The sequence below is a fragment of the Zingiber officinale genome, chromosome 11A (genome assembly GCF_018446385.1).
Source record: "Zingiber officinale cultivar Zhangliang chromosome 11A, Zo_v1.1, whole genome shotgun sequence".
NCBI classification, from domain to species: domain Eukaryota; kingdom Viridiplantae; phylum Streptophyta; class Magnoliopsida; order Zingiberales; family Zingiberaceae; genus Zingiber; species Zingiber officinale.
In genome coordinates, this window is record NC_056006.1 from 89,082,270 (window position 1) to 89,153,383 (window position 71,114).

The following is a 71,114-nucleotide window of genomic DNA, read 5'->3' on the forward strand; positions in this document are numbered from 1 at the left end:
GAGGCTTTCCATCCGGTCGACGTGCGCTACCAGCAATACTTTTTCAATTGGTTGCTGAATGGTGACCGGCACTATAGAACTTGCTAGTTTGGCCAAGTCATTGGCTACCTGGTTCTCCATTCGGGGAATCTTTCGAATAAGGACCTCTCGGAAGGTAGCTTTGAGTTTTTCAAAGGCTTCAGCGTAGAGCTTAAGCCGAACGCTGTTGATTTCAAAGGTGCCAGAAAGTTGCTGAGCGGCCAACTGTGAATCCGAATAAAGTGTCACCCGACCGGCTCCTACATGCCGTGCTGCCTACAGTCCGGCTATAAGGGCCTCATACTCTGCTTCATTGTTGGTGGCTTTGTAGTCCAGCCGGACAGATAAGTGCATCTTTTCTTCTTGGGGTGAGAGTAGCAGTATTCCAATCCCACTTCCGAGCCGAGTGGACGACCCATCCACATATATCCTCCACATAGCTTCCGGCTCTGGCCTCTGCACTTCGGTCACAAAATCAGCCAAGGATTGCGCTTTGATCGCCGAGCGGGGCTGGTATTGGATGTCAAATTCACTTAGTTCTGTCGTCCACTTGATGAGCCGTCCGGACGCTTCTGGATTCAACAACACTCTTCCTAGTGGACTGTTTGTCCGGACGATGATGGTGTGAGCCAAGAAATATGGTCGAAGGCGCCGAGCGGCTAGAACCAAAGCAAAGGTCAACTTCTCGAGCCCGGTGTAACGAGATTCAGCATCTTTTAAAATGTGGCTTAGAAAATACACCGGTTGCTCTTCGCCGCTCACCCTCACAAGTGCTGAGCCTACAGCATGTTCAGTTGACGACAGATAAATATAAAGTGACTCACCCCCGATCGGCTTGGCTAGTATAGGCAAAGAATTAAGATATGTCTTCAATTCTTCAAATGCTCGGTCGCATTCCTCGTCCCAGTGAAATTTAGTGGCCTTGCGCAAAATTTTGAAGAATGGTAGGCTCCGGTCGGCGGTTTTGGAGATGAATCTGGATAAAGCAGTTATCCGACCGGTCAATCGCTGCACTTCCCTTGTATTCCTAGGAGGCGGCATGTCTTGCAGAGCTTTCACCTTGCTGGGATTGACTTCAATTCCCCGCTCGGTCACTATATACCCCAAGAAACGCCCTCCTTTTGCTCCGAACAGGCACTTTTGAGGATTTAGCTTGACTCCATATTTGCGCAGCGTTCGGAAGGTTTCTTCCATGTCCTTGAAGAGGTCGGCCGCTCGGGCGGACTTGATAAGGATGTCGTCCACATAAACTTCCAGATTCCGCCCGATCTGCTCTCTGAATACTTTGTTCATTAAGCGTTGATAAGTGGCCCCGGCATTCTTCAATCCGAACGGCATCACATTATAGCAATATGTGCCGTCACGAAGCTTACTTTTTCTTGATCTTCCCGGGCGAGCGGCACTTGATGATACCCTTGGTAGGCGTCGAGCATACAAATTAATTCGCAGCCAGCCGTAGAGTCCACCAGCTGATCTATCCGGGGCAGGGGATAAAAATCTTTGGGGCATGCTTTGTTTAAGTCCCGAAAATCAATACAGACTCTCCACTTGCCGCCCGGCTTGGAGACTAATACTACGTTAGCCAACCAACTCGGAAACTGTACTTCTCGTATATGGCCGGCCTCCAGAAGCTGCTCGACCTCCGCTCGGATGATGGAGTTCTGCTCGGCACTGAAATCTCTTTTTCTCTGCTTTATCGGCCGAGCGTCCGGTCGGACATGCAACTCATGCTGTGCTATGCTCGGCGAGATTCCAGGCAATTCATGTGTCGACCAGACGAATACATCATGATTTCGTCGGAGGCATTGGATCAGCTCCTCCTTCTGCTTCTCCTCCAGATCAGAGGCAACAAAAGTCGTGGCCTCCGATCGGGTCGGATGAATCTGCACCTCCTCTTTTTCCTCATAAATTAAGGCGGGTGGCTTTTCAGTGATAGCATTTACCTCGATTCGAGGCGCCTTCCGAGCAGAGTTGGATTCTGCTCAGACCATCTCTATGTAACACCGCCGAGCTGCTAACTGATCTTCCCGTACCTCTCCCACCTTATCTTCGACGGGGAACTTCATCTTCTAGTGGAAGGTTGAGATGACTGCTCGGAATTCGCCGAGCGCCGGTCGGCCCAAAATGACGTTGTAGGACGAGGGAGAATCGACCACCACAAAATTTATTGTCCTGGTCCTCCTGAGCGGCTCCTCTCCCAGCGAGGTATGTCTGACCGGCTGAACTTCGTTACCCGTAAACCCGTAGAGCGGGGTTGTCATGGGAAGCAGCTCGGCTCGATCAATTTGCAGCTGGTCAAACGCCTTCTTGAATATGATGTTGACCGAACTCCCTGTGTCAACAAATATGCGGTGAATAGTGTAATTTGCTATTACCGCTTTAATGAGCAGGGCGTCGTCGTGGGGCACTTCGACTCCTTCTAAGTCCCCGGGCCCGAAAGTGATTTCCGGCCCACTTGCCCGCTCTTGGCTGCAACCGACTGCGTGGATCTGGAGCTGCCGGACGCCTGCCTTTCTGGCTCGGTTGGAATCTCCTCCGGTCGGCCCACCAGCAATAACGTTGATCTCGCCTCTGGCAATATTGCTTCTATTCTCCTCTTCCCGAGCGGACGGTCGGGACCGTTCTCTGGACGCCCGTCGATTCTCCTGTCTTGGAGACCGGTGCCGATCGGGCGTATGCCGATGTTGCCTCTCGGTGCGGGTCCGGTCGGCTTCATGGGTCCTTTGTCTCCTGCCGATGGGAGGAGACCGTCGTTCGGCTTTCTTGGGAACGGGATTAGCCACGAAGGGAAGACTTCGACAATCCCTCGTGTTGTGCGTATCTGTCTGGTGGAAGGAGCAGAACATAGGGGTCCATCTCTTCTTTGGCTTAGGCCGAGTGGCAGCTACCTCTTGTACATGGGACCTCACACGAGGGGAGCGGGTTGCTTCGGCCCTTGGTCCCCTCGGCGGTTGATGAGCGGCTAAGGGTCTCCGCTCGGCAGGAGGAGCCCGTTCGGTTGGTGTTTCTTTTTTCCTGGCTGCCTGCGCTTCCTCCACGTTGATATATTCATTGGCCCGGTGCAGCATATGATCATAATCTTGGGGAGGCTTTCGGATGAGCGACCGGAAGAAGTCCCCATCCACAAGGCCTTGCGTGAAGGCATTCATCATTGTCTCCGATGTGGCTGTGGGAATATCCATCGCCACTTGGTTGAATCGCTGGATGTAAGCTCGAAGCGATTCTCTCGGCTCTTGCTTGATTGCGAACAAGCTGACACTTGTCTTCTGATAACGCCGACTGCTGGTGAAGTGGTGGAGGAAGGCCGTTCGGAAGTCCTTGAAACTAGTGATAGATCCGTCCGGCATCCTCCGAAACCACCGTTGAGCCGATCCCGATAAAGTGGTAAGAAAGACTCGGCACTTTACTCCATCTGTATACTGATGGAGCGTAGCTGTGTTATCGAACTTACCCAGATGATTATCCGGGTCTGTTGTTCCATTGTACTCGCCGATCGTCGGAGGCACGTAATGCTTGGGCAAAGGGTCTCGTAGAATAGCCTCCGAGAATTGACGATTGATCCGCTCGGGAGATGAATCTGCTCGGGGAGCTTTCCCCTTTCTGGCGTCTCGCCTGGGCATTTCATCGGAAGAAGATCCTCTATCTTTCTGAGCTGGTACGGTTTCAGGGGTGCGGAATAAGGCCCGATGGAACGCAACGGTGGCTTGAGGTGCTTCCGCTCGGCCACCCGACGGAGATGTTGCTTGTTGCTCCGGCCGCTCGGCTGCCTCTTTCTGTTTTTGCTCCACAAGTTTGGCGGCCCTCATCTCGACCAGAGCGTCCAACTCTTCTTGTGAGAGTGCCACATTGTGTATTCTTCCAGCCTCGTCCATTGTCTCTGTTCGGATGCAGGTGCGTTCCCACAGACGGCGCCAAATTGATCCTGTCCGAACCAGGGGTCAACGAACGCTGGGGATGTGGCGCTCCCTACTAGATCCTCAGGTGCTCCGGCGAACCTGCAACAAAACCGAGCCGGGAGGGGTGTCCCGGCGACGGCCCTCCGACGCTCAAGTCAGGCGAGGAAATAGATGAAGTGGCTTAGAAGCAGAAGACTCGTGTACCTCCGGTTGAAGAAGTGGAGGCCTTATATAGACTTCTGAGGAGACTAATGTACATATACCGAGGCACACACACGTGTCCTCAACCCATACCCAGTATGGGCTTGTCAGAGGGACTATGCCCAGATATGGATCTGTCAGAAAGACGTCCATAAGGTCATACCGCTACTGTATCAACCTCTCCGTGATGTGACGGCGAGATCCTCCATCGTGCACTCTTGTGTACGGCATAATCATCAGACATGCCTTTGCTGACATACCATATTCTGAGCCGAACGGATAGGCCGCTCGGCTAACCTTCGTACCCTCGCCCTTGTCCTGGCCGAACGGACCACCCGCTCGGCCCTTCGGTCCCATCCGAGCATACGCCCCGCTCGGCCATTCGGTTCTCCTGCCTTGGCGTCGGAAACCCCAGTCCATGACTGGGTTATCTTTGGTTCCGCTCGGACCTACTCAGCTGCTCGACGCGGCCATTAACCGCTTAGCCCTCCATCTGTCCTCAAGCTGAGACCCTTCAGGAAGTGGATCCCCCATTCTTACCGCCGGATCAACATCGTAATTGAGCGTGGAATCAAAGCAAATCCGACCAAAGTAAAGACACTCCAAGACATGACCCCTCCACATAATCTGAAGGAAGCTCAGCGTTTGACCAGACGAATTACAGCTTTATCAAGATTTATCTCCCAGTCGTCCAATCGAAGCTTGCCATTTTTTAAGATTCTGCGCTGAGCCACTAAATTTCAATGGGACGTTGAATGTGATAAAGCACTGGAAGATCTCAAAGTTTATTTATTTTCTTTATCTATATTGGCAAAGCTCATCGTCGACAAGCCACTCTGGATCTATTTGTCTTCCATAGAACGGGTCAGCGGGTCGGCAATGGTGCGATAGGATGACCATGAACAATAGCCGGTGTATTTCTTAAGTCATTTATTAAAAGATGCTAAGTGTCATTTTACATGTCTCGAGAAATTGTCTTACGAGCTAGTCTTGGCTGCTCGAATGTTACGTCTATATTTTCTCTCTCATCCCATAATTGTATTAATTAACAATACGATAGGCCGAGTTCTCCTCAACCCCGAGGCATTCAGACAACTAATCAAGTTTACAATGGAATTAAGCTAGTTTGATATACAGTACCAGCCCAGATCGGTCATCAAAGTACAAACCTTAGTCGATTTCATTATGGAAATATAGAACACCGAACCAGAGGAAACATGGAGAGTCTATGTGAATGAATCTTCCTCTCGGTACGACAACGGAGTGGACATACTCTTAATATCACTGTGCGAAGATAGAATGTAATTGTCCATTTGTCTGGACTACTAGACCACAAATAATGAGACAGAATACGAAATTCTGATCGTCGGTTTGTAAGTAGCCAAGCATGTGGGAGCCACACTGGTTCTTATTCACTCATATTCCCAACTGGCAGCTTAACAACTTTCAAGTACCTTTAAAATAAATAATGTCAGACTGAAATTATATGTCGAGCCTTTCAAAAAGTTAAAGGCAGGATTCCAAGAGATAATCATGCAAAAGATCCCTTAGATCGGCTAGCAAGTTCTTTAAGCTCAGTAGTACTAGATAGGCTAATTGAGCAGGTGATGTTCGTAGTTCATATCAAGTGAGCGGCTGAAATAAGAGCACGGAGTGATTGAAGGGCACCTTTGATTGAGTTCCTCTGATCAAGCAACTCTTCGACCAACCGGGAGCAGGCTCGGTTGATAAAAAAAGAGAACCGGGAGGTTCACATTAATAAGTGATCACTTATACAAGAAAGCTTTCTTGAGGCCATTGCTCAAATGCATCAGATCAAAAGGCATTTAATACATCTTGCAAGAAGTACATCATGACTCTTATGGTAATCATCCGGGCGACTGTTCACTAGCTTAAAAAATCTTATTGACTAGATATTTTTGGTCTACCTTACAAGAAGATGCTGCTTAGATAGTATTAACTCGCCTATCATATAGAGACACCAAAACATACTGCACCAATATACAGAAGAGCTGAAGGCATCGATTGTCTCTTGCCCGTTTGACCAGTAGAGCATGGATATTATGGGACATTTTCCCATGACGACCGATCAGAGGAAATTTCTCCTCGTAATCTAGAAGCTGAGTTACTCGCTAAAATAATCGAGCAGATGACCATCAAATTATTATGGCAAAATATTATGTGTTGGTTCAACGTCCCTCACAAGCTCATCTCTGACAACGGAAGAGAGTTTCAAGGACGGAGGCTCAAAGAATGGTGTGACAGCTATGGTATTCTGTAGACTTTCACTTTAGTAGCCTATCCCCATAATAATGGCCAGACGGAGGTTACCAATAGAGAAATCATCAGAATACTCCGAACCCGGCTCGACCACCTTGGAGGAAGCTGGGTCGATAAGTTATCAAGTGTACTGTGGGTGTACAACACCACTCCATGAGAGGCCACCGATATAATTTTGTTCCACTTGGTAGATGAAGGGAAGCAGTATTGTCGGTTGAAATAGGCGTAGAGTCCGATTGGAGGCAACTATACGACGAAGAAAATTTCGAGCGGTGTTTAATGGAGCTGGACTTAATAGAAGAAGGATTAGAGATAAAGTAGTCGCTTGGCTAATGACATATCGGCAGAGAATGAAGTAAAATTACAATAGGAGGGTTATCCTATGGTCTTTTTAGGTTGGCGACTTAGTATGGAAGAAAATGAAATCAGTCGATGACGTCAGCAACTAGAGGCCCTATGGTGTGGATCATATAAAGTGATACAGAAGTTCAGATCAGGATCTTACTATCTGTAAGATGAAAATGGGAGAAATCTAGACCGGCTTTGGAGCACAAACTATTTACTGCCCTATCGGGCTAGATAGTAAGTTTGTTATTGAATTTATGTAAATTGTAAAAATACTTATTTTATGAATACAGAAAGATTTAAATGAAAAATTACTAAATGTTTCAAACTCTCGTGTCGTTCGACCGAGTGATAAGCAAGCAAATCCCTCGTGCCAAGTGTCTCAAACTGTCATGCTGTTCGATCGAGTTATAAGTGAGCAAAACCTTCGCGCCAAGTGTCCCAGACTCTTATGTTGTTCGGCCAAGTTATAAGCAAGCAAAGCCTTATGCCAAGTGTCTCAACTCTCGTGTCGTTCGGCCGAGTTATAAGAAAGCAAAGCCCTAGCCCCAAGTGCCCCAAACTCCTGTGTCATTTAACCGAGTTATAAGTGAGAAAAACCCTCATGTCAAGTGTCCCACACTCTTGTACTGTTCTGCTGAGTTATAAGCGAGCAAAGCCCTCACACCAAGTGTTCAAGACTCTTATGCCATTCGACCGAGTTATAAGTGAGCAAAGCCCGAGCGCTAAGTATCCCAGACTCTCGTGCCGTTCGACCGAGTTATAAGTAAGTAAAGCCCTTGAGCCAAGTGTCTCAGACTCTTGAGTCAATCGACTGAGTTATAAGTGAGCATGCTTTCACGCTTCCAGATTCTCACGTCGTTCAGCCGAGTTATAAGCGAGGAAAACCCTCGCTCCAAGTGTCCTGGACTTTTAAGATGATTGGTCGAGTTATAAGTGAGCATGCTCTCGTGCTTTCAGACTCTAGCGTCATTCGGCCAAGTATAAGTGAGCAAAGTCCTCAGGCCAAGTGTCCCAGACTCTCAAGCCGATCAGTTGAGTTATAAGTGAGCGTGCTCTCACGCTTTAAACTCTCATGTCGTTCGGTCGAGTTATAAGCAAGCAAAGCCCTTGCGCCAAGTGCTCTAGACTCTTGAGCTGATCAGTTAAGTTATAAGTGAGCTTACTCTCATGCTAAGTAGATCAAAAAAGCTAAGTCTTGAAGATGAAAGGAAAAAGTTATCACATCCACAGAACAAGAACTTTAAAACACAGAATGGGCGTGCATTAAATTAAACTTAGAAAATTTTCACAAGGAGTACTTAGTTGGTACAAGAAGTTGTCAACAAACTTAAAATAAAATTATGCCAGATCGGCAACTATATTGTTTGGGTGTGTTTCCATAATCTTCTCCTTCTTGATGAACGCTGCCAAGACCTCTGCTGAAAGATAGCTGTCCTTTAGCTGCTGAAAGGTCCCATCAATGCCATAGATGAACAACTAGAGGGTTCAATCGGTTAACATCTGGTTGAAATCCCTGGAGCGAAGGTGCTCCACCCTAGAGGTTTCCAACCGACCAAGCTGCTCCTCCTTGTACTTAGCAAGTTTGGCCTTAGCAAGTTCAGTGAGTGCAACTCGACATCTTTTTCGTTGATTATTCTTTTGTGCTTGTCAAGCTGGAGTTTGTGGCCCACCTGTTCAACCGTATGACCCACTTGCTCTGCGGCCAAGGTGGTTTCTGCTTCCTCAAATTTTTTGGCCAGGAACCGAACCTCTTTATTCTTGATGTCTAAATCTTCAATGGCTCTAAGCTTCCTAGCATTCACTGAGTTAATCTTAAACTTGAAATTTTGAGCTTGTTGGTCATTCGGTCAAGTTGTAAGGTTTGATTATGATTCTTGTTCTTCTCCACCGTCAACGCCCGCTCAAAGTTGAACAGCTGCTCAGAAGTTCTCTCAAAGTCATCCTTTAATTAAGTAACTTCGATAGTTAATTTCTCGACCAAAGATTGTGAGATGCTTGTTTCCCTGACCGGGGCTTACAACTATTTATTTTCATGTTCCAAGTGGGCTAGTCTCTGGCACAAATCCATGTTGGATTATGAAAGTCGATAAAGGGGGGGGGATGAATATCGATCGAAAGATGAGTACACAACGGAAAAACGAAATCACAATACTAACAAGAACCGTTTTACTTGGTTTGAAACCTTCGTCGACTCCTATTTCAAGGCCCGCACTCGTCGAGTGCTTTTGTTGGACAATCCACTAGCAATTCAAAAATGTTATTACAAAATGAAAGTACAAGAATGCTAAAAAATGAAATACCGATAACAATTAAGGAAAAGAGGAAACAACACATTGTTGGAGAAGCTTCGCAGTGTCACAGGAGCACAACACAGCAGAGCAAGCATTGGATGACATTGTAGTGAGTTGTTTTGAAGCTCTGGAGAAGACCTCCTTATATAGGAGGCTTCGAGCACCCGGATCCCTTCCAGGCGCCTGGACTGCGATGTAGCCCAGTGAACCAGAGTGCTCTACGTTGCGACATCGCTTTGGGATAAAACTTGCATTCCGAGCGCCCGGACCTCTATTTTTCAACTACCTACAAGAAAACGTTAGTCCGATGTGAAATGCAAATTATACTACCCTGCAAAATAAAGTGTTAGCATAGTTATATAAGACATGAGTAGTAATTAGATTCCGTCTCGCCGAGATCGGAATCTAGTCAAGATCTCAACTTAGAGTTCTGATATGGTTCTAAGTTGGATAGGCACCTAAGTTTCCTTCCCGGGAATGCATTCTCACAGTCACTCTCCTCCAGTGACTTACCTTCCATCCAAAATTATATAGATAGAAAAAGAAGTCAATTAAGTCTAACTGGGAAAAACAAACGTGAAATTTGAGAAGAGGTTACTCTAGTAGATTTCTGGCTGAAGCTGTCAGTGAGCTCACCGAGTAAGAGGAGCGCAGTTTGGGGTCATCTAGATGGTGCGAATCGTTAGTGTTGGAGCAATTAGGTTACCCTAAGTTTTGATGTTTGGGCAAATGTTTAAGTTAGGTTTATTGTTATATTTGATATGCATTGTGAGTGTGCAGGATACAGGTACAACAAGGAAAGTCCAAGTGTGATCTTGGCCAAGGAGGAAAGTCCAAAGGTGAGTCTTGGCGGTGTAAGTCCAAGCATGTAGTCTTGGCAACGTAAGTCCAAGTATGACTTGACAATGGATGAAATCCCGGAGGCGCGACCTATTGTCAAAGGAAGATCCAATAATAATGACAAGACCAATGGAAGCTCCAGAAAGCAAGGCGTGAAAGATAGAGAGGTATCCGAGGGGCGTGAGGCTGATAAAGGAGGCTAGAAGGCTAAGTATAGGTTATGCAGACAAGGAATAGTGCACGAGAGACTGAACTCAGGGTAAAATTTCAGGTTACTACAACATTACTGTAGCAGTAGACTGGTATTTTCATTAATTGACTAGTAACTGACCGTTGGCTTGTAACGGTCGAAGTTCACTTAGAACTAGTGATTGGTAGTTGTACCAGCCGATTGGTGATGGGAAAACAGCTTGATATTTTCTTCCCAAGCTCTATTTAATAGAGCCTGGGGTGCTTGAGTATTATTAACGAAATTAGTGGTGGTTAACTCTAATTAGAATCTCCAAGTGCTCAAGTAATCTAGTGTGGTCTTGTGTAAGTTGTGGTGAGATTTCTCTGCCCACAAGGAGTTACGCGAACTAGAAGTTCTCCGGAGAATCATCCACTAACGGATTATGATCATCCATCTAACGAACAACCGTGGAGTAGGAGTAAGTGATCTCTGAACCACATTACATAAACTTGTTAAAAGTTTGATTGTCTTGGTTATTGCCTATAGGTTTAGCTTTCTATTTGTTAGTTTTATTTTGTATTTCCGCTGTGCACTAATAAGCATAGGAAGCGATGATTTGGGTGACGAGCTATTTACCCCCTCTAGCGGAGTCAAGGTTCTAACAAGTGGTATTAGAGCTTGACCACTCTTTGTTGGAGTAATCACCAAAGGAACAATTACTAGAGAAGAAGATGGAGTCGGAGGGACCTCTCGGATGGGACATTCGGATCTCGCCTCCATATGAGTATGAAGACTTTGGCTATTAGAAGTCATGCTTGGAGACGTGGTACCAAATGAATTGGAACCATTGGATGGTATTGGAGGAGTCATTCAAGACTCAAACCGATAAGAAGAGAAAACGCCTCCAACTTTAGTATTAGACCGAGGAGCAAAGGGAGCAATCGGAGGTGGACAAAGAGGTAACTAAAATTTTAATTAATTTATTACCTTCTAATATGATATTGAATGTAGTTGAGTACAAAAGTGCTCATGAGCTTTGGAGCAAAGTGATTGCGCTCCATGAAGATACTACACAACTCCAAGGAGTGGAGGAACCCAAGTCCAAGGAAAGGGCAATCAGATGTTGACACGTGAACATCCGAGGAGGAGAAGGAAGATGAGGAGGTATCATCCACATCTTCAAGGGAGGAAGAAGTGGAACCGACCACATCTTCAAGTGAAGAGGAAGAAGAGCAATCCAAGGAAGAGAAGATCTTAGAAGCTCAACCCTCTACATCAACTACCAAGAAGAGAACAAAGGACCACACCAAATGCTTTGAGTGTGGTAAGATGGGGCACTATAAGATTAGGTGTCCTTTCTTCAAAAAGGTAAAGGAAATAATCTCTAAACCTTGTAAAGTTGCTTTAAGAACTAACATGGGTCATATGGATGAAGTCAAGGAGAAGAAGCATATTAGGTATTTCACATGTGGTGAGTGGGGACATTACCACACGAAGTGCCCAAGGAGAGGAGAGCTCAAGAAATTGGTACACTTGAAGAAATGAGAAAAGAAGATGAGCTCAAGTCAAGTAGGAGCTTCAAAGGTAAAAGGGAAAGTAATATCTATTTGAAGTTTAATCCAAGTTCAAATTTCTTCATGCTTGTTAAGAATATTGAAAATTATGTACTCTTGTATAATTATGGATTTAGATATAATTATAGGAATATGGTTAAAACAGTAGATAACCCAAGGAAATCATACACTAAGGTTAGACCTAAAAAGAAATAACCTAGCTTGCCGAAGGAGAGGAAGGTGGTTGAAAATCCAGACATTAATCTCAAGAAGGGGAGACATATGTCTAGGAAGGTTAGATCTAGGAATGTCCAAGGTGGACATGTTGATTCTAGAGTTAAAACCCTAGAATTAGAAAATTAAGCCTTGAAAGCAAGGTTTGAGGAAATGGAGAAAGTTTTAGATATGTTCATTATTAGACCTAGAGGACTTGATATGTGTTTGGATAGTTAAAGATCCAAAAATATCAAATTAGGTTTCTCCAAGACCAAAAGAAGGTCAAGTGTTAGGGTGACACATGACAATGACAAAGGAGGAGTGACCATGGATAAGTGAGCATCGTTCAAAGCTAATGAGAAGAAATATGCTAGGATTGCATATAATTATGGCAAGGATGAGGTGTCCAAGGTTAAGGATAAGAATAAATTAACCAAAGACAAGATGTCTAAGGTTAAAAAACTCAAGTTTGAAAGTCAAGTGTTGCCCAAGGTACACCGAAGTGGCCTAGCGATAGTGAATGAGTCACTTAGGGAGGTGACTAAGGATAAGAGCTCTAGGGGGAGCTCAAAGAGTCTTTGGGACATATGATAAATGGATCTCAAGTGGGTATTATTTGGGAGTCCAAAAGAGCCATAGAATGTGCCAAAAGGTTTTGGAGACGACCTTGAGTCTCAAACTTAGGGAATTGACACAATTGTGTTGAGTTTCATGAATGAAAATATGATTTGGGTACATATTGCATGAAAATTGATTTTTGATATATAAATATCATATAAACTAATGCTAGGGATGTATTATGGTTTAGTATGGGTAGATACATCAAGAGGAAGCCAAAACTAGGACTTTAGATCAAGGTTCAATTGAACCATTTAACTAGTTTTGGATTTTATGTCAATCTTGGGATATGTGATAACTATATTTTTGTATGCATTTTTTTCAAATATACATTGGTAAAATAAACCTCTTTATAAAATTTAGAAATTTTTAGAGATCAATGGAATTTTTGGTGCATTTCTGAAGTTGGGTAAGAAATATTATTTTTGGTTGAAATAGTGTACCAGTCGACTGATAGAGCTACCAGTCGATTGGTAACATTGTTCATGAGCATAAAATGTCTCTGTGAGCTTGTTTTGAAGAGGGCACTCGACTAGGGTTAATGGCAGTCAATTGATACAGTCTGAAAACATATTTTAGCAATAGGAAATAACCAAAATGATGGTGAACATGTATATATTCTTATGGAGAATTAATACATGATGTTTATGGTCATCAGAGGTTAAAGAGTCTAATAATTGAGATATTATTGGAGCTCTTTTTGATGTATGGTAAAGGGAGAGAAATGTTGGATTTAAGTGGGAAATCTACACACCCTTGCAAGAAAACCTAGCTCAAGGGGGAGCTTAAGTGAAGGGGGAGCAATTGCTCACTTGTTGGCAAAGGGGGAGAAGTTTAACTTTGTGGGAAATCCTAGTTCAAGGGGGTGCTTAGGTGAAAGGAGCGCCTAGGGTTAGATTCCATTACTTATGCATGAGTATGTATGTATGTTTATTTGCATTGTTATTACATTTATGTTTTTCTAACTTAAACGAGTTGCAAACATAAAAAACGCAGAGATTATTGGAGCAATCTGGGTAACCTAGATTTTGATGTTTGGGCAAAGGTTTAAGTTAGATTTATTGTTATATTTGATATGCATTGTAAGTATGCAGGATACATGTACAACAAGAAGAGTCCAAGTGTGATCTTGGCAAAGGAGGAAAGTACAAAGGTGAGTATTGGTAGTGTAAGTCCAAGTATGTAGTCTTGGCAATGTAAGTCTAAATAAGACTTAGCAATGGATGAAATCCCGGAGGCGCGACCTCTTGTCAAAGGAAGACCCGATAACAATAACAAGGCCGATGAAAGCTCCAGAAGGAAAGACGTGAAGAATGAGGAGGCATTTGGGGGACCCGAGACTGATGGAGGAGGCTAGAAGGCTAGGTCTAGAATATGTGGGCAAGGACGAGTGCACAAGGGACTGTATTTAGGGTAAAATTATAGGTTACTGTAGCATTATTATAGCGATACTACAGTGTTACTATAGCAGCTGACTGGTATTTTCATCAATCGACTGGTAGCCGACTGTTGACTTGTAACGGTCAAATTTTACTTAGGACCAGTGACTGGTAGTTGTATTAGTTGATTGGTGGTGGTAAAATAGCTTGGTGTTTTCCTCTTGAGCTCTATTTAATAGAGCTCGGGGTGCTTGGGTATTGTTGATGAAATTAGTAGTGGTTAACCCTAATTAGAGTCTCCAAGCGTTCAAGTGATATAGTGTGGTTTTGTGTGAGTTGTGGTGAGGGTTCTTCACCCATAAGGAGTTACATGAGCTAGCTGGAAGTTCTCCGGAGAATCATCCACCAACGGATTGGTATCGTCCACCTTACAGATAGTCGTGGAGTAGGAGTAAGTGATCTCCAAAGCACGTTACATAAACGTGTTAGAGGTTTGATTGTCTTGATTATTGCCTCTAGGTTTAGTTTTCTATTTGTTAGTTTTATTTTGTATTTCCGTTGTGCACTAACAAGCGTAGGAAGTGACGATTTGGGTGATGAGCTATTCACCCTCCTCTAGGGCATCAATGTCCCAATAGTTAGTTGGCAGTTTGATAACTGTCATTATATGCCTGCGCTCGCTTACATTTGTGGTCTCTGAAGTGGACTTGCTCTTGGACTTGGATAGTGAGGTTGAACGGATTATAGACATAGGAGCTCTGGGTCGATCTGCGAAAGCGGTAGGAAAGATACTTGTTGGGTCGGGATGGTGTCGACCAACAGCGCTAACAGGGACGATGTATAATTGGAAGATGGAGGAGTCGGTAGACTGGACGCCCTCTCTGGGATTGCAGAGGTAGAACTTTCACTCTCTCTGATGGGTCACAGAGACGACACGACCATAGAGGTTTGAGGAACAGAGGCCTTCAAGCAGGAAGAAGCCTCCGACTGGAGCCTTTTGCAGTGTTGGCGTTGGATTAGCGGCTCGATAGAGGTGGTAAATTTTGAAGGAACTGCTATAAGCGACATGGAAGGGCGCTCGGAAGGCAGCTTGCTAGTGTTAGTTATGGCGTCTTTGGCTGCCGCCCAACTCACTTATGCTTTGTTGGTCTACTTTTCAGAGGGCTCGATTGGTAAGAGCTTGTGGGTCTCCAGCTCGGCCGCCCCCTTTCCCTCGATGTTCTCATCAGTTAGTTTGCTAGAGCCGCTAAGTAATGCCCTGAACATGGCTTGGGCTGCAAAAAAGGAAAAAAAATCAGTTAGATTCAAAAATTACAAACAGGAAAATGACTTACCAAAAGAGCCGAGCAGCCGAGCTCGGATCAGACTCAACCTAAACATATACAAGATGCCCTCCAACGGTAACTTGTGTATGTGGTATTTCATATTAGGGTTCAATCAAAGTCTCATCTTGGAAAGATTTGGTAAAGATCATCGGTTTAAAAGGATGCAAGTTATATCCATTAACATGAGACCTTTTGGGGAGAACCCAAGAGCAAAGCCATGACAAAGTGGACAATATCATACCATTATGAAAATATGTGGACTTCCTTTAAGCACAACAAATGGAATCAGAGTCATGGTCCCCACCAGATACCATGTAGGGTAGCCTTGAACGAAGTTGAGGGTGGGTCCAAGGTAGGTTAGGTTACTCGCAGAGAGGCCCAGATCAGGTCAAGGTGACCAAATGCTCGCGAGAAAGTCCAGAGCAGGTCAAGGTGATCGGATGCAGATGTTTGTGGGGTGGTCCAGAGCAAGTCAGGATGACCAGATGCTCGTGGGCCAGAACCATGAGAGTAATTGTGATCTTTCATTTGAGGGTAGAATTGTTGGGGTTCAATCAAAGTTCCACATTGGAAAGATTTGGTAAAGATCATGGATTTAAAAGGATGCAAGTTATTTCTATTGGCATGAGGCCTTTTGGGTAGAGTCCAAAAATAAAACCATGATGTCTTAGGGCCAAAGTGGACAATATCATGTCATTGTGGAGATATCTAAATTTCTTTTGGTCCCAATATTTCAGACCGGCCAACTGCGCGGTTGCTTGGAGGTAGGTCGACTACCATTTATATTTTCCCAGCCCAGGGGAGTTCAATATCTGCCAACTGGTCGGAAACTTGAATATAGAAGTAATGAGACTTCCAACCCTTATTGGATATGGACATCTTTTCAAAATAAATAGTGCCCACTTAGGTTTGAAAGAGGAAGATGCTCGACTCGGATAATTTAGGATAATAAAAATAGTGAAAAATATAAGGCAGGAGAGGAATCCCATACAAAAAAAATACAACCCCACATAGTAACCTAGAGGAATTAGGTACCAATTGCGATAACGGTATATGAAAATACCTACAAACTTCAGAAAAAAAGGATAGATAGGAAAGTGGAGACTGACATATAATTGGTCCTTAAAGAAAGAGAGGAAGCTATTGGGAGGCGTATGAGGGCGTTCATATCTAGAAGGGATGGTGATTTGGTGATCATAAGGAAAGTCATTTTCATTTGATCCAACTCGTTGAAAGCTTGACTCGGATGAGGTATACCAAAGAGAAGGAACTTACTAGGTTAGACTCATTGGCAATGAACAAAGAGCAAGGAGCATAAGCGAATGAAGGCGATGATGGAGGAGATACAGGGAAAAGAGAAGTAGAGGGTTTAAAAGCTTGGTTGAAGGTTATCTAAGGTCGTCCGATCAAGGGCTTGGGAAAATGAGATTTGATTAGGACAGTCAAATTTTGAAAAGGTGGCTGTCACATCGAATCCTAACAGTCGGCTGTCACATCGAATAGTTGGCGGTAGAGGATCATGATGTTGGGATTGAAAGGTTGCAAACATAGTTTCATATTGAAAACACATGGAAAAAATTATGGGTTTATAAGAAAAAAATATCTCCATTGGCATGAGACCTTTTTGGTAGAGCTCAAGAGCAAAATCATGAGGGTTTAGGCCCAAAATGGATAATATCATATCATTATAGAGATATCTAATTTTTTTTATCCTTCAATTGGTATCAGAACGAGGTCGCTCTTCACTAGACTAATCGCCAGAAGAAGCACAAGCCATGATCTAAGATCGAACCATGTGGGTGAAACCTTGAACGAAGTAGGGGAGGCCTTGAGCAGGTCAGTGACTTAATGCTTGAGGGGAGGCCCTGAGTAGGTCAAGAGTGACCCGATGCTTGAGAGGGACCCTGTGGTCCTTTTTTTTGAGGGGGAATTGTTGGGGTTGCAAGGTTGCAAACATAGTCCCACATTGAAAACATATGAGAAAGATCATGCGTTTATAAGAAAAAGATATCTTTATTGTCATGAGGCCTTGCTTGGCGTGCTTTTCATTAATGACAATTGATTTAAACGATTTTCAAGAAATCATGGTGATATCAGTAGCAATTAAAAGACACTATGAGTATGGGTGATAAGAAAAGAGCTAACCAACGGCTGAGTGTCGCCTATGCTGGATCTAAGCAGCATCACTCCCGGAGTCTTTTGATCAGGAAGAAATCAACTTTTTGAAGAGTCATAAGAGCAGTGATTGTGCAAGCCGAGCGGCGGCCCGGAAAGCAAAACGCCTGGTTGGGAAGAAGAGTTACAAAAAATACTAATTATCCAGTCAGTTGAACTTGCAGTCTTCTTCAACTAAACTTGAGGGGAAGACTTGTAATATGGTGACGAAGATGGGCCCCCCCAAAAAGAAGGTCAAAGTAGTGAAGACCGGTTGATGTGGAGGTCAAAGTCAAATGGTCAAAATCACAGAGTCGGGTGGACTACGAGACTGTGGAGTGCGGATCAGGCAAGGTTGGCCAAGTGAGCCTTGGGAGCTAGTCGGACGGGAAGGGCCGGCCAAACTGTCAGAGCGATCATTCTTCACACTTGCAGCGGTTAATAGCCAAGTACTAAGTTATCCGACCCACTGCCCTGACCGATTAGACCTTAAGTCTGATCAGACGCAATACGCTTCTCCAGCAATAGTAAGGCTGAGTGAAGAATAAGCCGAGAGCTCCATTCAGTACGGCCGAGTTGGTGACATCCCGGCTGAGTGACCCCCGGTTGGCCTACAGCGGGATCCATATACACATCTTGTCGTACTCTTTTGGAAGTTTATGCCACTGACAATAGAGAATGTCCTGCAGATAAATCGTACTTTAAAAATTTTTAGTCTATCATATAATATATTTGTGTGCTCGCTTAAAGAAAGGTGTTAGAGACACTTTTCGACTTATTTTTTCTTAGAAAGTCTTTGGAAAACGTGTATATACTTTGGGATGCGTGTTAACGCTACAGTGATACTATAAAAGGGGTCTTTATCTACAAGTGGAGGTATGCGAGACTTTATTATTTTACACGTTTTTTGCTACTGTTCACTGTTGCTATTCTTTCCTCCCAAACTGAAGACTGACTTGAACATCGGATGACAAACACCGAAGTCTCCTTCCTTGACCTGACACTAATACTCCTAATTTTACAAAATAGCATAGAATCTCCTTCTAACCAACAACACCATATCAACATTTCCAGCTAGTCATCTAACTTTCAGATAAGATCAATCCTGTTACTACGCAGCAACAGTTGGGGCCTTAGGGTGCCCTATAGGGACCTTAAAGCTTTGGCTCAAGCATGCCTTGCATCGATGAAAGTCAACAGAAGATTGAAGCAAAACCAGCTGAAGCCATCTGAGTAAGGTCTTTGTTTCATGCCTGGCAGCTCTATTTTGATTAATTACCCAACTGATGGGGAAATGGGTGCTGTGTAATCTCTGCCAAAGGACAGGAAATTCCATCGCCGAGCTCATGATGCTCGTTTGTTCACTTAGTGAAGCTAGCAGCCAAGTTCACTGCAAGCTGAGATTACGTGCATCGAAGAACTATTTCATTAATTATTTATTCATCGCTGTAATTGTGATGATGGCAGAGTCCATCAGGGAACCGGTTCTTTGCTTGGGCATGTGAACAACACGAAATCTGCAAGGGAAGCAATTGAAACTCTTGTTTCCTTAATTTCTTTGACATCATTCAATAAACATCGAGAGATTCAGTCGGTGTTGAACCTTTGAAAGTTGCAGTGGGGTTTTGTTCCTGTCTGGTTGTTTGATTTCTGGTACAGCAACAGCGATCGGTGTTTGGCCTTATGCCCTATATCTTTCTCAAGAATTGATCGAGATGCCTATTACTCAAAGATATTAAAAGTTGTCGCTGAGAGAACAAACATGGAGCACTGATATGATATGCCTTGTTTCTAGCAAACTTTCGTACATATGCAAGCATACAGAGAATTGACGTGACCAAATTAAAAATATATGTGTTTGGATCTCTGTATTATTGTAGCAATAAAGAATTATGCTCAACCAAATGTTTCCTTACCGTTCGTTAAATTATGTAAAAAAAAATAAATTATCGGATAAATTTATATAGTTTAAGTAACTAAAAAATAGGAGTTTTCATCTGAAAGTATTTATTCATCGGGAATTGATGTCTGTCATATTATAATAAATTTATCACTCTCTAATCAATTGCGTATCCGGTAAAGATATCTCTATCTTATCCTTCCACTATTCGATGTTAAAGATGAAGCAAGAAGTATGTTGATAGATAGAGTTGTAAATAAATCGAACGTTAGTGAATAAACTTATTGTTTGACTTGATAATAACTTATTTACGTTGAACGAGCTTAAACAACTCGTTTAACTAAACGAATAAGTTTGAGCATATATATATATATATATATATATATATATATATATATATATATTGTTAAAATACGGACATGCACATGCGTACTTGTCTGCGACCCACACATGCAACCCACGTAATTTGTTTTTTTTTTATATCTTTTTACCATCCTCGACGCGTTCTCCTCTCTCGTCTGTGCGTGCCAGCCTCGCCTCCTCGCCTCTGGCCGGCCGGCCGCCACCCACCGGTCGGCCCGACTCCTCGCCTCCGGCAGCCCACCTGCCGGCCACCAGCCGACCACCCATCGACAGCCGGAATCCCGGCCGAAATCTAGCCGCGATTGAGGTCGCTTTCGTGGTGGCCAGATCGCGGCTGGATTTGGCCGGATTCCGGTTGAAATCTGGCTACGAATCGACACAGGTTTGGCAGCGACCGGATTCCGGCTGCGATCGCGTCGGATTCCAGCCGCGATCGGCCTGTTTCCGGCCGTGATCAAGCTTCGACATGATTTCTATCGCGCCAGATTCCGGTGAGATCGCGGCCGAATTTCAGTGCGATCGTGGCCGGAATCCGGCGCGACTATATCCCCTCGCCGCCGAGAATTCCTCTCAGCTCGGCGGTGGGCAGGCGGCTCTCAACTCAGCGGTGGGCAGGCGGCAACAGCCGTAATCTATGCCGCGATCCTCGACGGGTTCACCCCCTGGCCTATAGCGTGGGTGGGTCCAGGTGGCCGGAGGCCGCCGGCGATGGGGAGGCCGGTTGGCGGCGGGGCGCAAGGAGGCGCGAGGGTGGTTGGCGCGAGGAGACGCGGTGGCGAGAACGAAGGAAAATCGAAAGAGAAAAATCTTTCATTAAAATAAAAAAATGACGTGGACTTTAGTCCGCAGCAATCCGTAAAATAAGGTCCGTAGCATAACAATTATATATATATATATATATATATATATATATATATATATATATATATATATATATATATATATATATATATATATATATATATTCAACTTATTAATTTTCATGAATAATATTTATGAACAACGTTCTTGAAAAATATTCTTAAATAATGTTAATGAATAACATTTGTTAACAGTATTTGTGAATCATATTCATTAATAAAATCCTTATCAACTTACTAAATAAATACATAAAATTTTAAAATAAATAAATAAATTTTTATTATTAAATTCAATAATTAATCAAATTTAAAATATAAAAATTTTAAATAATTAAATAAATTTAACTTAAGAACTCAATAACATCTTAATAAATCAAGCTGAACTAAATTCAAACTATAAAAGAAATCTAATTAAATTTGAATAATCATTTTAATAATTTAATTTATTTTAAATTCAGTTCAATTTAACCCAACTATTTTATTAAATAAATTTAAATACTATACAATTTGAATTTACGGCCCTATTGATAAACTTTTGATTCCCCATCCTATGTCTTTTACCAATCGTCCACAGACAAATAATCGCAATCACGTTTTAAATCTACTCGACCGCAAGCATTTAAAAAGGCAATACTTGGAAATCTATGCAATTCTCAAAGCATCTAGCATAAATTTTTTAAAAATAATAATAAAAATAATGTCCTCAACCTTCTTCGTCGGATAACCCCAAACAAAAAAAGTTTAAATAAAACGACATTTTATAAAAATTCACGACCAAAGATCGTGATCGACAACTGTGATTTTGCAGTCTTATTGCGATTAGTGCTATATAATCGCTGATTTTTTATTATTATATTATTTTATTTTTCTTTAAGGAGAAGAATATTTTTAAAAAATAAACGTGTAATGCAAAATTAGTGCTTTTAGGGATTTAAAAATTTAAATGTAAATTGCCGAAATAAAAATGAAATAAATTTAATTTCCTCATGATAAAAATAAAGGCAAAGGCAAAGGAAAGACATCCCTCAATGCTCGTCGGAGCTCAATGACGTCTCCCGGCCTCCGGCCAATCCTCCTCCTTCTCCTTTTCATGTTCTTCCTCTATGTTTCGCCACTGGACGCGGATGCAGAGGAGGAAGCACAGGCTGATGCTTTGCTGGAACTCAAAGCCGCCGTCTCCGACCCTTCCTCAGTCCTTTCCGCCTGGAACTCCTCTGCCGGTGACAGTCACTGCTCCTGGCCGGGTGTCTCCTGCGACTCCCTCCAGGACTACGTCGTCTCACTTGACCTCTTCGGGCTCAACCTCTCCGGTGTGCTTTCCCCTGCGGTCGGCCGCCTCCGCCACCTCGTTAACCTCTCCGTCGCCTCCAACTCACTTTCTGGTCCCGTCCCGGCTGAGCTTTCTCGCCTTTCCAACCTTCGCTACCTTAACCTGTCCAACAATATCTTTAATGGGAGCTTCCCTTCCACCCTTGGTCGCCTTAGAAATCTTCTCGTCCTCGACCTCTACAATAACAATCTTACTGGCCCCCTTCCGGCTGAGGTAGCCGAGCTACCGAACCTCCGCCATCTCCACCTAGGTGGCAACTTCTTCACCGGCGTCATCCCCCCAGAGTTCGGCCGCTGGGAGTTCCTGGAGTACCTTGCCGTCTCCGGCAACGAGCTCGTCGGTCCTCTGCCTCCGCAGCTAGGTAATCTCACCCGTCTTCGCTATCTCTACGTCGGCTACTTTAACAGCTTCGAGGGTGGCATCCCACCTGAAATCGGCAACCTTTCGTCGCTTGTTCGTCTCGACATGGCGAACTGCGGCCTCACCGGAGAGATTCCGGCCGATCTAGGGAACCTCCAGAACCTCGATACGCTTTTCCTCCAGGTGAATGGTTTATCCGGCAATCTTCCTCCAATGCTTGGTGGCCTTCGTAGTCTCAAGTCCATGGATATCTCCAACAATGCCCTCACCGGCGAGATCCCCTCCTCCTTGGCGAACCTCCAGAATCTGACCCTGCTCAATCTGTTCCGCAACCAACTCCAGGGGGAGATGCCGGAGTTCCTCGGCCACCTTCCTGCGCTGGAGGTGCTCCAGCTCTGGGAGAACAACTTAACCGGCGATATTCCACTGCAACTAGGACGGAGCGGTCCTCTGCGTATACTCGACGTCTCATCCAATAAACTGACCGGGATGCTTCCGCCGGACCTCTGCTCCGCGAATCGACTGCAAACACTAATCGGTCTCGGTAACTACCTCGTCGGTCCAATTCCAAATACACTCAGCACGTGCGAGTCTCTTGTCAGGATCAGAATGGGCGACAACTACCTCAACGGATCGATCCCCGATGGCCTCTTCAGCCTGCCCAAGCTTTCACAGATCGAGCTCCAAGACAACATGCTCAACGGTGGATTTCCAGACACCGGCGCCACCGCAATCTCGCCGGATCTCAGTCAAATTAATCTCTCCAACAACCGGCTCTCGGGACCACTCCCCCCGTCCATCAGCAATTACTCCGGTCTCCAGAAGCTCCTCTTGAGCCAGAACCAGTTATCTGGCCGCATTCCGCCGGAGATGGAGCGGCTGCAGGAACTATCCAAGGTGGACTTCAGCTGGAACCGGTTCTCCGGCCCAATTGCGCAGAAAATAAGCCGCTGTAAACTCTTGACTTTCGTCGACCTCAGTCGTAACGAGCTCTCCGGCGAGATTCCACCAGAGATTTCCGGGTTGAGGATCTTGAACTACCTCAACTTATCGAGGAACCAGCTCAGAGGAGAGATTCCGCAGTCGATTGGCACGATGCAGAGCCTCACGGTCGTCGATTTCTCTTACAATAACCTCTCCGGCTTCGTCCCTGATGCGGGGCAGTTTATTTATTTCAATGCGAGTTCATTTGAGGGCAATCCGAATCTCTGCGGTCGTTACCTCCGGCGCCCTTGCAATTATGCGACCGACGGCGCCGGTTCTACCCACTCAAGGGTGGCGCTCTCAGCCTTCTTCAAGCTTCTACTGCTCATTGGTCTACTCGTCTGTTCCATTATCTTTGCCATGGTTGCGCTCATCAAAGCTTGGTCTTTAAAGAAAGCGAGAGAAGCCCGGGCGTGGCACCTCACCGCTTTCCAACGCCTAGACTTCACCTGCGACGACGTCCTCGACTGCCTCAAGGTTGAGAACATCATCGGCAAAGGCGGCTCCGGCACCGTCTTCAAGGGCGTCATGTCCAATGGCCAGGAGGTGGCAGTGAAGCGACTCTCCGCTATGAGCCGCGGCCTTCCGCACGACCATGGATTCTCAGCGGAGATTCAAACTCTCGGCCGGATTCGGCATCGCCACATCGTGAGGCTGCTGGGCTTCTGCACCAACCGCGAGACCAATCTCTTGGTGTACGAGTACATGCCAAACGGGAGCCTCGGAGAAATTCTTCACGGGACGAAGGGCGGCCACTTGCTGTGGGACACGCGGTGCAAGATCGCCGTCGATGCGGCGAAGGGACTCTGCTACCTCCACCACGACTGCTCGCCGCTCATCCTGCACCGCGACGTCAAGTCCAATAACATCCTGCTCGATTCCAACTTCCAAGCTCACGTCGCGGATTTTGGTCTCGCTAAGTTCTTGAAGGACTCAGGCACCTCCGAGTGCATGTCGGCCATCGCCGGCTCCTATGGTTACATTGCTCCAGGTAATTTTTCTCACTTAATTAATCTGCAATGCCTACGGATGATGACGCTGTTAGTTCTGTTTGTGGCACTGAGGCATTCTTGCCTCACTTTTTGGTCTCAAATCTATTTGTAAGGTCCAAACACTCTTAATTGGATTGACGCAGAGCTCCTCTTTTACTCTTTTTGTTTTTACTTTCGACAGAGTATGCATACACGTTGAAGGTGGACGAGAAGAGCGATGTGTACAGTTTTGGGGTGGTGCTCCTGGAGCTGGTGACCGGCCGGAAGCCCGTGGGAGGGTTCGGCGATGGCGTCGACATCGTCCAATGGGCGCGGAAGATGACGGGCTCCAACAAGGAGGGAGTCCTGAAGATATTGGATCCGCGGCTCCCCGCAGTTCCCCTGGACGAACTCGTGCATGTGTTCAACGCCGCCATGCTCTGCGTGGAGGAGCAGTGCGCGGGACGACCAACAATGAGGGAGGTGGTTCAAATTCTAACGGACCTACCAAATCCTGCAGCTGCAGCGCCTGTCGATGAGGTAAAAGAACTGCAACGGCAAGAATCCCAAGGCTTACTCGTGCCACCAGATCTCCTCAGCATTTGAATGACTCGGTTTTGGCAAATCTTTGTTCGGGAGACGAGCTGGTCAGGCTAAAAAATGCCAGTTAGTTTGTTTGATCGATCTCATTTTAGATTTTTTCTTTTCGTCTGGTCAAATGCTGGATGTAGCGTTGGATTAAATTCGGGTCCAAAATCTGAATTCCTGTCGTCCCGTCCATCAGTGATGTGATTTGAGGAGTATCGGTTGATTCTGATTCGCAAATTCTGATTCTTATTCTAAACACTGACCGGCTGCATTGAGCCAACACGTCAAATGTCATTTCAGTTGCTTTCTTGTTTATCCAAACAACAAAGAAGTGTATGGAAACGGGATTTATCTACAGACTTTTATTGAGTGTTTGAAAGTAAGCCCATTAAAACAAAGTAGGCCCAGACGTGCAGGCTGAGGCCAGTGTAAAAACATCGAGCAAAGCAGAGTCGGGAGAAAGTTACAATCATTGGAGTAAATGGCCCACCGGGTGCTCGACATGGAGAGAGATCACGAGCGCTGCTTGCGGCGGATAAGAGAGCGACGGCGGGCCAGGTGGCTCGCGTCCTTCCCTGGTACTCCCGATTCCACAGCCTTTGTCGCCTTTCAAGATTTGAGAGAGAAGCAGAGAACGTGGTGAGTTTAAGGTATTTGATTGGGGGGAGGAGAGAGAGAGGAGGGGACGATGAACGGACGAGACAGAGGGAGACAGTGACCGCGTTCCGTGGGAGAGGGAATCGGCTCGCTGCGTCAGTCAGTGCGCGCTGCCCCCACTCGCACTGTTGGTCAGCCGAATGCGCCATCATCCGCTGCCAGCCCGCGGTCCCTTCTGCTCTCCCCGCAGCGCGACGATCGCCCCACCTCCTCCATCGGAGTAGATTTTATTAAATCTTAGAAAACATGTACGACGTCGGAAAGATCGGTGGAAATTTTTACCCTCGGCACAGGAATTCATGCCGTTGGAGCTCACCTGTTTTGTCATTTGTGTGTGTAAGTGTGGAGTTCGATCTCGAGTCTCGACTTGTGTTTCACACCATCTATGTCTATGTAAAGAACGAAAGATTAGATTTCTATTTTTACCGAGAGATGAAGTCATGAAGAGAATAGAAGATGAGGAAAGGACAAGAGAACAGCGAGGGTGATGAGGAATGTCTTTAACCAACAACAAAAAACCAAACTCCCCGTCTCGTTCAGTTTTTAATTGCCCCTCCTCCTCCTCCTCCCAGTATTTATTGGCACTCAGCTCACACCAAAAATAAAGTAATTCATTCCATTCCCATTTCCATCCTTCCCTTTCTCTTTATCTCTCTCTGGTCGTGGGGAGAGGAGAGGGGCGGAGAGGAGAGTGAGAGGGAGAACCAATACTCTACTGCTCCCATGGCGAACGCCCAGACGAAACCCGCCTCCTCCGCTAACGAGACAGCCTCCGGGGCCGGCGGCACCGGAACCGGATCTGCGAGGGCATTTTCGCCAACGTAGACGTTTCTTTCTTCCGTCCACCTCCCTCAGGCAGACAGGATGGAGCCAGGCAACCAGAAGCAGAGCGGGCGAGTACGAAGAGGGAGGGGGGCGATCCGTCTCTTCTTTGTACGTACGTACGTACGGTACGGGATGCTCTACCAATATCGTCGGATAGATCGGTCGGTCATCGTCCCTTGATTCATTTTATTTTTGTGTGTCTTTTTAATCCTTTCTCAAAAAAAAAAAAAAAATTGAAAAGGAATGACGTAGATTGGTCTAGGTTTAGCGCTTTGGAAGTGCGATTTCCCCGATTGCTTATTGTCACCGCCCTGTTTTAACCCTCACCTTTCATTTTGTTCCATCTAAGTATTGAGAACTTGCCTTTGAGTTTTTGTCTTTTTTTTTACCGTTCTTAAAATTCGTTATAACTTATTTTAGATGCTCCATCCTAACTGTCAAATGGTTAAAAGATAGGAGATTTTTTTTTCCAAAAATTAATTGACCTCTTACCTTAGCAAAGTTGCCGCATTCGGCACTGAGACTACTGTTCCTAAAATTCGCTATCAGGTTGGTGCCGCCTCTGTCGTGAAGATGCTGCTCGAGTGGATTGATGAACTGATTGCTTGTTATTGATTTTAATTTCTATTGTGATGCGGAGCAGGGAGCAATTTGAGTTATAAATTTTAATTCTGATTGAACCACGAGACCTTACCTAGCAACGTTATTGACATTATATTTCATTACACAGCAATGACATGTGAACGACTTGACATGTGGGGTTTTACTTTCTTCCCTAAAGGACAAATGACTTTACTGTTGCTCTCCGGATATGTTCAACACCGGTGCTTGAGGGTGCCATGAGTAGCAAGGAAGTGCATCTGTTTTTAGCTTGTATTCGCAATTGGCATTGAGAATACAAAGATCTACGGCAAAGGCTTTTAAGAGGAATTAAAGTTGATTGGCAAAGCCCCTTGCAACAGAGAGAGCAACTTACTGCTTTTCCATTAACAACCGCGGTTCATAAGTTCCTCTAATTGGTTAGACAATTTGCAAAGCATAAAGACAAAGCATTTACTAGATTTTCTCAACAAAAGAATTGGGCGACAATGATCTTAGACATACTATAAATACAATATCAAGATTTGTCTTGGCAACCAAAACTCAAGATTTACAAAGAGGGTAATCTTAGCAGATCCATCATTTAAAAGCGGGCTAGAAATGATACAGATGATACAGGCATATTATGATACAGGCATAATAGAGCTTGTGAAATGTCAAAGCAAGTCAGTACAGATTTGGAGCCACCTGAGATAGTCTTTCTTCATCTAGCAGTGCATATGGATCTATGTAAGGTGGTGGCGATACGGGTGCTCTGCTGGCATCATGCACGAAACTAGGCCCTAAACACTGTGCTCAAACACAATACCTAAATCAGACATCTTAACAAAAGGTTTTGAAGAATGATCTTGTTTATCAGCTTGTCATGCTTGTTAGAGAACCAAAGTATGAAAATATCGAGCGTATTAACTGGATTGAATTCTCATATGTATCAGCCGAGACCAGATTCTCTCTTTGTAGCTACTCCACAAGGTTTTAGATACGCAGCAACCGGTTATCCTCTTTGAACCAAAATGATAATCATACTCTATGTAGAAGAAGCCTATAAGTATTTCAATTTTTACCAAATTCAATGTTAAAAGTATACATACTAAAGGGACTAAAGAAGTGAGACTGAGAGGTCGAAACACCACCTTTTAGTTTTGTGTTGCTAAGTGAGGCTTATTAAAGCATGCTTAAATACCAAGAGGTTCCCCACCTAAATACTTCAGTGTTTGAGATGAATTGGGTTCTCTATTGGCCTTTTTAACATATAGCACATGGTCAGGCCAGGTTTATCATATTAATTTGCTAGTCTATACAAAGACAAATTATAATAGTCAAACGCCTAAAGTTTTTGTACTTGTACATCTCTAGCATTAAGTGAAAATATTATGAAATCAAACAAGTCATTCCATAAAGTGGAAGTTCTAAATTGCAGAATAAAGTATAAAAAAGAAGAACAGGATGAAAACTTACAATGTATAGGGCAAGAAAAAGGCCAAACGTGATGAGGATCAGAGGCTGAAAGGCTAAAAAGAATGTTCCACCAATAGTTAGAAGCAATTTAGCTCTTGGAATTAACCCCTGATGTAAACAATTTGTTGTCATTGCGACATAAATGTAAATACAAAAGGTCAGCAACTCATTGAGGAATGCGAGATGTAAGCTCAGTAGCATAAGAAAGAAAATGGACACACAATCATTATGTATAGCTAAAAGTGGGAATTTGAGGTGATAAAAAATAGACAAATAAACCACACAATAACAAGTTGAACAAGGTGCACCAAGTTGATTTTATATTCCAAAAATGTTTATATTAACAATTTCATGATTTAAGTACTTAAACTTCCTCCGACTAGCTGGAAAATAAATATGACCGGCTCATTGGTTAAATAGAAAGTGTGAGATCTAAATTTGAAAATTATAGTGTTGAACTTGCTTAAGCTCTTGTTCTGCTTATTTTTTGCATTCATGCTCCTAAAGAGCATTGTTTACTATCTCACTACAAAAATTCGTTCATAAATTGAAATAATCTCATACATCAAACAAGGAAAATCATTTAAGATCATCATCAGCTTTAAAATTGAGAATAATCTCATACATCAAACAAGGAAAATCATTTAAGATCATCATCGGCTTTAAAATTGAGAATAATCTCATACATCAAACAAGGAAAATCATTTAAGATCATCATCAGCTTTGTTTATATCATTTTTAATAGGTTGTTTTACAGGGATATAAATGGGGTTTATAAGCTGATTTTCATATTTTTTTAGATAGACTTTAGAGTATTGCAACAGAATGTTAAGTACAACGATCAAGTCTAAAATAGAGTTGGAAAATGGCTCTATATTGACGTTTAGCAAATTTCTGGCTTGAAACATCTTTGAGCTTGGGTGATTTAAGCTCAAGCTTTAGCTTCAACGGAATTTATTTCAAGCTCAAGAGAAGGCTTTGATACAAGACAAGCGAAGTTCAAATCTAGCTTGAACTAGCTTATTTTGCTATACAAAAGAGCTCAATGAAGCTCAGTAGAAGGTCGATGAGTTAAACTCAAGATAGCCCTAGTTAGGCAGGGCAACTTACATATTGAGGGGGAGAGTACTGCCCCCATCTCTACCTTTGGATCATGTAAAAGATCACTCAAGAACAATTGGATTAAATGCTGCGGTTACATGAACACAAGTTCTCCAACTAAAATTTCCACAATAGCCTTAAAAATCTAAGCTAGAACGGTAACAGGAAGATAGTCTGAAAGGCATGGATATGCTTATACAAACGAAGTTCCTTCTTTACAAAATTTTCGAACTAATTTATTTCATGCATAGTGTCATTCATCATCATCAGAATAAAGAAGAACGAGCAGTGATTTAAAGAATGGCATATCAAACTCATTAGGGAAAGGAATAGAAAGAGGCTTGAAATAAACCTCAAGGCCCTCGCTGTTTAAAGACATGGACCGCTCCCTTTGATTCGACAGCATTCTGTCAAACTCCGCCGACGCCGTCCCATTCCTCTTCGTCGATCTCTGGCCACCGTCTCTACTCTCTCCTTTCGGCTCCCACGATCCAATCGACTCGCCCTCCTCCAACAGCGTGGTCGGATTCAAACCCCTCCGCTTAAGTTCCTTCATGAACAACGACTCCGGCCGTTCCTCCCCTAATCCACCATCCCACAAAGAAGAATTAAAAACCATAAAAGAGTGTTTTTTTTTGTAATTACAAATCAATGAGAACGAGAACTCAAGCAATTCACTTGCCCTTGGACTCGCCGCCATCCTCCTGAAGACGGCAGCGGACTAAGGAGGAGGAGGAGCGATGGTGCGGCGGGAAAGACCGCCGGAGGCGGAGCGCCAGGGAGAGGCCGGGTCTGGCGAGCTGGAATGCGGCCATGACTAGCTCAAAGGGATTGTAAAAGAAGGGAGCGGTGCGAAGAAAGGGGCGGGCTGAGGGATCGAATCACCGTCTGAATCGATTATCTTACCGCCCACACTCCACGGAACGCGGGAGGAAGGAGAGCAATGGCAAACGGATAAGACGACCGAAGGGGCACCCTTTACTCCACTCCACTGCGCCGTTTTCGTCGAGACAGTCGATTAGGTATCTCAAGCGTCATGGATCGGTTCATCCATGTCGGTCCGCCGTGGAACGACGAATGGCAGTGGTTCGGCCTTTCTGTTGATTTACATCCGTCCATATCATTTCATCGTGGAATCAGGTGTTCCATAACAACACGTGGAGGGGAAAGGGCACAGGGAGATCAAGAGCCGCCACATGTGGCGTCAGTTCCCGGAGGGTTGCGTGGTGGAGGGGCGGCCATGCCGTCGAGGAGCAATCTGAACTCTGAGAAAGTGAAAGAAACACAGAGAAACATAATTGGCGTTATTTTGACCAGAAATATTATATGTGTTTGTTGTCGTCGTCAAATACAAAATTTGAAATGGAAAAACTCATAGCGGATGGATGATAAAGTAAACTTATTTTTAAGATAACAATTTGAGCAATTGTATTCACCATCAGAGAAATTTGATAGATAGCCATGGTAAATAAGTTTATTTGAGTAGATTTTAGAGACATAACATAACATAAACAGTAGTTAAAAGAAGTAGAACCCTTTCTCTACTCTGTTTATCTCATAAACAAAACATTCCATAGCAACCACCATCGACTAGCGGATTGCCGGTGAACCGAGGCTGCGACCCTCCCTCAACCTTGCATGCTTCTCCTTTGCACCCTACACCAAATCCTTCGTTACGTACCTCCGTGCTTCCGGTGTCATGGTTGTCCCTGGATTGCCCAAAGCAGAGTTCGCCGCTCGACCTCTGTGAGGGGCCTTCCTATTAGACCTGGCTTCCCCAACTGGCGCTCCACCTCGCCACAAGTCCGACCGACTATATGTTGGAGCCATGCCCAGGAAGAGTGGATGGCTAAGCTCCAAAATGAGTGATCTGTTTGACTACGTACATCTTGTCTGTCTCATTGACTTTGACTGTCATCTCATCTTGACTTTGACTGTCAACTCCATATTACTCTCAGGACCACTTATAATATAACATATCAATGGATAAGAAAAATTAAAGTTTATCGTTCCTTATAATTTCTTTCGTTAATTTACTCTCTTCCAAACAAAATTTAGAGTTCTCTTTCCCTATACCTCCCCTTCTCTCACATTCTCTCAAACAGAGAGTTAAAGTCATGGATTTAAATATTAAAAATAATCTTTTGTAAAATTAAGTAAGATTGATTACGCTAGATTCTTCTCTGAGATTCCCGATGAACCGGAGCTTCTGCTTAATTGAACAAGGTGTGAAGCATTTAAAGGTGGAGGTGAGGTTTTTCCAGCCTCTTTATTGTTTGCAAAATAAAGTTAGTGCAGGCAATAAACAGTATGTATAATATGAATTTGACAGCCTCCGACTGTCATGTTCTGACTTTGAGTTTCACAGAAACTCTAGGTGGAATCGACATCTACTATTTCCTCTTCGAGAAACGTATCCTCACTTATTCCTCTCAAGAGAGTTTACCTTTTGCCAAACTGGTCCTCCAGACCGTCTAGATTTTTACTCAGCATCCGAGACTTCAGGTCTTCATGCTGAACGTCCACTCCACGACCCGTCCAGACTTCCACCTAGTCCGTGATCACTAGGATTTTCACTTAGAGTCCTCGACTTTAGGATTTCGCCCAAAGTGCTCGACCCGCCAAGACTTTGTCCAATCTCCTGGATCAAGACTTCGTGCCAAACTATAGCTAGTGTTGGAGCAATCCCAATGGTTCGTGGGACCATGTGTTTTGGTGTTTGGGCAAAGGGTTTAAGTTAGGATTACCCTCGTTATTTGATATGTGTACTTGAGTTGTGCAGGACTGCAGGTGACACATGTGACTCAGCTTGACGGCTTCGGGTCCGGTGAAGGATGAAGCATCCGAGGGACCGTGGACAAGGCAGCGAGGACAAGGGCCGAGGGAAGCGACTTCGAGGCATACACGAAGGATGACATTGGGGACGAGCCGTGGGCTTGGATGCATCCGAGGGACGAGAGCCAAAGGAAGTAGTCTTGAAGGCAAGAGGTCAAGGCTGCAAAGAAGAGTCAAGTGAGTCGTGAGGGTCCGAGTGCGAGAGAAATGTACTCGGGATGGGAAACCCTAAGTTTAGGGTTGTACCAGTCGACTGGAACTAGAACCAGTCGACTGGGGGTGAGCACAGAGAGGTTCTGTGCCCGAAATAGCTGGGATCAGTCGACTGGTCCTGTGACCAGTCGACTGGTAGATAGCCGTTGGAGAGCCGTTGGGCTGGCATCAGTCGACTGGTGCAAGGACCAGTCGACTGGTAACGGGCAAATCAGGTTCTGATTTGTTCCAAGCTCTATAAGAAGGAGCTTGGTATGGCCGGCCAAGGCAACGAAATTAGACTTGGTTAAAGCCTAATTAGTAGTCACCAAAGTGCTCAAGGTTCTCTTGTGTCCAAGTGTTCTTGGTTGGAGTTGTGGTGAGGTTTCTCCACCCACAAGGAGGTTGAGCTAGCCGGAGTTTGCCGGGGACTAATCCACCGACGGATTGAGGGATCGTCCACCTTACGGACACACCGTGGAGTAGGAGCAAGTTATCTCCGAACCACGTAAACGAACGTGTTAGCGGTTTGCTCTCTTGTTCTTGTATTTGTATTTAGCTTTCATATTTGTGTTTGTTTGTATTCCGCTGCGCTAACATCATAGGAAGCAAGGATTTGGGGGCCCCGTCCATTCAACGCCCCTTCTAGCCGGCCGCAAGATCCTCCAACAAGTGGTATCAGAGCGAGGTCGCTCTCCGTCGGACTAACCGCTGAGGAAGCAAAGATGACCGGCTTGATAAATCCGCCAAAGTTCGAAGGAGGAAGCTTATGGGACATCACCTTTTGGATGGTGAAGATGAAGAGCTTCTTCGAGACGGATTGGGACACAATGATGGTGGTAGAAGAGCCATTTTAAATCCCTAAAGACAAGAACGGGAAGAAGCTCCGACCATGACTTTGGACGGAGGAGCAAACGACACGATCAGAGGCAAATTCAAAGGTAATATCAATATTGATTGAAATTTTGCCTTCTAACGTGATAAGTCGTGTAGGTGAATACAAGAATGCCCACGAGTTGTGGAGCAAGGTAAAGAAAGTTCTAGGAGAAGAACTTTTGCCTACACATGAGGAGATAGAGCCCAAGGAGATGGGCTTAGTAGTTCAAGAAGAGGAGGAGGAGCAACCGGAAGTTGAGTCATGCTCAACATCCGAGGAGGAGAAGCAAGATGAGGCATCATCTACATCCTCAAAGGTTGAAGATGAATCCAAGACAAGTGAAGAGGACGAAGAAGAAATCTTGGAGGAGGTCATCCTAGTGAGCACCTCCACCGAAGCAATGTCAAAAGATCACATAGTATGCTTCGGTTGCAATGAGAAGGGACACTACAAGAGTAGGTGTCCATTGGGTAAGAAGAAGGTAACTCCTAAACCCAATCAAGTTATTTTGAATACTAACATGGGTTGTAGGAATAAAGAAGCCCAAAAGAAGGAGAAGAAATGACACATAGTGTGCTTCACGTGTGGTGAGCGGGGTCATTACCACACCAAATGCCCAAAGAAGAAAGAAATCAAGAAGTTGGCGCATTTGAAGAAATGGGAGAAGAAGAGAAGCAAGAGTCAAGGGGGAGCTTCAAGGGTAAGGGAGGTATACCCTAACTTGAAGGTTAATTCAAATTTAAACTCCTCCATGCATGCTAGGAAAAATAATGTTAATCATTATATGCCCATGCAAAATTTTGGTTTTAGATATCATGATAGGAGTAGGGTAAATGTGGATCATAACCCTAGGAAATCTATGCATGATAAATTTAGAAATGGTAGACCTAAGGAGACCCAAGGCATTAATCCCAAGAAGGGGAGACATATGCCTAGAAAGGGCAGGTCTAGGAATGTCCAAGGTGGACATGTTGACTCTAGGGTTAGGAACCTAGAAAGGGAGAATCAAGCTTTGAAGGCAAAGCTTGATGGTTTAGAGAAATTCCTTAAGAGATTCACTATTGGATCTAAGGGATTAAGTATGGTGTTGGGGAGTCAAAAACCCAACAATGATAGATCGGGTTTGGGATACCGATCTAGTCCCTCCAAGGCCAAAAGGAGACCATGTGTTAGGGTGGCACATGATAAGGGCAAGGGAGAGTCATCTAAAGTCAATGAGAAGAAATATGCTAGGGTTGCATATGATTATGGCAAGGATGATGTGTCCAAGGTGCACCACTGTGGTTTAGCCATAATGGAGAAAACATCTAAGAAGATGGCTAAGGTTAAGAGCTCTAGGGGGAGCTCAAAGAGTTAAATTGGGACCCATGGCCAATGGATCTCAGGTGGGTACTACTTGGGAGTCTAGAGGAGCCATGGAATGTGCCAAATGGTTTGAAGACAGACTTGAGTCTCAAACTTAGGGATTTGGCACACATAGTTTGTGTTTCATGCAAGAAATATGACATTTGGGTTCATATAGCATGATAAATGGTTTTGGATGTATAGATGCCATATAAACCAATGCTAGGGATGCATTGTGGGTTGGTATGGGCAAATACATCAAGAGGAAGCCAAAACTAGGAATTTAGGTCAAGATTCAATTGAACCATTTAGCTAGTTTTGGATTTTGTGTCAATCTTGGGATTGGTAATAGATACATTTTGTAATGTTTTTTTCCCAAGTAGACAAGGGTACAATAGACCTCTCCACAAAATTTGGAAATTTTTGGAGGTCTAGGGAATTTCTGGTGCATTTCTGAAGTTGGCCTGAAAAGGCTGATTTTTTCAGAAATAGGGTACCAGTCAATTGGTACAGATACCAGTCGACTGGTAATAGTGTTTTTGAGCACAGAATGTCTCTGTAAGCTCATTTTATCTATACCAGTCGACTGGTAACAGTAGATTTCGATTACAGAATGTTTCTGTAAGGTTCTGTCGAAGGGGGCAGTCAACTGGCACTTAGGGCAGTCAACTGGCACTTAGGGCAGTCGACTGATACCAGTCTGAAACTGTTTTCAGCATTGGTTTGTGACCATGTCAACTCGCTTAGATGTATGGGATCCAAGGGGGATTAATACATGAGTTTAGGGTCAGTTTGGATGATAAGTTTTCAACAATTGGGATATTGTTGGAGAACTTTTTGGATGTTAGGCAAAGGGGGAGAAGTAAGGTTTAATTGGGAAAACCTTAAGTTCCTTTGCGTAGGGGGAGCCTTGGGATAGGTTCTTAAAAAGCCTTGTGATAAAATCCTAGCTCAACGGGGAGTTTAGGTGTAGGGGGAGCCTTGTGATAGGTTCCAATGCTTGGTGCATTGTTTCGGCGGTTGCCAAGTGTGTAGCCTTGGCAATGTAAGTCCATTCGGCGGTTGCCAAGTGTGTAGCCTTGGCAATGTAAGTCCATTCGGCGGTGTAAGTCCAAGTGTGTAGCCTTGGCATCGTAAGTTCATTTGTTTTAGCATGTTTGTTTTGCTATTTGTTTTCCCTAACTTAAACGTATTGCCAAACACCAAAAAGGGGGAGATTGTTGGAGCAATCCCAATGGTTCGTGGGACCATGTGTTTTGGTGTTTGGGAAAAGGGTTTAAGTTAGGATTACCCTCGTTATTTGATATGTGTACTTGAGTTGTGCAGGACTGCAGGTGACACATGTGACTCAGGTTGACGGCTTCCGGTCCGGATGAAGCATCCGAGGGACCGTGGACAAGGCAGCGAGGACAAGGGCCAAGGAAGCGACTTGAGGCATACGCGAAGGATGACATTGGGACGAGCCGGGCTTGGATGCATCCGAGGGACGAGAGCCAAAGGAAGTAGGCTTGAAGGCAAGAGGTCAAGGCTGCAAAGAAGAGTCAAGTGAGTCGTGAGGGTCCGAGTGCGAGGAAATGTACTCGGATGGGAAACCCTAAGTTTAGAGTTTACAAGTTGACTCAGGACTAGCCATTCTACTGGGAGTGAATAGAATGGTTCTGTTCAATCAGCCAATGTGGAGTCGACTGGTAGATAGCCGTTGGAGAGCCGTTGGGCTGGCATCAGTCGACTGGTGCAAGGACCAGTCGACTGGTAACGGGCAAATCAGGTTCTGATTTGTTCCAAGATCTATAAGAAGGAGCTTGGTATGGCCGGCCAAGGCGACGAAATTAGACTTGGTTAAAGCCTAATTAGTAGTCACCAAAGTGCTCAAGGTTCTCTTGTGTCCAAGTGTTCTTGGTTGGAGTTGTGGTGAGGTTTCTCCACCCACAAGGAGGTTGAGCTAGCCGGACTTTGCCGGGGACTAATCCACCGACGGATTGAGGGATCGTCCACCTTACGGACACGCCGTGGAGTAGGAGCAAGTTATCTCCGAACCACGTAAACGAACGTGTTAGCGGTTTGCTCTCTTGTTCTTGTATTTGTATTTAGCTTTCATATTTGTGTTTGTTTGTATTCCGCTGTGCTAACATCATAGGAAGCAAGGATTTGGGGGCGCCGTCCATTCAACCCCCCTTCTAGCCGGCCGCAAGATCCTCCAACAGCTAGGACTTTCCTTTACTTAGGGTTACCTCCCCCTAAGACCTACGGTTACCTCCCCGTAGAGTTTTTCACCCGCCTAGAATCCATTAGAACTTTTACCTAAGAATACTTAGGACTTTTCTATAAGTTCAATCACACTTGTTAGACAACAAGTAACCTTAACTTTGAACCCTTTGCCATAATCAAAACTTAGGTTTAATCGTCTGGTGCTCCCTGCACCAACAACACCTTCCATTGCACTAAAGGTGCCTTCCATGAATAGTGTGAAGGTGTCTTCCATATCATGGAAGGCACCTCGGATACGGTTCACCTAAGGTCTTTTGTATTTCTTTTGTTCACCTCGGATAAGTTGGGAGAGTTAATACAAACAAAATGAATAAGTAAGGAGATAAGCAACTCCCTTCGTTTAAAAAACATCTATTTTATTTTTCTTCAATTCTGACTTATGCTGGATCCGACCTATGAGAGGTGGAGAGCTGAGCCTCTAAAGTCCAACCAGCATTGGGGTTGATTGATTGTATAGCCCTGAATATCTGACCGACACTAGGTTTGACCGGTTGTATACTAGGAGACTTGTGTTAGTATTAGCCTTAAGAGTCAATTATAAGTTGATTAAGTTTATTGGGTTAATGGTTAATCCAATATACTAAAATCTAACTCATTAAAGATGATTAATGGAGATCAATCATACATTAAAGGAGGAAGACCAAAGGGCAAATATCCATTGGATGAATATAAAGGATTGATCCGGCAATAAGGGCGGGAGCCCCCTCTGAGTAGGGTCAACGCCACGTGGAGGTCAAGGGTCAAACGTCCGATCGGAGAAGGGGAATAGACCGGCCGGACGGGGTCTACATAGAATCAAAAATAACCCGATGGGGACTCGGGTTTCCGACGCTCATGGTGAACAAGGTAGCCGGGCTGAGTGGGTCACCCGCTCGGCCTAGACATAAGGCAGCAATGCCGCGAAGGAACAGTCTCAGTAGATCACACAATCAGGAATCGCCCGAGCGGAATCGCCCAGGTGGCCCGCTCGGTCGGACATGATGCGACTGCCGAGCGGATGGATGCTCGGCGAGGGGATAGAAAATACAAAAGGACGTCAGGGAACATGTTCTGACAATGGGTATGTCCAATGACCATGCCATACATAGAACCTTACGATAGAAGGTTCTGCCGTCCCATCAGATAGGTGCTCGGACTGTAGCGGTATGGTGTCAGGCAAGCTCTTCTGACAAGCCCATACTAAGGTATGGTAAGAGGACACGTGTTCACCTCGGTATGTGTGCATCAGCCTCTTCATAGCTCTATATAAAGGTCCTTACACTTCGCCGGAGGTGCGAAATCTCATATATATTTGAAGCTACTTTCTCATCTTCCTCTTGCCTGACTTGAGCGTCGGAGGGTCGTCGCCGGGAACCCCCTCCCGGCCCGACTTCCTTGCAGGTTCGCCGGAGATTTGTATGGCCAGTCAGAGATCCACGTCGTCATTTCGGAGAGCACCACGTCCCCAGTGTCCGTCGATTCAGCGTTCAGACAGGATCAAATTGGCGCCGTCTGTGGGAACGCACCTGAATCCGAGCAGAAGAGATGGACGAAGCTGGACGACATCACACCGTGATGGTCTCTTCAGAGGAGCTCGACGCTCTAGTCGAGGCAAGAGCAGCTAAGCTCGTGGAGCAACAGAAGTTGAAGGCGCAAGCCGAGCGGCTGGAGCAACAAGCGACATCAGCATCGGAAGGTCGAGCGGAAGCACCGCCTGCCACAGTTCCATTTCATCGGGCCTTATTCCGTACGCCTCCTGAGGTCGCAACAGTTAACCGTGACCAAGGATCTTCATCCGACGAGGCACCTGTGCGAGACAACAGAAAAGGCAAGGCCCCCCCGGACGGACTCTTCTCCCGAGCGGATCAACCGGCAATTTTCAGAAGCCATCCTGCGGGACCCTCTGCCAAAGCATTATGTTCCACCGGCGATCGGGGAATATAACAGAACCACCGATCCGGACGACCATCTGGGTAAGTTCGATAACACAGCTACCCTACATCAATACACAGATGGAGTAAAGTGCCGGGTGTTCCTTACTACCCTCTCGGGATCGGCGCAACGGTGGTTTCGGAGGCTGCCAGATGGATCCATTACCAGTTTCAAGGAGTTCCGCACGACTTTCCTCCACCATTTCGCAAGCAGTCGGTGTTACCAGAAGACTAGTGTCAGTCTATTCGCCATCAAACAAGAGCCCAGGGAGAGGCTCAGAGCTTACATCCAACGGTTCAACCGAGTGGCCATGGATATTCCAACGGCCACCTCAGAGACAATGATGAATGCATTTACGCAAGGCCTCGTGGATGGTGATTTCTTCCGTTCACTTATTCAGAAGTCATCCCGCGACTACGATCATATGCTACACCGGGCCAATGAATACATCAACGTGGAGGAAGCCCAGGCGGCCCGAAGAAAAGAAGTTCCAACTGAGCGGCTAGCCCCTACCGAACGGAAGCATGTTGCTCGCCAGGAGCCGCCTTGAGGACCGCGAGCCGAAGCAGGCCGCCCTCACCACGCAAGGTCCCACGCCGTTCAGGAGCTAGCCACCGAGCGGCCTAAACCAAAGAAGAAGGTATGGACTCCCATGTTTTGCTCATTCCACCGGACTGACATGCATAACACAAGAGATTGCCGAAGCCTTCCCCTGATCGCCCACCCCGTTCCCCGAAGTGGCCGCCGTCGATCGCTGTCATCCGACAGGCGACAACGACACCCTGAAGCCGATCGACGACAGTCTCCCGAGCGGTATCATCCTCAGAGGTGCGAGGACAATCCCCGGATATCTAAGGAGCGTCCTAGACCGTCCGCCCGGGAGGAAGAAAATAGAAGCAACACGTCCCGGGGTGAAATCAATGTCATCGCCGGCGGGCCGACCGGAGGTGACTCCAACAGAGCAAGGAAGGCTAGTATCAGGCAGCTCCAGATCCATGCGGTCAGCTGCAATCAAGAGCGGGCGAGCGAGCCCGAAATCAGCTTCGGACCCAGGGACTTGGAGGGAGTCGAAGTGTCACATGACGACACCCTCCTCATCAAAGCGGTAATAACTACTTATACTATTCACCGCATTTTCATTGATACAGGCAGCTCGGTCAACATTATCTTCAAAAAGGCCTTTGACCAACTGCAAATTGATCGAGCTGAGCTGCTGCCCATGGCAACCCCCCTGTACGATTTTACGGGCAATGAAGTTCTGCCGGTCGGACAAATCCGACTAGCTATCTCGCTGGGAGAAGAGCCGCTCAGAAGGACGTGGACGGTAAACTTCGTCGTGGTCGACTCTCCCTCGGCATACAACGTTATCTTGGGACGACCAGCGCTCAGTGAGTTCCGAGCGGCCGTCTCCACCTTCTACCAGAAAATAAAGTTCCCGATCGAAGATAAAGTGGGAGAAGTGCGAGGAGACCAGCTGGCGGCTCGGCGATGCTACGTCGAGATGGTCCGAGCAGAAGCTAATGCTGCTCGGAAGATGGCACGGATCGAGGTGAATGTCATAACTGAGAAACCACCCTCTTTGATTTATGAGGAGAAAGAGGAAGTGCAAATTCACCCGACCCGGGCGGAGGCCACCACATTCATTGCGGCCGATCTGGAGGCGAGCCAGAAAGAGAAGGTGATTAAATGCCTCCAGAAAAACTGCGACGTCTTTGTTTAGTCGACACATAAGCTGCCGGGAATCTCGCCAAGCATAGCACAGCATGAGCTCCACGTCCGACCGGATGCCAAGCCGGTAAAGCAAAGGAAGAGGGACTTCTGCGCCGAACAGAATGCCATAATCCGAGCGGAGGTTGAAAAGCTCCTGGAAGCCGACCATATAAGGGAGGTCCAGTTCCCGAGCTGGCTAGCCAATGTGGTGCTAGTTTCCAAGCCGGGCAACAAGTGGAGGGTTTGCATCGATTTCCGGGATCTCAACAAAGCATGTCCAAAAGATTTCTACCCTCTGCCCCGGATTGATCAACTGGTGGACTCCACAGCCGGGTGCGAGTTAATATGCATGCTAGACGCCTATCAGGGCTACCATCAGGTGCCACTCACCCGTGAAGATCAAGAGAAGGCCAGCTTCGTCACAGCTGACGGCACTTACTGCTACAATGTAATGTCGTTCGGCCTAAAGAACGCGGGAGCAACCTACCAGCGCCTGATGAACAAAGTATTCAAGGAGCAGACCGGACGCAATTTAGAAGTGTACGTGGATGATATTCTCATCAAGTCTGTCCGAGCGACTGATCTTTTTGCGGACATGGAGGAGACCTTCCGAACACTGAGGAAGTATGGAGTTAAGCTGAACCCTCAGAAGTGTTTGTTCAGAGCAAAAGGCGGGCTCTTTTTGGGCTATATAGTGACCGAGCGGGGCATAGAAGCAAATCCCAGCAAGGTGAGAGCGTTGCAAGATATGCCGTCCCCAAGAAATTTGAGGGAAGTACAGCGCCTGACCGGTCGGATAACTGCGCTGTCAAGATTCATCTCCAAGACGGCCGACCGGAGCCTCCCTTTTTTCAAGATCTTGCGCAAAGCCACAAAGTTTCATTGGGACGAGGAATGCGATCGGGCATTTGAAGAGTTGAAGGCATACTTAAATTCCTTGCTCGTGCTAGCCAAGCCAGCTATAGGTGAGCCGCTCTGTATTTACTTATCTTCAACCGAGCAGGCAGTAGGCTCGGCATTAGTGAGGACGAGAGGAGGAGAACAACCCGTGTACTTCTTGAGCCATATCCTAAAAGATGTTGAATCTCGCTACACCGGACTCGAGAAGCTGGCATTTGCTCTGGTCCTCGCCGCTCGGCGACTTCGCCCTTACTTCTTAGCACATACAATCATCGTCCGGACAAATAGCCCATTGGGGAGGGTGCTGCTGAACCCAGAAGTGTCCGAACGACTCATCAATGGACAACAGAGTTAAGCGAATTTGACATTCAGTATCAACCCCGATCGGCGATAAAGGCGCAGTCCTTGGCAGATTTTGTTACAGAAGTGCAAAATCCCGAGTCTGAAGCTATATGGAAAATATTTGTGGATGGATCGCCCACTTGGCTTGGGAGCGGAATTGGCGTGCTATTAATCTCTCCCCAAGAGGAAAGGATTCATCTATCCGTCAGGCTGGACTACAGAGCCACAAACAACGAAGCCGAGTATGAAGCCCTTATATCCGGCTTGCAGGCAGCCCGACATGTAGGAGCCGGTCGGGTGACACTCCACTCAGACTCCCAGCTTGCCGCTCAGCAGCTCTCGGGCACTTTCGAGATTAACAACGCTCGGCTCAGGCTCTACGCGGAGGCCTTTAAAAAGCTTAAGGTCCATTTCAGAGAAGTCATTATCCAGAAGATACCCCGAGCGGAGAACCAGGCAGCAGACGAGTTAGCCAAACTCGCAAGTTCAATATCACCGGTCGTCATATAGCAGCTAATTGAACAAGTCTCCTTGGTGGCGCACATCGACCGGGAGGATAGCCATCATAGAATTTTTGCGCTCGGGTGCGACACCTTCCGATCGGGAGGAAGCCCAGCTACTAAGGAAGAGAGCCGGTCGGTTCACACTCATTGGAGACCAACTTTACAAGAAGGCCTTCTCCCGACCGCTTTTGAAGTGTGTGAGCTAGGAGGACGCGAAGTACATCATCTAGGAAGTGCACCAAGGATCGTGTGGCGGACATCTGAACGGACGATCACTGGTTAGGAAGATCCTGCTGGCCGGGTACTTTTGGCCAACCCTGCAAAAAGACGCCGCCCGGACCGTCGCAACGTGCCTTTCTTGCCAGAAGTACCACAACATCTCCCACCGACCGACGGAGGAGATGAAGGCATCTACAGTCTCCTGCCCGTTCGATCAGTGGGGAATGGATATTGTGGGCTCGTTCCCTATGGCGACCGGTCAGCGGAAGTTTCTTCTAGTGGCGGTCGACTATTTTTTCAAATGGGTGGGGGCCGAACCGCTGGCCAAGATCACCGAGCAGATGGTCAAAAAGTTTATTTGGCAGAATATAATCTGTTGATTCGGCACTTCTCGCCGGCTCATATCTGACAACGGACGACAGTTCACCGGGAAGCAGCTCGAAGAATGGTGTAAAAGCTATGACATTGAACAACACTTTACTTCCGTGGTGTACCCCCAAAGCAACGACCAAGCGGAAGTAACCAACAGAGAAATCTTTAGAATTCTTCGGACTCGGCTCGACCATATGGGAGGAAGTTAGGCAGACGAGCTGCCTGGCGTCTTATGGGCTATCCGCACGACCCCAAAGGAGGGAACGGGAGTCATGCCATTCCATCTAGTGTACGGCGGCGAAGCAGTCATCCCAGTTGAAGTCGGCGTAGAGTCCGTCCGGATCCAGAATTATGATGACGACAACGCCGAGCGGAGGAATATGGAGCTGGACTTCATCGAAGAGGAGCGAGCCAAGGCTTCTGTCCAGCTGATGGCGTATCGGCAAAGAATGAAGCAGAACTACAACCGGCGCGTGATCCCTAGAGCGTTCTAGGTCGGCGACCTAGTATGGAAGAAAGTAAAGCCGGTCGGGGACGTCGGCAAGCTGGAAGCTCCTTGGGCGGGCCCCTTGAAAGTCATCGAAAAGCTCCGCTCGGGTGCCTATTATATGGAAGATGAAGACGGACGGCAATTGGATCGACCATGGAGCGTGAACCACCTCCAGCCTATGTAATGTATTCTGTACACTTTCCGTTTGGCTGTATATTTGAAATGCAGGAGTAAAAATCAGAAAATTAGCCCAAGTATAAGGCATCGTCAGCCGAATCGGAAGACCGTCGAGCTCCGACATTAAATATCGTGAGTCGCGCCGGCGATTATAAACCCCCCGGCCGGAAGACCGTCGAGCTCCGACGTTAAATATCGAGAGTCGCGCCGACGACTATAAACACTTTGGCCGGAAGATCGTCGAGCTCCGACGTTAAATATCGAGAGTCGCGCCGGCGACTATAAACCCTCCGGCCGGAAAACCGTCGAGCTCCGACGTTAAATATCGAGAGTCGCGCCGGCGACTATAAACCCTCCGGCCAGAAGACCGTCGAGCTCCAACGTTAAATATCGAGAGTCGGACCGGCGACTATAAACCCCCCGGCCGAAAGACCGTCGAGCTCCGACATTAAATATCGAGAGTCACGCCGGCGACTATAAACCCCCCGGTTGGAAGACCGGCGAGCTCCGAAGTTAAATATCGAGAGTCGCGCCGGCGATTATAAACCCTCCGGTCGGAAGACCGTCGAGCTTCGACGTTAAATATCGAGAGTCGCGCCGGCGACTATAAACCCTCCGGCCGGAAGACCATCGAGCTCCGACGTTAAATATCGAGAGTCGTGCCGGTGACTATAAACCCTCCGGCCGGAAGACCGTCGAGCTCCGACGTTAAATATCGAGAGTCGCGCCGGCGACTATAAACCCTCCAGCAAAAAGACCGTCGAGCTCCGACGTTAAATATTGAGAGTCGCACTGGCGACTATAAACCCTCCGGCCAGAAGACCGTTGAGCGCTGACGTTAAATATCGAGAGTCGGACCGGCGACTATAAACCCTCCGGCTGGAAGACCGTCGAGCTCCAACGTTAAATATCGAGAGTCGCGTCGGCGACTATAAACCCTACGGCCGGAAGACCGTCGAGCTCCGATGTTAAATATCGAGAGTCGTGTCGGCGACTATAAACCCTTCGGCCAGAAGACCGTCGAGCTCTGACGTTAAATATCGAGAGTCGGACCGGCCACTATAAACCCCCCGGCCGGAAGACCGTCGAGCTCCGACGTTAAATATCGAGAGTCGCGCTGACGACTATAAACCCCCCGGTCGAAAGACCGTCGAGCTCCGACGTTAAATATCGAGAGTCGGATTGACAACTATAAACCCCTGCCGGAAGACCGCCGAGTCCGACGTTAAATATCGAGAGTCGCTGGCGTCATAAACCCCCGCCGGAAGACCATCGAGCTCGACGTTAAATCGAGAGTCGCGCCGACGACTATAAACCCTCCTAGCAGACCGTCGAGCTCCGACGTTAAAAATCGAGAGTCGCGCCGGCGACTATAAACTCTCCGATCGGAAAACCGTCGAGCTCCGACGTTAAATATCGAGAGTCGCGTCGGCAACTATAAACCCTCCGGCCGGAAGACCGTCGAGCTCCGACGTTAAAAATCGAGAGTTGCGCCGGCGACTATAAACCCCTGCCGGAAGACCGTCGAGCTCCGACGTTAAATATCTAGAGTCATGCCGGCGACTATAAACCCTCCGACCAGAAGACCGTCGAGCTCCGACGTTAAATATCGAGAGTCCTGCCGGCGACTATAAACCCTCCGGCCAGAAGATCGTTGAGCTCCGACGTTAAATATCGAGAGTCAGACCGGCGACTATAAACCCCGCCGAAGACCGCCGAGTTCGACGCGTTAATATCGAGAGTCGCGGCGACTATAAACCCTCCTACCGGAAGACCGTCGAGCGACGTTAAATATCGAGAGTCGCTACGGTGACTATAAACCTCCTACGAAGACCGTCGAGCTCCGACATTAAATATCGAGAGTCGGACCGGCGACTATAAACCCCCCGGCCGGAAGACCATCGAGCTCGGACGTTAAATATCGAGAGTTGCGCCGGCGACTATAAATCCCCCGACCGGAAGACCGTCGAGCTCCGACGTTAAATATCGAGAGTCGGATCAGCGACTATAAACCCCCCGGCCGGAAGACCGTCGAGCTCCGACGTTAAATATCAAGAGTCGTGCCGGAGACTATAAACCCCCCGGCCAGAAGACCGTCGAGCTCCGACGTTAAATCTCGAGAGTCGCGCCGGCGACTATAAACCCTCCGGCCGAAAGACTGTCGAGCTCCGACGTTAAAAATCGAGAGTCGCGTCGGCGATTATAAACTCTCCGGCCGGAAGACCATCGAGCTCCGTCGTTAAATATCGTGAGTCGCGCCGGCAACTATAAACCCTCCGGCCGGAAGACCGTCGAGCTCAGACGTTAAAAATCGAGAGTCGCACCGACGACTATAAACCCCTCGGCCGGAAGACCGTCGAGCTCAAACGTTAAAAATCGAGAGTCGTGCCGGAGACTATAAACCCTCCGACCGGAAGACCATCGAGCTTCGATGTTAAAAATCGAGAGTCGCGCCGGCGACTATAAACCCTCCGGCCGGAAGAAGATAATAAAGAGGTCGACTTCTAAGTCATTTGGCCGATCACCCGTGTAACCAAAGGTACTTCGTGAACATCTAGCGAAAATCCCATTTGGGGAACAGGCTATACTCGGCCGAGCGGACTAACTATGCAAAATACTTCGTAAAAGAAAAGCAAGTAAAAGGACAACATTAAATAAATTAAGGCCGTGCGACCGAATTACAAAAAGGGATAGTTTTAATCCGAGCGGCAGAATTACATATAGACTTTTATTCTAAATAATCATAAAGAGTCGCCGGGATGCTGTTGAGAAGTGTCGCCTGGTCCTGAGCCGGGATGACGGCGAAGTCGGAAAGTTGCCCTTTGGACTTCAAGTATTCTGTCGTGGTAGTCATGGCAAGTTCAAAGGCCATGTATATCCGCTCGTAAACTTTCTCCGAGAATTCGGCCGAACGGATGTAATTTTGACTCAGGGCAGCGACCCGGCCTGGTTCGGCCTCTTGATATTCTTTAAAGGCCGCTCGGGAAGCATCGGCGGCTGCCTGGTATTCTTGTAGAGCAGCCTCGAGCTTCGCCACCTCAACCGATCGGGCAATCTTCTCGTTGGCCAGTTGCTCCATCAGCTCCTTTACCTTCTGCTCTAAGCCCCGAGCCTCGACATTCTTTTTCTCCAGATCGGAGATAGTCGTGTTTTTCCGAGTGGTGGCTAGGTTTATTTTTTGGTTAAGCGTCTTGACTTGCCGCTCGAGCTCGGACAAGGTATGAGCTTGATCGGTCGTCTTCCTCTGCTCAGCCGCTAGTAGATCTTGAGTTTTCTTGAGCTCCCTCTGCAGCTCGGCGTAAGAAGGCCCTTTGGAGTCGGACGGACCACGTGTAGCCTTCAGCCTTCTCAATTCTTCGTCTACCAAGGCCAGACGGTTGCAGACGGCTATCTCCTCTACCCATTTCTGCAATTAACAAAATCCTTAATAAGCCGATCGGAAAGATCGCATAAAAGACTTAAAGGAAACATACTTACCCAAGTGGCCTGTTGCATGTGGCTGTTAGCCAAATTGCTGAGCGGAATCATCGCGACTCATGCCCGAGCGTCGACCCACATCTCGGCTAGGGGCCCCTTCATCGTGATCAGGTGCTCGGGCGCGGTTGGCCGCTCAGACTCGGGCAGCAATTCTTCGGTTGGGAGGTGGAGTGAGACCCTGACGGTACGACGCCGGCCAGGTGTAGTCTGAGTAGAAGCAGGGAGCGGATCGGAGGCCGGCACAGAAAATTGGGACAAGATCGCCGAGCGTTGGACCTGGAGAGGAGCAGGCGGTAGGGTGCTGACCGGAATGGCCTCGAGAGGGTCCGCAGACGCATCCAGCTGGGATGGGGTCCGATCAGACGAAATTGCCTCGACCTCTAGAGCTTTGCCGCGAGAAGCAGCGGTGGCCCGAGCGGACGGCTGGACCGCGGACATGGCTGACCGAAGGGGAGTCTCCACTCGGCGCCTCTTTTGTCGGAGAGGCCGCTCTTCTTCCTGAGCGGAGCCTTCCTCCCGAGCGGAAGGCTCTTGGCTAACAGTTGCTCCCACTACTGGCCCAGGGAGGGAAGCCTGAGCGGCTGACTCCCGTTGAGTCCCGATCTCTCCTTCATGTGAGCCGACCGGCTCGATACCAAGTGTCTCCATCTCCTTAGCAGCTGCGGCCTCAAGCGCCGCCGCCTTCCTCTTCAAGATTCTGGCCATCACTGACTCCATGACAATGTTTGCTGCAATGGAAAAAGAAGAAAATCAGTTAGCAATCAAGACAAAGGTACTAAGTAAAATTCTTACCGAAGCCGCTCGGGAGGGGGGTTCTGATCGGACTCAGGCTGAATATGTACATAATCCCTTCCGGAAGGAATTTGTTGATGTCGAACTTCAAGCCGGCTAACATGTTGGCAGCGTGAAGATAATCCGGTCGGGTCTTGAATCTCTTTAGCTCGGGAGAGGTTGGTGGTACGACTTGCCACTGGGTTCGGAAGGAGGCCCGCTCGGGAAGGCGAATATAAGAATAGAACTCTTTCCAATGTTTATTGGAAGAGGGCAGCTTATTAAAGAAAACTAAACCAGGTCAATCCTGGAACATGTAAGTGCCCAGCTCGGACTGTTTAGGGTAGTAGAAATAGTAGAATACCTCCGGTCGGAGGGGAATATTGTGGATTTTGAATAAGACGACAACGCCGCATAGAAGGCGGAAAGTGTTAGGGACTAGGCTTCCGAGCGTAATGCTGAAAAAATTACAGACGTCAATGATAAAGGGGTGAATTGGAAGTTGCAGACCGGCTGTGAACTGGTCGCGGAAAACACAAAAAGCTCCGCGCAGCGGTTTGTGTGGCCGAGGGGAGGATGTGGGTAGGATGATTTCAAGATCGGAAGGGATGTCAAAAGTATCTATCAGAATATCGGCGTCGCGCCGATCGAAGCGCGACTCCATGGTGGTATACCATGGGCCGAGGGCTTGGTCATCGGAATGAGGAGAATTGGCCATGGTCCGAACGGACGAAACCAAAAAAGACGAAGAAGGGTAGAGGACAGAAGAAAGAAGATGGCAAACAAAACAGCGCCTAGAAGACCAAAACTCAGGAAAGAAACGCAAAGAAAACTAGAGATAGAAAAGAAGAAGGGCCTTACAGAGAAGAATAGAGATTGAAGAAGAACAAGGAGTCACCGGAAGAAGTAGCAACAGGATCGCTGGAGCACCGAAACACCAAAGGCAGCTGCTGGACTCGCGCAGACGCAAATGCGGCGAGGAGGGGAAGAAAGCGAAGGTTTTATAGGGTTGAGCCCGAGCGACCTCCACCGTTGGATTCAGGTCGCGAGAACCGGAGCGTGCATCGTGCCCTTGATTTCGAACCGCCTCGGTCTCGTCACCAGCGGTGCCGCCGCCGTACGATGACGGCATCATCGCCACGTGGCGTTCAGCTACTGGAGCGCATTTAATGAGCACGTGCTCGGCCTTAACGAGGGAGATTGACACAAACTTAGAAAAGATACGAGGAATGTTGGCGTTGACTGACGTTACAGCTGCCCCCATAGGGGCCGAGCGGAGGATAGTTGCACTGATACACTGCTCGGGGTGACTGGTGGTCCAGTCAGTCGGACTAATCGCCTCCTTCAACTGGACTTGGGGAGAAGGCAAGTGATCCGGCAATAAGGGCGGGAGCCCCCTTTGAGTGGGGTCAACGCCACGTGGAGGTCAAGGGTCAAACGTCCGACCGGAGAAGGGGAATAAACCAGCCGGATGGGGTCTACACAGAATCAAAAATAACCCGATGGGGACTCGGGTTTCCGACGCTCATGGTGAACAAGGTAGCCGGGCCGAGTGGGTCACCCGCTCGGCCTAGACATAAGGCAGCAATGCCGCGAAGGAACAGTCTCAGTAGAGCACACAATCGGGAATCGCCCGAGCGGAATCGCCCAGGTGGCCCGCTCAGTCGGACATGATGCGACTGCCGAGCGGATGGATGCTCGGCGAGGGGATAGAAAAGACAAAACGACAAAACGACGTCAGGGAACATGTTCTGACAACGGGTATGTCCAATGACCATGCCATACATAGAACCTTACGATAGAAGGTTCTGCCGTCCCATCAGATAGGTGATCGGACTGTAGCGGTACGGTGTCAGGCAAGCTCTTCTGACAAGCCCATACTGAGGTATGGTAAGAGGACACGTGTTCACCTCGGTATGTGTGCATCAGCCTCTTCATAGCTCTATATAAAGGTCCTTACACTTCGCCGGAGGTACGAAATCTCATATATATTCGAAGCTACTTTCTCATCTTCCTCTTGCCTGACTTGAGCATCGGAGGGTCGTCGCTGGGAACCCCCTCCCGGCCCGACTTCCTTGCAGGTTCGTCGGAGATTCGTACGACCAATCAGAGACCCACGTCGTCATTTCGGAGAGCGCCACATCCCCAGCGTCCGTCGATTCAGCGTTCGGACAGGATCAAGGATTTTTGCAATGCATTTTTGATGAGAGACCTTTAGTCTTCTTCTTCTTCGTCCTCTTGGCCGATTCTTCTCTTGGCTGAATCATCTCTTGTGGCTAGCACCACAAAGGTAGTTCTTCTTCTCTAAGTTTGTGAGTTTGTGAGACGGACGGAACTTGTTCGTGTGGATATGGTAGAGGTGCGAACACTTGATCGTGCTGAGATCCACCGAGGATAAAGTTACTATCGGGAGTTCGTGTTTACGTAATAAAGGTAAAACTCTTAATTCAACAAATATATGATTTTTTTCGCATGGATCTTCTGGAATTGATCTTGATAATATTCGCTATGCTTGTGTTATTTTGTATCTAAGATCCTAACAACTTACACATAAGAAGTGGGGAGTTGAGCCCCTAAGGTCTGACTAGTGTTGGACCAACCGACTGTATAGCCTCGAAGGTTCAACTTACGCTAGATCCGACTACTTATATGCTGGGAGCTTTGCCCTTGAGGCGTGGAGAGCTAAATCCCTCAAGTCTGAGTGGCTGTATGCTGAGACCATGCCTAGGAGGAGTGGACGACTGAGCTCCAACGGTGAGTGATCTGTCCGACTACGTACATCCTGACTGTCTCCTTGATTTTAACTTTGACTGTCATATCATCTTGATTGTCAATCCCATATTACTCTCAGGGCCACTTATAATATGACATATCAATGGATAAGAAAAGTTAAAATTTATCCTTCCTTATAATTTTTTTCCTTAGTTTACTCTCTTCCAAATAAAATTTGGAGTTCTCTTTCCCTTTATTTATCTTTACCTCCCCTTCCCTCACATGTTTGAGATTTGGAGTTCTCTTTCCCTTTATTTATCTTTACCTCCCCTTCCCTCACATCCTCTCAAACAGAGAGTTAAAGTCATGGATTTAAATATTAGAAATAACCTTTTGTAAAATTAAGTAAGGTTGATTACGCTAGATTCTTCTCTGAGATTCCTGATGAACCGGAGCTTCTGCTTTATTGAACAAGGTGTGAAGCATTTAAAGATGGAGGTTTCTTAGTGGGTATTGTTGGAACCCCAAGGTTATTTTGGTGTGATCAACAAGTTAAGTTAGGTCCTGTGTTGTTTTAACCTTGTGTCTAAGTGTGCAGGAGCTTAGGAGCACAGGTACTCGAGCGGAAGACGCAGCTAGCGAGAAGGACGACACGCGGTGTGTCCGAGGGACGAGGTGCTGCAGAAGAGTACCCCGGTGGACGAGAAGGAAGCGTGCGGTGGTTCTGAGGGACGAAAGCCGGAGCGGAAGATTGCTCGGGGAGTAAGAGACGCAGCTAGCGAGAAGGTCAGCATGGGGTGCGATCGAGGGACGAAGACTGCGGATGAGTACGCTGGTGGATGAGAAGGAAGCACGCGGCGATTCCGAGAGACGAGAAGCCGGAGCGGAAGGCTGCTCGAGAAGACCGAAACTTGAGTTCGGGTGAGCCCTATTCCGGATGGTAGAGATCACCCAAGTAAGCAGATCCGGAGCGGAAGACCCAGACCGAGGCGGGACTGAAACGGAGCAGAGGTCCCGGACGAAAAGTCAACTCTGGTTGACTTTCGGGGTTCGAGGCGCCCGGAGCTCACCGGGGCGCCCGGACCCCTCTGGGGCGCTCGGAACCCCTCCGGGTGCTCGAACCAGCATTCTTGACCATAACGCGTCTAATGCGTTCTGAACGTTGGGGGATAAAATTTTATCCCCCCAGGGCGCTCGGAACCCTTCCAGGCGTCCCGATTAAGGCTATAAATATAACCTTGGTCCAGAAGCTCTTTAACGAACTCATTATTTGTAATTCCAACGCTTGTGCGCTTTTAGTTATAATTAAGCTTCTGTTTTCTGCACTTCATTGTTGTATGAGGCTTCTTCGCCTGAAGGAGATTGATAGTGGGCTTTATCTTCCTTGGATTAACAACCACATCAGTTGTAACCAAGTAAACCTTTTGTGCCTCGTCTTTTTAATGCTTTATTTATTTTGCTCTGTTTTATTTATGCAAGTGTTAGTTTAAAGAGTTCGAGGAAGGGTTGTTTTTATTTTTGCAGGATATCTAACAACCCCCTCCTAGCCGGTCCAACGGTCCTACAAGTGGTATCAGAGCCGAGACGCCTCAGAAGGACTAATCGCCGTCTGAAGTAACAAAACGATGGCCGGAGCTAGCGACTACCCACCTGCATTCGAGGGGGAGTTTTTCGTCTGGAAACAAAAAATGGAGGTATACCTAAACTCAGATATTGGTATTCTTTTAATAATGAAATCTAGTTATGAAGCACCAAAGAAAGCAAACGGAGAAAAGATCGACATACGCCTTTGGAACGAGAAGCAACGTGATGAGTCCATGGCAAATGCTCGGGCAGAGTTTCACATTCTAAGCGCAATACCAACTAAAGATTTCGACAGAGTCAGAAAGTACAAAAGCGCGAAAGAACTTTGGGAAAAAATTTTAAAACTCTACGAAGAATCGGTTGAAGCCGTCTCCTCAATGGACATCGAGCCGCCATCAGAAGAATTCGAGACGGAAGAAATTACCGAGACAGACCCAACAGTCGAAGTACATCCCGAGAACACAGAAAGTCCCTCGTCAATAAGCATCGATGGAGAGGAAGAATCTTCGGAAGAAAGCAATTCAACAGGGGGAGAACCAACGGCCAACAAGGTAAGTAAGGTATGACTTCTACCTTCTGAACAATTAGTTAAAACAATTAAAAAATTGCCTAAAAATTTTTCTGAATTAGAAATTATGTTACCAAAAGATTCTTTCGAATCCAAAATTTTTTTCGAATCACAAAATCTATTATCGAACGAGTCTTGCAAATCAGAAATTTTTTCGAAAGACTTTTTGTTACAAAGTATTTTTTCGAAAGAATTATGGAAGTTAGAAATATTGCCGAGACTTTTGTGAATCACAAAGTATTTTTTCGAAAATTTTTTCCGGATCTAAAAATTTTTCCGAATTACAAATTATCTCATTGAAAGAGTTTTTCGAATCGCAAAATGTTTTGACAAAAGATTCTTGCAAGTTACAAAATATTTTGTCGAATGAATATTGCAAATTAGAAAAATTGTCAAACAAATTTTTACCAATTATCTTGTCAATACAATTTCTTACATGTTTAACATTTGTTACTTTAAAGTTGAGAGAAATAGTCTGTCGATTAAAATATCTCGACAAACTATTAGCAGAAATTAACATGATACAATTCTTCGCATGCTCAAATTTTCTTACTTCAAATTTGAAAAATTGTAATAAGTTAAAATGGAAATTTAAAACTCTCTATTAAAAGCATTAGAATAAAATATATAAATAAATAAATGCATAGAAAATTTCTTTTAATGTTATCAATTCTTTTAAATTTTCTTGCATAAATTTTAAGCTTAGAAAGTTTTTAATTATTGATGACGAATACTTAGAATTTTTTTTTTTCAAAAGTTATTTCTTGACTTAGAAATTTTCCTTGACTTAGAAATATTTTCCAGAAAATCATTGAAATAAATTTTTATAATGTTTCTAAGTATCAACCCTTAGATTTTTCTTACAATCCCAATTTTTTATGTGATTAAAGGGGGAGAAGAGAAAGTATAAGTCTAGGGGGAGGTAGAAATTGAAAATTAGAATTTTTGAAATTTAATTTTTTCTATCATATTGCATGTTATTGCAATAGAAATTATTTCATTTATCATATCTATTTTTGACACTAGCTTAACTTGGATTGATCACATCAAAAAGAGGGAGATTGTTGGAACCCCAAGGTTGTTTTGGTGTGATCAACAAGTTAAGTTAGGTTTTGTGTTGTTTTAATCTTGTGTCTAAGTGTGCAGGAGCTTAGGAGCATAGGTACTCGAGCGGAAGACGCAGCTAGCGAGAAGGACGGCACGCGGTGCGTCCGAGGGATGAGGTACTGCGGAAGAGTACCCCGGTGGACAAGAAGGAAGCGTGCGGTGGTTCCGAGGGACGAAAGCCGGAGCGGAAGATTGCTCGGGGAGCAAGAGACGCAGCTAGTGAGAAGGTCGGCACGGGGTGTGACCGAGGGACGAAGACTGCGGATGAGTACGCTGGTGGACGAGAAGGAAGCATGCGACGATTCCGAGGGACGAGAAGCCGGAGCGGAAGGCTGCTCGAGAAGACCGAAACTTGAGTTCGGGTGAGCCCTATTCCGGATGGCAGAGATCACCCAGGTAAGCAGATCCGGAGCGAAAGACCCGGACCGAGGCGGGACTGAAACGGAGCAGAGGTCCCGGACGAAAAGTCAACTCTGGTTGACTTTCGGGGTCCGAGGCGCCCGGAGCTGACCGGGCGCCCAGCTCCGGGTGCCCGGACCCCTCCGGGGCACCCGGAACCCTTCCGGGGCGCCCAGACCAGCATTCTTGACCAGAACGCGTCTAATGTGTTCTGAACGTTGAGGGAAAAAGTTTTATCTCCCAGGGTGCCCGGAACCCTTCCAGGCGCCCCGACCAAGGCTATAAGTATAGCCTTGATTCAGAAGCTCTTTAACGAACTCATTATCTGTAATTCCAACGCTTATGTGCTTTTAGTTGTAGTCGAGCTTCTGTTTTCTGCGCTTCATTGTTGTACGAGGCTTCTCCGCCTGAAGGAGATTGATAGTGAGTTTTATCTTCCTTGGATTAACAAGCACATTGGTTGTAACCAAATAAACTTTTTGTGTTTTATCTTTTTAATGTTTTATTTATTTTGCTCTGCTCTATTTATGTAAGTGTTAGTTTAAAGAGTTCGAGAAAGGATTGTTTTTATTTTTGCAGGATATCTAACAACCCCTCCTAGCCGGTCTAACGGTCCTACAAGTTTACCCAAGTGTTTGTTGGCGCAAGAATGGCAAAGTTGAACCCTTCTCAAAAATAAATTTTATTTCTTTTCACTAGCTTGGTTGGTAAAGAGTTTTAGAAGTTTTTTCAAAGATTTTGTGTTTAAAATTCACTTTCATTCGATTTCGTCATTGTTTTGCCTTGTCACCTTTAGCTTTGTAACGCATCACTTTCAAGAGAAAGGAAATAAATATTATTTTAATTTTTTCTCATTTTCCATTAATTCATCTCATCTATTCTTTGATAAGTTGGGAGAGTTAATACAAACAAAATGAATAAGCAAGGAGATAAACAACTCGCTCGTTTAAAAAACGTCTATTTTATTTTTCCTCAATTCCACGTGTGCCTTCTCTTTAAATCTACCTCCAGTATCCTACTCCATCTGCATTTGTCAATCTAACTACAACAGCTGGTTGCGATCACGAGTGCAGGCCAATCTTATCGCTTCTAGATGTTGGCTTCCAAATTGACGTCCGTGACGAGGTCTTCCTTGAGAGCTGAGCTCAGCTCCAGTTTTCATTTTTCATTTTTTATTGTTTTTTCAAGAGCAGGTGCACTTGTTTTCTCCTTCCTCCACGCGCGTTGATCTCATTTCTGAACAATTTTCCCATCCTCCAATCCATCCGTCACAATCTCATTCTAAGAGATCGGTTCGGTGTTGCATTCCGTGGACGACCAAAACATCCTTAATCGATCGATCCACCTGAATCAAAGAAGTTGAAGCGTGGTGAGAAATCGGCAATGTCGGACAGGACCTCGTCCGCTTAGTACACCACCACTGTACATTTGCGTCCCCTGACCACTATGGAGCTTGGTTGACCAGGTTCCTGCTGCAGAATCTAGAACTTGAATCGATTGCCTGCCTCGGAAGGTAAAGTATTTATTTAGGAGGGAAAAGCAATGGGGCGACTCTCCTTTCAACCTTTTTGACCACGGCAGCTTCCTTCGTTAACATCATCTCTGTAGGTTGCGACTTTGCCTCCGCGCTCCTGCTTCTCTTCTTGGTTTCTGCTTTCTCGGTAAAGGAAACAGGAGCAAGCCCCTCTCCTTCTGGTATGTTCTTTCTTTCTTTCTTTCTTCGCTTTTGTCGTCCCATGTGAAAGATTCTCTCTACTGCTCATGGATTTTGTTACTTTCTGATGAGTACTTGAGTTTAAACTGGATGCTCATAAGAAGATGTTTGATCGAATCAATGTTTTTTTTTTCATTCCCTTTTTTTCTGTATGCTTCCTTTTGGTTTAATGATCTCCAGCTTTTAGACAAAGTTTACTTTTTTGGAAGCTTGGGGTGGTACTATAAGCGAAGGACATGGATTGCTGCTGAGGTTTGTTTGCTTCTTATCTTTGACAGACGCTGTTTCTTGGTGTGCGTCTTGAGGAAGAGTGTGGGAGTAAACTGGAGAGCCAAAGGGACAGTCACGAGGGAAGAGGATCAACATGCTGCGGCAAGTGTCCAGCAGAAACCACAGGGCCAAAGGGGGGTTTAGGGCAAAGAACGCCCTCCAGATATCCACCTTGGTTGCTGTTGGTATCTGGCTGATCTACCAGATGAAGTACTCGCATGACCACAGGAAGGCCTACGAGGACAAGCTCAATATTAATGCGAGGCAGTCTGAGCTGATCACAAGCTTTAGAAGGAAGGACCTTTCCCCTTTCTCAGGGAAAGAAGAGGCCAAGCATGCAGAAATTAAGGAGAAGGCGAGGGAAGCTGATCCTTCTGAGCAAAAGTCACAGATTGCTCGGAAAGTGGATGACCCAGAACATGAAGAGCACTCCCACGAGGCTCGAGAGAAAAGCTTCCGGGGCGACGACGCCTCCAGTGAGGTAGTCCACAATACCCACGAGGCAGAACGCGATGAACGGACTCGCGAAGCGCGAGAACGGAGCTTCAAAGCCGATGATGCTTCCAGTGCTGTGGATCATATTGTTCCGCTCAAGGATTCTGAGCCTGAGATTGGAATGTTTGTTTCAGTGCAAGAGAAAAACACGAGTTTGGTTCAGTTCAACCAGACTCTTCCCGAGAGCAGGGCTGCTGCAAGTGAAACTCTGGATCACATTCACGATGAAACAGGGGTGCTGAAATTTCATGCAAACGAATCAGAAAGTCAAGATGAGTTAGGTTTGAGATCGAGAGAGAATGTTCAGAAGGATTATACTGTAATACCGAAAAATTCAACACAAGCTCAGAGCAACCAGACAACAGTAGTTGATCCAACAATCGTTGCAAGAGATCTACAAAATCTAACCGCTGAGCATCCACTTCAAACTTCTACCGAAGCAGCTAAGTTGGAAGTTCCAACCACAAAGAATGAAGTCAGATGACCAAAATCTCAGGACATCTGCACTATAATCTCCCAAACTCTTTCGATACTGGGAGCAAGAGATGGAAAGTGTTAGGTATGTATTTGATGTAAGTTTTTATTCCAAACCATGGAATTGTGGACTTTTGATTTGTTTGGCAAAGTATCAGTGATATTAAATACAATAATGATCGAGGTCCAAAGTGCTTGTTCTGCTCTTTCACATGCCTCTTAATTTCTGCTTGAGATCTTTTGACTTCCAGATTGATTTATCAGTGCATGATCTGTTAAACAACCAGAGAAAGCTATGAATATTATACTGCATGTCTCCTGATGGTCATCTCTGTTCTAAATTCCAATTCATTAGCACACTTAAAAATTTCAAACCATCCAGACAAAAGCACCTATTGGAACTTGAAATCTGCAGAAGATGCGGGAGTTAAAAAGCATTTTAAGTGTGAATATCAACATTGTCAACGGTTTGGTGGCCTGCAGTAAAGTTGGAAATCACTTCTAGACCTCAAGTGCCTTTGGAGAAAAATATTTTACAACTTTACTTTATAGGTTTAAAATTTGAAAAAAAAAAAAAAACTTAAAATAACCATAAGAAGAAATTAGGTGTCCATTTGGCTTGAATCTAAGATCTGTAGAGTCATCAATGCTTTTAGCTAAATGTATTTGCTGAATATAAAATAAAAATCTTAAAAATAAATAAATAAGAAGAAACTTAAATGTGAAGTCTCTAATATTGCTATGCACTTTTGGTAAAAAAAAAAAATATATTAAATGTATATAGTGGACTTAAAATCTAAAAAAATAAACATATAATGACTCGAGGGATTCAAGAAATGTAATAGTACCCCCTTCACATAAATTCTAGGTCTATCGGGTTGGTAAATACTTTTTGCCAAAAAATAATTAATAGTCATAGATGATTTAAAATATGAAAAATTAAATATGGATATTACTCAAGAAAACTTTAAGAGTATAATAATATTTACTTAACACACTCTTAAAGTCATTGAGGACTTTTAGTCAAAAATACTTAAAGAATATAGATGTTCAAAATATTGAAAAATAAAAAATAGACGGGCCTAACCCTCTGTTAACTTTGAAATATAGAACCAAGAAGAAAAGGAATCCACAGTGAAAGAAAAAACCTAAACTAATCACAGTGATGTGGGAATACGAGAACCCATGTCAAAGATCTAGGTCAACAGTCAGATAGAGGGGAGGTCAAAGTGATCATGGATTCCTTCAACACATCACTTGACTTTTCTAGCTCAATCTCAACTCCTTCATCTTATTCGAGATTTACCTCTTAGGTGGTTTGATGAAACGTTACTCTAAGTAGACGTGGACAATGTAACTATATTGGTAATTCAATTAAAGTTTTACATTGGAAAGATTTAGAAAAGATAATTGGTTTAAAAGGATGTATGATATTTCTATTGACATGTGAGATTTTCTGATTAATTGAGAATCATAATGTACTACTAAGTGTCACTTATTATTGATTCATAATTAAATAGTTAATTATGGATGACCAAGATAAACCAGTAACCTATGGGATCACGAGCACTACCAGTATCTAAAAGATGTAAATCAAGTTTGAGAATTCAATTCTCATATAAGAGATAAAATCTTTGGTTGGACTAAATACAAAATAAATATGAAAAGATATTTGTCGAAATGGAAGTGCAGATGAGCCATGACTATTGTAGAAGATATGGTTTCATAACGATTTAATAATAAATCAAATAGGTTTTGTTTAATTATGAACCAAGATAGTTTAGTTTTGAACCAAACTTATTCTTAATGGTAATGGATCAGTTTGGTTTTGCTTATTTAGTTGACGAGATGACTTGCTTCCTAAGTTATATATGTTGTAAAATAAAGCAATATAAGTAGTATTATATTCGCACAAAAAATAGCATGCAATAGACAGATAAATAAAGGAGTAGGGTTTAGAATATAGTTATCCAGTTGAAGCGTCGGCACGTCGACTGTCCTTAGAGAATTTATTGCCGCCTCACGGTGCAAAGGCTCTCCGGCAAAATTCCCCCAAGATCCGACAACCGCTCGTCTCGTCCGTAGGTGCACTCCAAAACGGACGCTACACTCGGACCCAACCTCAGATCACCGGAAGACCAAGCCTCAGGATAAGAAAGCAGCGAAAAACTCGACGAGAAGAAAGCAGAAAACCGTGCAGAATGAATCGCACAGAGAAGGGAGAAGGAGGAGAAAGCTCGAGGCTTGAGTGAAGAATAGAGGTGCTGCAAGTCCCCTTTTATTCACTCTGAGAAGATACGAAGCACTGCGCGTCCCTTCCTCACGCGCGGAACAAAATCGAAAAACCAAACTCTGGTTTGGTTTTGGTTCAGACCGAACCGGAAACCAAACTGGTTTGGTTCAGACTGAACCAAACCAGCAAAAACAGACCGGGCCGCCCATGAGCGCAAGGCCCACGGGCTGGGGATTTGCACCCCCCCTGCGCGCGTTAATCGCGTACGTGACGCCCGGTTTATGGATTTCCGGCTCGAACCCCCCAAATCCACTCGATTTGGGCTTGGCCCGCATATGCATGTAGGTCCCCTTATCATTGCTAAGCAAGGATGGAAGGGCTTCCTATATAAGCCCTTCCAAGCTTCTCCACGTAGCAATGTGGGACTAAAAACACTACAAAAAAAAATGCTTTGAATTTAAAACAAAATTCAACAATCCCCCACAAATTCAAATCATTTCGGTTAAAAACAAAAAAAAAATGTCCTGAGGCTAGGTTGCAATGAGCTTTTAGTGAAAATACCTTCCGGTTTGAATTTTCACCTAAGTACACCAATCTTATTCACATAGGTTTGAAGTGAACTAGGTCTTGAACTTAAACCTTTTTATATGTGAAGTCAAATGGTAACAACTCATCACAGGCGACGGTTGAATCCTTCTGGGTTGGTGCATTACGGCCATGCCACCGAATCTTGTTTCATAAGTGCTAAGGGGAGTTGCCTAGACCCCCCACACTGCGGCCACACAGTTACACTTACATAGGTGAGTTCTCCAAGGATGTACCGCGAGCATCCTGTCAATAAGACCTTGAACTCATTAAGAGCCTTTAAGCTCATCCTCACTAGCAGTCAAGCATCTATCCAGGGAAGAGACTATGAGATTACATCTCAATCAATTTGATGCTTACGGTTCACCCTTATAACTTGTTTATACCACATTGAACCTACTTCTTGGGATCTCCAATCAGATAGGTTGGGTTGCCGTTATAGATGAAACCAGGATAGACCTCAGTCCCATTCCCTTACTGGATCTCTTGATTTTCTCAGAATCAAGTCCTTTTGTGAGTGGATCAACAATATTGTCTTTTGAACTTACGAAGTCCAATGACTCCACTCCAAGAGACACTAGCTCACGAATAGATTTCAATCTTATTCGTACATGTCTCTTCTATTTCTGGTTATACTTGGAGCTTCTAATCTGAGCTATTGTTGTTTGATTATCACAGTGTACTGAAATAGAAGGTATTGGTTTTACCATCAAGGGAATTTATGAAAGAAGACTCTTAAGCCAATCAGCTTCAGTTACTGTGGTATCTAAAGCACACAATTCTGCCTCAGATGTAGAACGGGATATAATCGTCTGTTTAACAGACCTCCAAGCAACTGCACCGCCTCCAAGTGTAAAGACATAACAAGTAACGCCTTTACACTCAGCAGTGTCTGCTATCTAACTAGCATCACTATATCCCTCCAGGACTGCAGGGAATCTCCCATACCACAAGCCCAAGGATATAGTACCTTTTAGGTATCTGAGTACTCTGTCTAATGCATCCCAATGCGTTATGTCCAGACAGCTGGTAAACCTGCTCAATTTCATTATAACAAAAGAAATATCAGGTCTAGAACAATTAGCTAAATACATTAGACTGCCTATTATTTGTGAGTATCTTAATTGAGACACTGCCACACCACTATTATTCTTGTGGAGAGTTTTTGAAGGGTCATATGGTGTGACAACAGATTTAACTTGGCTATAACCATATTTCTCTAATACTCTCTCAACATAGAGTGACTGAGAAATTGTTATTCCATCAGTTGAACGAGTCAACTTCAGCCCTAAAATCATATCAGCACAACCCATATCCTTCATATCAAACTTACCACTTAAGAGGGCCTTAGTCTCATTAATAATAGAAAGATTAGTTCCAAATAGTAGAATATCATCTACATATAAACATAGGATAATACAATTATCACCTTTCATTTTAGCATACACACATTTATCAGAGTCATTTACTTCAAAACCAAACGATAGCATGACTCTATCAAATTTTTCGTACCACTGCTTTGGGGCTTGCTTCAAACCATAAAGAGATTTGACTAACCTACAGACTTTATTCTCATTTCCAGAGACTACATATCCCTCAGGCTGATCCATATATATCTCTTCTTCTAGATCTCCATTCAGGAATGCTGTTTTGACATCCATTTGATGGACCTCAAGATGATATATGGATGCTAATGTGATTAACACTCGAATTGTAGTAATTCTGGTAATAGGAGAATAAGTGTCAAAATAGTCAATCCCTTCTTTTTGTTTGAATCCCTTAGCAACTAGGCGGGCTTTGAATTTATCTACTGACCCATCAGGTTTTAGTTTTCTCTTAAACACCCAATTACATCCTATAGTGGTACACCTAGGAGGTAAATCTACCAACTCCCAAGTGGCATTAGAGATAATAGAGTTCATTTCACTTTTAATAGCCTCTTTCCAGTGTTTAGCTTCAGGAGAAGCCATAGCATCTCTATATGTCACAGGATCACCTTCTATATTATAGGTGATAAAGTCCTGACCTAAATCCGTAGACACACGTTGCCTCTTGCTCCTTCTTGGTTCTGTATACTCACTAGATTCATCTAGTCTAGAGTGACTTGAGGAAGGTGTACCCACTACCGATAGTGGGACCTCTACGGAAGAAGGCTCATTTCTAGTAGGAATACTAGATTGAGGTGTTCTCGTCTTCATAGGAAATATATCCTCAAAAAATGTAGCATCGCGAAGTTCTACAATAGTATTTGCATCTATTCCAGGAATTTCTGATTTAATAATCAGGAACCTATATGCAATACTATTTTGAGCATAACCCAAGAAGATACCATCTACGGTCTTTGGACCAAGTTTTTTCCTTCTGTGTTCAGGTACTAGTACCTTTGCAAGGCACCCCCAGACTTTAAGATATTTCAAACTTGTCCTTCAGCCTTTCCAAAGCTCATATGGTGTTTTATCCCTTGACTTCATTGGAACTCTATTTAGCACATGACATGCAATGTATAGAGCCTCCCTCCACATAAAGTTGGGTAACCCATAACTGCCTAACATGGAATTAATCATATCTTCAAGGGTTCGATTTTTTCGTTCTGCTATACCGTTGGATTGAGGACTATATGGAGCAGTTACCTCATGGATTATACCTGTATCTTGACAAAATTTTTGAAACAGGTTCGAGGTAAATTCTCCACCCCTATCAGACCTTAACCTCTTAATAGTTTTATCGGTTTGATTCTCAACTTCAGATTTAAAAATCATAAATTTATCTAAAGCTTCATCTTTTTCACGGTATTAAAATTGACATGTCCTAATCTGTCATGTCATATATCATAAGACTCAATGTTATATGAACAACCAATATTAGTAGATTTATTTAAGGTAGCATTTTCTACATTGAGTTTGAATAAACCTTCATTAAGGTAACCTTTTCCAATAAAGGTTCCTAAATATAATATTACAACTTTATTACATTTAAAGTTCAACTCATAACCAGCACGGACTAACTTTGATCCGCTAATCAAATTCCGACGGACCGCTGGAACATGATGCACCTCATGCAGTGATAGGACTTTTCCAGAGGTGAACCTCAGGTCAACTTGTCCTATCCCAAACACCCTGGCTGCAGAATGGTTCCCCATGGTCACGGAAGTGCCTTCAATTACCTGATAAGTAAGGAAGGTAGAGTGATCAGCACAACAGTGTACATTAGCACCTGTATCAACTAACCATTCATTGGGTTGATAGATCAAGTTTAGTTCGGGTTTGAAGGTAACAAACCTATCGCTGGTGTCGTTACTAGCAGTCACAACATTTACTTTTGCCTTGGTGTTGGACGTATTGCTTTGGTTTTTCTCCTTGTCCTTTCGCTTAGGGCAGAATTTGGCATAATGTCCAACATATCCACATGCCCAGCAAGGCTTAGGTTTGGTTCCAGTTTTCTTTTGAACCTTTGGGTTGGGTTTCATCTTGTTCTTCATTTTCTGATTTTTGAATTTCTTCTTGTCAGATGAGACTACTACATTCGCTTTTGGAATAAAATCCATAGGCATTCTTGTATCATCATTTTTATGTTGCTTTCGATGTTCTTCTTCGATATTTAAGGCAATCATCAAATCTTCTAGAGAGATTTTACCTCTCCGATGTTTAAGAGTCAAGCCAAAATCTTCCCAACTCGGAGGTAATTTTTCGATGATAGACAAGACCTGAAATTTTTCAGGTAATGGCATATCTCCTTCAGCAAGACCATGAATTTGAACTTGGAATTCATGTGTATGCTCAACCACAGATTTGCCTTCAACCATTTTGAAGTTCAGGAATTTTGCCACAGTATACTTTTCTAAACCAGAATCATCGGAGTTATATTTTTTATCCAAAGATTTCCACAGTTCTTTAGCTGAAGAGGTTGAGCAGTACACATCAAATAGTGTGTCTGAGAGGGCAGACAGGATTCTCCCATGGCAGAGATAATCCCTTTACTTAAACCTCTCTAAGGCAGCACTACGGGCAGGTTCCTCTTCATTAGGTGAAGGAGGGTCTGTTTCTATAACGGAGAATAGCCCTAGTGTAGTAAGCCAAAATTTCATCCGTTGTTGCCAACGTCTGAAGTTTTGCCCGTAAAATTTCTCGGGTCTAGCACTAGCCTCATCAGATCCTATTACCCTATCATTCATCATGTCTATTGATGTAGGCAATAAATTCTCTAAGAATGTTGTAAAATAAAGCAATATAAGCAGTATTATATTCGCACAAAAAATAGCATGCAATAGACAGATAAATAAAGGAGTAGGGTTTAGAATATAGTTATCCGGTTGAAGCGTCGGCACGCCGACTATCCTTAGAGAATTTATTGCCGCCTCACGGTGCAAAGGCTCTCTGGCAAAATTCTCCCAAGATCCGACAACCGTTCGTCTCGTCCGTAGATGCACTCCAAAACGGACGCTACACTCGGACCCAACCTCAGATCGCCGGAAGACCAAGCCTCAGGACAAGAAAGCAGCGAAAAACTCGACGAGAAGAAAGCACAAAATCGTGTAGAATGAATCGCATAGAGAAGGGAGAAGGAGGAGAAAGCTCAAGGCTTGAGTGAAGAATAGAGGTGCTGCAAGTCCCCTTTTATTCACTCTGAGAAGATACGAAGCACTATCGTCCCTTCCTCACACGCGGAACAAAATCGAAAAACCAAACTCTGGTTTGGTTTTGGTTCAGACCGAACCGGAAACCAAACTGGTTTGGTTTAGACTGAACCAAACCAGCAAAAATAAACCGGGCCGCCCGTGAGCGCAAGGCCCACGGGCTGGGGATTTGCACCCCCCTGTGCGCGCGTTAATCGCGTACGTGACGCCCGATTTATGGATTTCTGGCTCGAATCCCCCAAATCCACTCGATTTGGGCTTGGCCCGCGCATGCGTGTAGGTCCCCTTATCATTGCTAAGCAAGGATGGAAGGGCTTCCTATATAAGCTCTTCCAAGCTTCTCCACTTAGCAATGTGGGACTAAAAACACTACAAAAAAAAATGCTTTGAATTTAAAACAAAATTCAACAATATAAAGGTCTATAAATACTCTTCTATGAGGAGAAACATATTGACATAAGTTCATTAGTTTAGGTTTCTAAAAAACTCTAGTCACCCTCTCTCTACTCTCCCACTCCTTGTCGACGGCCACCAAGAAGCCAAGGGTGATTTTTCTTCTAAAGCTTCTCCGTTTCTTGTTCTCCTCTTGGATCGCATCGCTTCCACGCTTAGCTACTACTAATCAGAGGTGAACCTTGTTGCTCACTGGAGTTGTCTTAAAGATCTCGATGTAGATATGAATAGAAATGAGATTCGTGAACGTCGCTAAAGTTGATGTCCTTTCCCTTCGCATCATCTGTAAGGTACATCTAGAATAATTTTATTTTTCTTTTATTTCATAAAATTTTATTTTGTGTTGATGTCTACAAGTGTTGTACCTTACATTCATAGGTATGTGTTGTAATAAATTAGAAATTTATTATATTTTTATTTTTTCTACAACGCACATTTCGTAAAATTGTCTAAAGTACACATCTACATCGGACTCCTAACTCCAACAGTGGTATTAAAGTCTGACCGTGTTTCGACATAACGTAACAAATATTTTATGAGTCATAGTTGGTCATAATTTATTTTCTAAATTTTTTTAATTTTTATTACGAATTTCTATTTTAGAAAGTTTCTTAATTTATTAGGAAATTCTATTTTTGGAAATTTTCTTTAAAAATTTGAAAAATTTTAGTTTTAGAAATATTCTTAAACAATAAATTTAGTCATAATAAATTTTCTGAATTTTTTTTATTACAAATTTTTATTTATGGGAAAGTTTTCCAATTTATTAGGAAATTTTATTTTTAGATATTTTCCTAAAAATTATAAAATTTCAGTTTTAAAAATATTCTATAAAATAAATTTAGTCATAATTTATTTTCTGTACCTTTTTTTAATTTTTATTATAAATTTTTATTTTTGAAAAGTTTCATAATTTGTTAGAAAATTTTATTTTTAGAAAGTTTGTTAAAATTTTAAAAATTCCATTTCGGGAAATATTCTGTAAAATAAATTTAGAAAAATTAAAATTAGAAAGATTCTAAATTTATTAAGAAAAAAATCTAATTTTGAAAAGTTTCATAAGTATTTGTAAATTTCTAATTTAAAAAAAAAAAATTTGAAACTTTCTGGATAAATTATATATTTCCTAATTTGTAAGGAAATTTAAATTTAGAAAATTGTTTCATAATTAATTAGATTTTCTTAATAAAGAATTACTTCTTAAATAAAATATATAATTTGTTGGTGCAATATCCCTATGTCAAGGTTGACCTGGTTGACTAAACTTGAATTGGCTCAAGCTTGAGTCTTGATGTTTGGGTTTCGATGTTTGACAATACATTGAGACAATAAATGAAGATTGCAGGTGCAATTGTTTATGTGGGAAGATTGTTGGTACAATTTCCTTTTGGTTAAGGTTGACCAGTTTAGATGTGAAGGAGAGTCAAGTAGGTCAAGATTGACTGGATACTTGACTGGAAAGTCCTAGTGAGTGAAGCTAGGCAGAAGGAAAGTCCTGGTGAGTGAAGTCAGGCAGATGAGAAGTCCTAGTGAGTGAAGCTAAGCAAAAGGAAAGTCCTGGTGAGTGAAGTCAGGCAGATGGAAAGTCCTAGTGAGTGAAGCTAGGCAGAAGGAAAGTCCTGGTGAGTGAAGCCAGACAGAAGGAAAGTCCTAATGAGTGAAATTAGGTAGAAGGAAAGTCCTGGTGAGTGAAGCCAGACAGATAGAAAGTCCTAGTGAGTGAAGCTAGGCAGAAGGAAAGTCCTGGTGAGTGAAACCAGGTAGATGGAAAGTCCTGTTGGTGCAACATTAGGTCAAGGTTGACCTGGTTGACCTGACTCGAGTTGTATTTTGATGTTTGACGAGAACAGAAGAGTTGTACTTTGATGGGAGATTGTTGGTGCAACATTAGGTCAAGGTTGACCTGGTTGACCTGACTCAAGTTGTATCTTGATGTTTGACAAGAACAGAAACTTGGGAGGTTGTGGGTGCAACCCTTGGTCAAGGTTGACCTGGTTGACCCGACTTGAGTTGATCTATTTCGAGAAGTCAAAGCAGGGAGCTTGGCACGGGAAAAGTCCAAGTATGGAGACTTGGCACGGAAAAGTCCAAGCAGGGAGCTTGGCACGAGAAAAGTCCAAGTATGGAGACTTGGCACGGAAAGGTCCAAGCAGGGAGCTTGGCATGGGAAAAGTCCAAGCAGGGACTTGGCACGGAGAAGTCCAAGTATGGAAGCTTGGCATGTGGAAGTCAGAGAGGGCTCGACAACTCGTTCTCCGGACTAGGTCAGAGAGGGCTCGGTAGCTCGTTCTCTGGACTGGATGTGGAAGTCGGAGAGGGCTCGGTAGCTCGTTCTCCGGACTAGGTCAGAGAGGGCTTGGTAGCTCGTTCTCTGGACCGGACGAAGTCGGAGAGGGCTCGGTAGCTCGTTCTCCGGACTAGGTCAGAGAGGGCTCGGTAGCTCGTTCTCTAGACCAGGAAGGCAGATAGAAAATCCTAGTGAGTGAAGCTAGGTGAAAGTGAAAGTCCTGGTGAGTGAAGCCAGGCAGTTGGAGAAAGACCTGGTGAGTGAAGCCAGGCAGGGGAAAGACCTAGTGAGTGAAGCTAGGCAGTTTGGAAGTCCTGGTGAGTAAAACCGGGCAGATGGAAAACCCTGGTGAGTGAAGCCAGGTAAAAGTCCTAGTGAGTGAAGCTAGGTGAAAGTCCTGGTGAGTGAAGCCGGGTAAGGGAAAAATCCAGATGGATCAAGGATGATCGGACATCTGGTGTTGGAAAGACCAAGTGGATCAAAGGGATTGACCGGACACTTGGTAGGGAGTCTTAGCAGGTCAAGGGAGTGACCAGATGCTAAGCATGAGATACCAATAGGTCAAGGTTGACCGGATATTGGTTTGGAAGGCTTGGGACTTGGTTTGGGCAAAAACCAAGCTCTGGATCGATCAGTGGATCGATCCAGTGATACACTGGGTATCTGGATCGGTCTGGTGACCGATCAGTAACCAAACAGTAGCCTACTGAGTGTTATCTGATCGGTCTGCAGACCGATCAGGAAACAACGATCAGAAGGCAAGAAGCTCGGGAGAAAAGGAAGGGGATCGGTCCCTGGACCGATCAGAGAAAGATCTGATCAGTCCCCAGGACCGATCAGGATGAAGCTGGATCGATCAGGAGCATGCCTGATCGGTCCAGACCTTAAGGTCCAGGCTTAGCCTGATCAATCTGTAGACCGATCAGGGCTTAGCCTGATCGATCCCCATGACCGATCAGGAGCTCTGTGGACCGATCAGGATGGAGCCTGATCGGTCCAGAACTATCCGTTGTGAGTGACAATGGCTATCTCCGTCTTCTTCGATGTCCTCTTTGCAGTGCAGGTTATAAAAGGAGATCGAGGGCTTCGAAGCTACTGCTGCTTCTTCTTTTTCTTCTGGTTCGAAGTTACTGCTTCTTCTTCTTCACTACTGTGATCTGAGCTTTGCTGAGCTCGCTTCTGCTTGAAGCTTCGTGTGAGCTTCCCCGGCTGGTCAGCTACTGCTGTTCTTCCGTGAAGTTGCTGCTTCGTCAACGGAAACCAGTCGAAGGCAAGCAAGGTGTTTTACATTCATATTGTTTGTATTTCTTGCTGTATTTCTATCTTGTTGTTGCAAGTTATTGTGGCGAGGTTTCTCCACCCAGAAGGAGTTGTTATTAGCCGGTTTTCCGGGGTCTCATCCACCGACGGATTGATAGGCTTCGTCCACCTTACGGACACGCCGAGGAGTAGGAGTTTATCTCCGAACCTCGTTACATCATCGTGTTAGGTTTGATTTTCTTCTCCTTCCTAGTTTCGTTTCTTGTTTTTATTTCCGCTGTGCTAACCCTAGTTTGTAGAAAGAAACGAGAATTTGGGTCGGCTATTCACACCCCCCCCTCTCTAGCCGCGACCATCGATCCTATCAAGTGGTATCAGAGCGAGGTCGCTCTTCGTTGGATCAACACCTGGGGGAGCACAAGCTAGAGATGGATCAACTCGGAGAAGACATCACCATTCCACCCTTCTACGACCGCGACGACTTCGCGTATTGGAAGGTAAGAATGAGGTATTTTCTTATGACTAACTTTGAAAATTGGACTTGTGTTCAATTAGGTTTTAAGCCTCCGATGGATAAGGAAGGAAAACCGTTAGAGAAGAAGAAGTGGACGAAGGAGCAAATCCACCAATCCACGATTAATGATGAGGTAATGAAAATATTTGAATTCTCATTACCTAATGACATTCTATGTAAGATAGGTGGTTATAACAATGCCAAGGAGTTGTGGAACAACTTGGCCAAGTTCCATGAGGAGAGCTCCACTTCAAGCCATGAAGAGGAGTCAAGTGAGCTAAGTAGCTCACACCATGGAGGAGAGAAATTAGAAGTTGAGGGTTACTCAACATCTAAGGAAGAAGAGGAGGAGAGCACTTCTTCAAGATTGGAGCAAGAAGAAGAATCATCTACCTCCGGAAGGGATGAAGGAGAGAGTCTACATTCATCCTCAACCCTAGGTAACTCAAGCACTTTAATTTCAAGCAAATTACACATAATGTGTTTTGAGTGTAGGGAGCTTGGGCACTACAAGAGTAAGTGTCCAAAGAGGGTTAGGAAGACTCCACCGGCGCCAAAGGTCAAGGAAGCCGGAGTCCCGATACGCAAGGGCAAGGAGCACATGGTGTGCTTTCAATGCAAGCGAAGGGGACACTATAGGAGCCAATGTCCGAGGGGGAGGCAATCTCACAAGGACAAGAGACCGAGCACATCGATAGGGGGAGCTAAGGCAAACCCTAAGGTAACATTTAAGGCTCATTCTTGCAATCATAATAAGAAACATGCTAGTAGTTTTGTTGCTATTGTCAATAATGATAAACATGTTAATTATAGGAATCAATATATGTGCTTAGGTGCTAAACATGTTAGCTTGAATAAGGACAACTCTAGAAATGTCAACCCTAGGATTAACTCATCTAAGGTTAAGGGAAACCTAGATAGGAATCCCAAAACAACTAGACACATGCCTAGGAATACCTCAAAGAAAAATGAAAAATTAAAAATTGAGGTATTAGAGAAGGAGAATCAAGTCTTGAGGTCAAGACTTGATACTTTGGAAAAGGCTCTTAAGAACTTGGAGAAGTCATCTCTAGGGTTTAAGGGTCAAAAACCAATGTCCAAGGACAAGAAAGGTTTGGGTCACAAACCTAAGTCTCAAGTGGTCAAGCTCACTTATCACAATGTTCCATTAGATTATGGAACAAAATCTAGGGCAAGGAAGACCATCACCAAGGTCACAAGGGGAGTCAACCCTAGAGTTGATCTTGATGAGTCCCAAATGACCAAGGCTTCAAAGCCTAGGAGGGTTATTAGAAGGGTTGCTAGGGAAGTCATCCCTAGTGAATACTTAGTGAACCCAATGAGCTCAAATAGGTATTGGGTTCCTAGGAGCGTGATTTCATCACGCTAGATTAGTTAGGGTGTGCCAACCTTACTTGAATAGGTAGTTAACCTAATCATGGCAAAAGGTGACAACTTTAGGATTTTTCAAGGTGTAATCAAGCCTTGAAAATGAAATGAAAAGTTATTCCTAAGGTGATTAGGATGTGCCAATCATATTTGAGGAGTTGTCTAGAGTCAATCTAATTGGCACATAGTGATCTAAAAATCTTTGGTATAAGATGCTAGGTCTATTACACTTAGGAATATAAAACCTATGGCAAAGTGATCAAAATTATCAAAAATGACAACTAAGGCTAGAATTAGGTATTTTCTATACCTTTATGTGCTATTTGCCATATATTGTTTGCCATATGCCATGTCATGACATCATATTTATTTTATGATCATTTAATATGTCATGATAATGCTTAGGTTAGTTAAATGTCATGCTTTATTTAAGTTTCATACTTTATGCCATGACATCATGACATTGGCACATGTTTCCATTTATGATACAATTATATGCCATGTCATCATCTTGTGCATTAATGATCAATGAAATTGATTTAAGGACTAAAACACAATTTGATATGGAGATCAAATTGTTATTTAGAAAAATGCATGAAAACTTAGATTAAGCTAACCTAAACCCATATCTCACATCAAAATTGACTTGGATGTGTTTGATACACCTTAGATGTGTGTGAGATATTAGGATTGTGAGTTAGGATCAAGGTGCATAGTTCTTGTACCTAGATGAGCCTAATTCTAATTGGGGATCATAGGGA

General features: G+C 44.9%; 3 protein-coding genes and 1 long non-coding RNA gene across 5 annotated transcripts; 3 read left to right on the forward strand and 1 right to left on the reverse strand.

The window, feature by feature from the left end:
• The first annotated feature begins 21,440 nt into the window (after positions 1-21,440).
• On the forward strand, positions 21,441-24,854 carry LOC122030982 (leucine-rich repeat receptor-like serine/threonine-protein kinase BAM1). The gene is made up of 2 exons (XM_042590029.1): positions 21,441-24,079; positions 24,262-24,854. The coding sequence occupies exons 1-2, from the start codon at positions 21,460-21,462 to the stop codon at positions 24,663-24,665; spliced, it is 3,024 nt and encodes a 1,007-aa protein (XP_042445963.1). The 5' UTR covers positions 21,441-21,459; the 3' UTR covers positions 24,666-24,854.
• Positions 24,855-25,173: 319 nt separating this feature from the next.
• Positions 25,174-27,330, forward strand: LOC122032525. Its single transcript, XR_006126118.1, has 2 exons — positions 25,174-26,290; positions 26,679-27,330. It is a non-coding gene; the product is annotated as an uncharacterized LOC122032525 (long non-coding RNA).
• Positions 27,224-30,546, reverse strand: LOC122032523. Its single transcript, XM_042591828.1, has 4 exons — positions 29,971-30,546; positions 29,641-29,870; positions 28,188-28,295; positions 27,224-27,518 (listed from the first exon to the last, which is right to left on the reverse strand). Exons 1-4 carry the CDS (start codon positions 30,101-30,103, stop codon positions 27,396-27,398), a joined length of 594 nt encoding a protein of 197 aa, XP_042447762.1. The 5' UTR covers positions 30,104-30,546; the 3' UTR covers positions 27,224-27,395.
• Positions 30,547-55,433: 24,887 nt separating this feature from the next.
• LOC122032893 lies at positions 55,434-57,195 on the forward strand. Of its 2 annotated transcripts, XM_042592205.1 has the most exons (3): positions 55,434-55,559; positions 55,655-55,741; positions 56,039-57,195. In XM_042592205.1, the coding sequence occupies exon 3, from the start codon at positions 56,125-56,127 to the stop codon at positions 57,007-57,009; it is 885 nt and encodes a 294-aa protein (XP_042448139.1). In that variant the 5' UTR covers positions 55,434-55,559; positions 55,655-55,741; positions 56,039-56,124; the 3' UTR covers positions 57,010-57,195. The 2 variants fall into 2 exon arrangements, with proteins under 2 accessions (XP_042448139.1, XP_042448140.1); XM_042592206.1 differs by lacking the exon at positions 55,434-55,559 and having other exon boundaries at positions 55,596-55,741; positions 55,941-57,195.
• The last annotated feature ends 13,919 nt before the right edge of the window (positions 57,196-71,114 follow it).

What these genes read in the sequence shown, in the direction of transcription:
- LOC122032523 (XM_042591828.1), bottom strand. Translation starts at nt 30,103, where the DNA reads ATGGCCGCATTCCAGCTCGCCAGACCCGGCCTCTCCCTGGCGCTCCGC. An exon ending in TAAACAGCGAGGGCCTTGAG is followed by an intron (nt 28,296 to 29,640) that starts GTTTATTTCAAG and finishes TGTTTACATCAG; the next exon opens with GGGTTAATTCCAAGAGCTAA. An exon ending in TTTTTCTTGCCCTATACATT is followed by an intron (nt 27,519 to 28,187) that starts GTAAGTTTTCAT and finishes GTTTGAGCACAG; the next exon opens with TGTTTAGGGCCTAGTTTCGT.
- LOC122030982 (XM_042590029.1), top strand. Translation starts at nt 21,460, where the DNA reads ATGACGTCTCCCGGCCTCCGGCCAATCCTCCTCCTTCTCCTTTTCATG. An exon ending in CTATGGTTACATTGCTCCAG is followed by an intron (nt 24,080 to 24,261) that starts GTAATTTTTCTC and finishes TACTTTCGACAG; the next exon opens with AGTATGCATACACGTTGAAG.
- LOC122032893 (XM_042592205.1), top strand. Translation starts at nt 56,125, where the DNA reads ATGCTGCGGCAAGTGTCCAGCAGAAACCACAGGGCCAAAGGGGGGTTT.